Source organism: Phocoena sinus, chromosome 9, assembly GCF_008692025.1.
Source record: "Phocoena sinus isolate mPhoSin1 chromosome 9, mPhoSin1.pri, whole genome shotgun sequence".
Lineage (NCBI taxonomy): Eukaryota > Metazoa > Chordata > Mammalia > Artiodactyla > Phocoenidae > Phocoena > Phocoena sinus.
This window is the reverse complement of record NC_045771.1, coordinates 76,285,700-76,350,197: the sequence shown is the minus strand read 5'-3', so window position 1 is coordinate 76,350,197 and position 64,498 is coordinate 76,285,700. Positions and strand designations below refer to the sequence as shown.

At 40.3% G+C, this 64,498-nt stretch overlaps 1 protein-coding gene, 1 non-coding gene and 1 pseudogene across 11 annotated transcripts; all 3 read left to right on the top strand.

Moving 5' to 3' along the window:
• Window positions 1-35,652: 35,652 nt before the first annotated feature.
• LOC116759478 lies at window positions 35,653-37,237 on the top strand (annotated as a pseudogene).
• A 156-nt stretch (window positions 37,238-37,393) lies between these two features.
• On the top strand, window positions 37,394-37,500 carry LOC116759925. The gene has a single exon (XR_004351587.1). It is a non-coding gene; the product is annotated as a U6 spliceosomal RNA (small nuclear RNA).
• Window positions 37,501-42,940: 5,440 nt separating this feature from the next.
• Window positions 42,941-64,016, top strand: TRA2A (transformer 2 alpha homolog). Of its 10 annotated transcripts, none has more exons than XM_032642726.1 (9): window positions 42,947-43,153; window positions 52,939-53,252; window positions 53,533-53,666; window positions 57,098-57,263; window positions 58,740-58,928; window positions 61,094-61,209; window positions 62,310-62,435; window positions 62,901-62,968; window positions 63,137-64,016. In XM_032642726.1, the coding sequence occupies exons 4-9, from the start codon at window positions 57,231-57,233 to the stop codon at window positions 63,145-63,147; spliced, it is 543 nt and encodes a 180-aa protein (XP_032498617.1). In that variant the 5' UTR covers window positions 42,947-43,153; window positions 52,939-53,252; window positions 53,533-53,666; window positions 57,098-57,230; the 3' UTR covers window positions 63,148-64,016. The 10 variants fall into 10 exon arrangements, with proteins under 10 accessions (XP_032498613.1, XP_032498615.1, XP_032498618.1 ...); XM_032642725.1 differs by adding an exon at window positions 43,667-43,756 and having other exon boundaries at window positions 52,939-53,666; XM_032642722.1 differs by having other exon boundaries at window positions 42,941-51,700; window positions 52,939-53,666.
• The last annotated feature ends 482 nt before the right edge of the window (window positions 64,017-64,498 follow it).

Here is a 64,498-nt window from a genome sequence, read left to right as displayed (position 1 = left end):
TGGGAGTATAGTTGATTAATAATGTTGTGTTAGTTTCAGGTGTATAGCATAGTGATTCAGTTATACATATACATGTATCCATTCTTTTTCAAATTCTTTTCCCATTTAGGTTATTACAGAGTATTGAGCAGAGTCCCCTGTGCTGTATAGTAGTTCCTAGTTGGTTATCTATTTTAAATATAGCAGTGTGTACATGCAAGACAGGTATTTTAATTCTCTGCCCCTAAGCTATGTCCTGTGACCATTAACTGATTGCACAATGCAGGTTGCTCTTGCCAATGAATAAATACATCCAAGTCCAGCAAGAACTCATCATATCTTGACTAATTCAAATTTAGGCTTTCCTTTATAGAAAGCAGATCTTATTTATTTAAACTCCCAAATGTAAACTGCAAAAAAGATGAGCATTCAGATTATCAAGATCATAATGACCATTCTATCTCCTAGCAGGTGCTCACATGCAGGGAGATAGATTTTAACCAACCAAAAGGTGCAAATATCTATCTTTTTTTTTTTCTAACTTGCCTAACCACAAAAATTACCTACATTTTGTTCGTTATTATAAAATTCAGAATAATTACCCCATTAAAGTAAATGAATTGATGAAAGCTATTGCATTCAAAGCTCATTACTATACATTTTTTCCATATAAGCAGCTAGATTTAGAAATTAAAGCCTCCGAATATTCTAAATTAGATAAAATGGATTCAATTTTTAATAACCATGTTTGATAAATCCCAAGGATTAAGCCACTTGCCTTGGCTATGACTTAGTTTACCCATTCGTTAAAAAAATGTTTAGGTATCTCTCTACCTACTCTTCCTCAAATAGATTATGAGATCTTGTCAATCAAGATGTATGACATTGCGGGCTTCCCTGGTGGCGCAGTGGTTGAGAGTCCACCTGCTGATGCAGGGGACATGGGTTCGTGCCCCAGTCTGAGAAGATCCGCAACGGGAGAGGCCACAACAGTGAGAGGCCCGCGTACCTCAAAAAAAAAAAAAAAAAAAAAAAAAGATGTAAGACATTGCAAATTTAGAGAAAAGATGTGACATAGTGCAGAGTTGTATTAATATTTTGGTCTAAGCATTACCCAACTTTATTGCGTTTTAATTCTTACAATCCCAAGAGTTTTGTCTGTCATAAGTTCCACTTTAACATGTACTATAAAATTCACATATTCCAATACCTTCCCCATTGTACACTACTCAGATCAATCCTTTAGCAGAACAGATAGATGCAACCTTAAAACACTAGTCCCTGTCAGATCCATCTATTCCCACCCACATCCTGTCAGCCATCTCTCTCAGATTCCAAAAAAAGTGAGAGGGGGGGAAACAAAAAGACTTTAATGCAGGCATTAACTACAGTCTCTCCTCATTTCCTGCCTCCCTACTCCTATGGCTGATGATAACAAACAGGGCACACACTCTGTTATCATAAAAATAACCTTATCCATTCAGTTATTCCATCAACAGGTATTTATGGAGCACCAACTTCCCATCTTTATACCCGGTTCCTTGGAGAACACATGGCAAGCACAAAACAGGCCCGTGATTGAAGATTTTATGAGGAGGCTGGAAAAACAAGTTAACAAGGAAAGTCATTAAAAAGCAATATAGATATTACCAAATATGATACCAGTAATAAGTGTTATAGAAATTCAAGGTGATATAATGTTTATAATGTGCTTAACTCAGACCAGGTGGTAGATAAGTCCAATCATAAAAGGACATTATTAACTTTGGGACACTATTCTTCTGTTATTGTGACTGCTGGGAACACACAACCAAAGTGTTCTAAACAATGTATAGAAACTATACGATCTGTGGAAAAAACACAGTAGCTGACATTTGTGTAATTTTCAAAACATTTTTGCATTATTTCTTCTAATTGTTATAACTCTCCGAGAGGTACACAGAGAGGATACTATCCCAATGTTTTGTTGAGGAAACTAAGGCTCAGAGTAGGGACATGACATGCCCAAGAAGACAAAGCCTGTAGGTGGCAGAGGCAAGATTAGAAATTAGGTCTTTTGATATCTCAACTAGGACCCTACCCTTACAATAATAGTACAAATCTGTTTTCAAGATACTTGTGAAATGGAATGAATAAAGAAAGAAGACATTTCCCTCACTTTTCCTGTGTATGGGATTAACCACAAGAAAGTCAGAGACTTTAGTTTTCTTTCCTACAGACTCTTAGCACCTACACCAATGCCTGGCTCCTATTAGGTATTCTCAGTAAACATTTGTTGAAGATGTCAACTCTAAACATTTTGGGGAAAGCTTGATTTGTTTAAAGCAGAGGTTCTCAGAGACCCATCTATAATTCAGTGCCTAGCTGTCTAAATATGGATGTTAAAACTACAGATCTCAGAGCCTCATTTGTGGAAATTTTGATACAGGGGGTCTTGAGTGAGACCCAGGAATCAATGTTTTTAAAATGATCCTGTAATGATTCTAATGAGCCACTAGGTTTAGAAACCTCTGGTTTAAACCATCTTGTTTCTCTATTCCTCCCTCCCTCCATCTTAGTCTGTAGGGAGAAGCCAAAAAGCAGATGGGAAGAGAAAGGTAAAGATGAACAAACATGTGGCCCTACAGACTGACCCTTAGGAGAGAAACTGCCCCAGGTCCCGATCGTTTTCCAGTTTTCAACTGCAGTCCCTTATGAGCCTTGGTTCTCTTTCATTTATTTAAGTATTCATTCAGCAATGTGCCAGGTGCTGGGGAAATAGCAGTGAGCCGTCAAAGTCCCTGCTCTCATGGACTGACAGTCCAGTGAAAGCAATGAACAAATGGATGCTATGTCTGGAGATGGTAAATGCTACGAGGAAAAGTAAAGCAAAATAAGAGGATGGAGAGTGGCAAGGGGGATGGGAACTATTTTATACAGGGTGGTCAGGGAAGACCCGTCTGAATTGTTTCATGAGACACCTCTGTATCCCTCTAATAAATTTACCTTGCCTGAAGCCATCTTGATCGAAGGGATCAGTAGCATTTCTTGACTGCAGACAACAGAAACTAACTGTAATTATCTTAAGGAAAAAAAGGAAATATGTCAGGGGTTCAATGAATAGAAAAGAGGCTATAGAACCAAACTGAGAAGATGGATAGGGACTGAGGCATCGTTGGAATGTCCAGTGGCCCAACAATTGTCTTTTAACAAGGATAGTCTGGCCAGAACACCTTTACCACTACTATGCAACACTGCTAGCCTCTGAAGGTACCCTTAATGAATCTTAATGACCTCTTACCTTTGCATCGTTTGCTCCAGACTTAAGGCTCCAGGTAGGAGAAGCTGTAAGGTCAAGTCTAAGGCCACCTGCTCCAGCTGCAAAGTGTTAGGGAGGAAAGAACTCTCTTCTGGGACAACCAAGGAGGGGAACACAGCATGAACTCCCCAAAAGCTGCCATCTCATGAGAGATTCCCCAAGTGAAGGCCTTGGATACTACACTAACAAAAAAGGACACAATTCCACTATAGTCTATGTGTTTTGCAACTAAATTAGCCTTGACATAACCCCCCAGAGGAAGGCTGTAACCTAAGACCAAGTCTGAACAGAGTGTAAAATTCTATCCTGTCCTTGGACATTTAATAAGCATTAACTAGGCCAGTGCCAGGATGTTAAAGACCCCAAATGTGAGATAAAAAGAAAAAAGATTCTTGACTTTATGATCCTTAAGGTCTAGATGGGGAGACAAAACACACAAAAAAGAAATTTCAAAATAAGAGAGCATATGAAATGGGCCAAAAAAAAAAAAATGTTACTGATAGTGTGAAGCAGTTCAACGTAGTGCTTTAAAACCCTTGCTCTGGGACTTCCCTGCTGGCGCAGTGGTTAAGAATCTGCCTGCCAATGCAGGTGACCCGGGTTCGATCCCTGGTCTGGGAAGATCCCACATGCTGCGGGGCAACTAAGCCCGTGCCCCACAACTACTGAGCCTGTGCTCTAGAGCCCGTGCGCTGCAATTACTGAGCCTGAGTGCCACTACTGAGCCCGCGTGCCACAACTACTGAAACCCATGCACCTAGAGCCTGTGCTCCGCAACAAGAGAAGCCACCTCAATGAGAAGCCTGCGCACCGCAACAAAGAGTAGCCCCAGGGCTTCCCTGGTGGCGCAGTGGTTGAGAGTCCGCCTGCCGATGCAGGGGACACGGGTTCGTAGCCCGGTCCGGGAAGATCCCACATGCCGCGGAGCCGCTGGGCCCGTGAGCCATGGCTGCTGAGCCTGCGCGTCTGGAGCCTGTGCTCCGCAACGGGAGAGGCCACAACAGTGAGAGGCCCACGTACCGCAAAAAAAAAAAAAAATGAGTAGCCCCAGCGAGCAGCAATGAAGACCCAGTGCAGCCAAAATAATAAATAAATAGATTTGGCTTAAATAAATGAATAAATTAAATTAAATTAATAAATAAATAAAACCCTTGCTCTAAGGCTAGACTGCCTGTTTGAATCCTGCCTCCATCCCTGGGAACGTTAGTTTCTCTGAGCCTCAATTTCCTCATTTGTAAAAATGTGGATAATAAACATACCTACCTTGTAGAGTTCTAGTGAAGAGTAAACTGAGATAATCCATGTAAAACCCTTCATACCATGCCTAGTCAACACACAGTAAGCACCAATACAGGTTAGCTAAGTTAATAGCTATTGTATCTCATCAGTATCAGTTGATGCCGTCAATTGCCGTCATTATTTTATAAATTACAATGAGAGAAAATCACTTCCCAATTGTCTCTGTGATTCTCTACCACTCCTTCAGTCTATACATCAATTACATCAATTACATTCAATACATATGGTACCAATAATGTCTTTAACTCAGTTGAAGTGATGACAATTTGAAAAGCTATGACCATAATTACTGATATTACATCTATGTCATAACTGCCACCTGGCTGATGGTGAATGCAGACACATCCTGATTTCAGAGATGTTAATGTGTAAAAAAAAAATGGGTGTCTTAGAATTTTCTTAATTATACAATTTATAAAATTCTAAGGGACTCAGAAGAAGCCAGGAGTTTGTTCAGGAGCTCAAACTCTGCAGTTTTATAAACCAAAAGGACAAAAAAGCAATAGCTTTGACAGATGTTTGCAATGAATCATCTTTGTTGCTGTAAACTTGTAGAAAACTGTTAAAGTGTTACCACAGTGAATAGTAAAAGGAAAGCATTTTCAGAACTACCAGGCCAAACTGATGTGCAGAGAAATTTTCTCAGAATCCAAGAACTATAAAGGTGTAAGGGAATCATGCGAGACTTGACTCTATCCCTTCTACATCACCCTGCCATCTAAAGGTCATCCAATCTTTTTAAAAAATTCCTCCAGTGATAGTAAACTCAAAACTTTCAAAGGAAGTTTATATCATTTTAGGGAAATTCTGCTCAAAGTTCTTCTGTATATTAAAAAAAAAAATCTTACTTCTGTGCCATCTACCTCTTGGCCCTAGTCCTACCCTTTAGGCCCATACCCTCAAACATAATCACTCTTCATTCCACCTCAAGTGCCCTCCCAACAGCCTTCACCTCGCCTCCCCACCCCTCTTGGCCACATCTTCTCTTTTCCAAGGTCCATCAGTTCTGAGGGTCAACAGTAAGAGCTGAGCTCAGCTGTGTGATCCTTCTTCTGGGCATACGTGGAATCACACAGCTGTGATCATCTGGCAGCTCTACTGAGCTGGGTGGTCTAAGATGGCTTCACTCAGGTGTCTAGTAGTTGTCCTGGCTGTCACCTCCAGGTCTCTCCACACAGTCTCTTGTCCCCAAGGGATCTAGACTACTTTACCAATAGCGTCAGGACAGCAAGAAAGCGAGAGCAGAAACTGCAAGGCCTTTTAAAACCTAGGCTCAGAACTCCCACAATGACGGCTCTCCCAGATTCTCTTGGCCAAAATGAGAAACAAGCCAGCTCAGACTAAAGGTGGTAGATAAACAGACTTCACTTCTTGTTAGGAGGAGAAGCAAAGTCACAATACAAACAGGTGTGTATACCAGCAGGTGCTTATTGTTTTATTTGCATTATCTCACTTGACTCAACAATGTATGGAGTAGGCACTATTATTATTTCATGTTAGATATGAGTATGGCTGATACACTGATAAGGTGGGACTTCATAAATCATAATTGGGAAAACTACTGTCTTTCTTTTCTCCACGTTCCATTCAAACCGGTTCTGTAGGGATGAAACCTAAGGCAAATCCTGTGACTTTTGTGGTCATTCTTAGAAAATAAGAAATCTACTTTTTAGCCTTCTGAAACAGTCTTAGTACAGTAAATAAAATATCCAGTGCCACATAAAATTGGCTTCCAACTTTTCACTTTACAATCATTATAACACTAATTGATCCAGGCAAGAATCATCAGTGGATGCTAAATATAGTTGGTGAAAGTTTAATGAGGAGAAGGAGATTTATAGTGTCTCAAAATAGCTCCCTTGGGCTTCCCTGGTGGCTCAGTGGTTGAGAGACCGCCTGCCGATGCAGGGGACACGGGTTCATGCCCCGGTCTGGGAAGGTCCCACATGCCGCGGAGTGGCTGGCCCCGTGAGCCATGGCCGCTGAGCCTGCGCGTCCAGAGCCTGTGCTCCGCAGCGGGAGAGGCCACAACAGTGAGAGGCCCATGTACCGCAAAAAAAAAAAAAAAAAAAATAGCTCCCTTCAAAATAGTTATTCATTACAAATGGGAAAATTGTCACTTTATAGTGGAGAAATCTGGCAGACACCACCTTATGCAAGCGATCAAAGTTAACATAAACAACAATGGGACAAACTGACACCACGTGCCTCTTGATGTGGTGTATGAAGAAGAGCACAGCATCAGTGGTGAAATATTCCTGCTAAGAATGCAAATTTTTCAACTAATCATGAGGAGACGTCCAATAAACTCAAATTGAGGGGTGTGATGCAAAATAAATGATCTATAACCTTAAAAGTGTCAAGGTCATGAAAGACAAAAACTGCTGAAGAACTGGCCAGATTAAAGGAGAATAAAGACACATGAGGACTTCCCTGGTGGTGCAGTGGTTTGGAATCCACCTGCCAATGCAGGGGACACGGGTTCAAGCCCTGGTCCGGGAAGATACCACATGCCATGGAGCAACTAAGCCCGTGCACCACAACTACGGAGCCTGTGCTCTAGAGCCCATGAGCCACAACTACTGAGCCTGAACCCTACAGCCCACAAGCCACAACTACTGAGCCCGCGAGCCACAACTACTGAAGACCACATGCCTAGAGCCCGTACTCTGCCATAAGAGAAGCCACCACAATGAGAAGCCTGCTCACCGCACCTAAGAGTAGCCCCCGCTCCTTGCAACTAGAGAAAGCCTGTGCACAGCAACGAACACCCAACACAGCCAAAAATAAATAAAATAAAATAAAAAGACACATGAAATGAAATGTAATGCCTGAGAGGGACCCACACTGAGGGTAAGACCTCACAGGATACGGACAATGACTGTTCTCTCCAAACATCCTCTTCTAATTACCAGCCTTCCCCTTGGGGTAGGGGTATGGTCAGCTAAGGTTGGGAAATCTGCTCAACCACCTCCTCTTCAGCTCCTGATTTGGTGATCTTACCCATCACTTTGGAATTTGGGATAGCTGGTAGCATTTTGGGGGGACTCATATAAAATGGAAACAAGAAGCCCTATTTTAAAATACTATTGTGTGAGGAAACTAAGACTTTAAAAGTTTAAGTAACTTGTCCTAGGCCACAGATAATAAAAAGAAGAGTTGGGATTCAAAAATTAGTATCAAATTTATGCTTACAAATTTTACCTTAGTAGATTTGGCCTGTTGTTCTGGGCTGTTGTATCTTTTTAGATCTTGATTAAGTTGTTTAAGAAATTTACTCTACCTGTTAATAATTATTTATCAAGTGCCTACTGTGATGTGCCTTACATACATTGTCTCAGTTTATTTTGTATAACTGTAACATGTAGCTATTATTCCCATTTAACAGATGAGAAAATTGAGGTTGAGAGTAGTTAAATGACATGCCCAAGATCTCACAACTGGTAAGGTGTAAAGCCAAGATTCAGAGCCATGTGTATCTCCACTCCAAACTCATGCTCATATCCAAAATACTATTCACCTCCCCATATTCACTATATACATTTTTCTCCAGCTTTTACCTTACCTCTTTGACAAAGGATTTGAAACAATTTTTAGTGAAATATAATACAAGGATGCATATCAGCCACAAAGTACAAGGGAGAAAAACACTCAACTCAGGAGTGGGAAATCAGTGGCCAGTTGAGATGATGAAGGTAAAGAAGATGATTATACCAAAACAAAAAACAAACAAAACAACAAAGAGAAGAAATTCAAAATGAATACAAAAGGGTTCTGAGTTTTCTGGAAGAGAAGGGGGAAAAGAAAATCTCCATGAATCCCATAGCTCTCACGGTAAGGTAAGGAGAAGAAATGGCAACAGTCTTACCAGATCATAAGGGGGGTGTATCCAGTTATCTGTTACTGTGTAACAGATCACCCAAAAACTTAGTGGTTTTAAACAACAACCACTTTATTAACTCTTAGGATTCTGTGGGTCGGCTAGGCTCATCACCTGGTGGTTCTGGTGTTCTACATCTGGGGGCTCAGTTGGCCTGGAGAGGTTCCAGATGATTCACCCATAATTCTGACATCCTGTCAGGCAGCTGAGAAAATGGCTCAGCTGGGATTCTGGAAGGGCTGGGGCTCTCTTTCTATCCATGCAGTCTCGGAGCCTCTGCCTCTCCCTCTCTATCGATCTTCTCCACTTGGTCTCTTCACGTGGCCTCTTCAACAGGGTAACTGGACTTCTGACATGGGGGCTCAGAGCTCCCCAAAGAAGCATTCCAAAAAACTACAGGTGGAAGCTGACAGTCTTCTTAAAGGGTAGGCCTGGGATTAGCACAGTGTCACTTTTGCCACATGCTATTTGTTAGCACAAGTCCCGGGCAAGCCGGATTCATTGTGGGAGGGTCTACTACACAAACATGTGAATATCAGAAAGCATGGTTCATTGGAGCCTTTCTATGGAGAACGACTACCACTAAGGGAGATCTACTTTTTTTCCTAGCACTTAACTGTAATATGAAATAATTATATATACTTTTTTTTTGTTTTTTGGCTGCGCCTCAGCACGTGGGATCTTAGTTCCCCGACCAGGGATCGAACCCATGCCCCCTGCATCAGGAGTGTGGAGTCTTAACCACTGGACTGCCAGGGAAGTCCCTTATGTATACTTCTGTAGACATTTTATAAAAAATACAAAGGTATACTACCTTTGAGCATGACTTTTTATATGACTCCTAAGAAAGTCAAAATATAATGTAAAATGAGAGAAAAGGTATGTATTTCCGACAGAACCAGGGTAATACACTCCAAACATATTGCTTTATGATAATTTGATTGATATAGGGGTAAAACTTACGGAATTTATAGAAATGAATGTTTAACATTTCTCCCAGGTTGTGCCACTTAAATACCTATTGTTTTAACAGGAAATATTTTTTGCAGATACAAAACAGCTAATAATTGAAAAACTAAGATGACTGTCCCAATGCCCTCCAGCCAAAAGATCATCAGAAACCTATGGTTGAACAATATTAGATGACATCAAGAGACAGAAGCAATTATGATTAGTTGTCTTAATAAGCCTTATCTAGATGTAGAGAAGACTAGAAGGAAGCTAAAGCTATATTGGTAAAGAAGCAGCAAACACTCATATTTTACCAGGATAGGGAGATGTTTGGTCATTTTTGTGGTTCGGACAATGTACATGTTTTGTCTGTGTTCAGATATGATTAAGAAGTGGTCTTGTTTTAGTTGCCCTATGATCCAGCAATCCCACTCCTGGGCACATATCCAGAGAAAACTCTGATTCGAAAATATACATGCACCCCAATGTTCATAGCAGCCCTATTTACAATAGCCAAGACATGGAAACAACCTAAATATCCAACAACAGATGAATGGATAAAGAAGGTGTGGTAGATGTATACAATGGAATACTACTCAAGCATAAAAAAGAATGAAATAATGCCATTTACAGCAACATGGATGAACGTAGAAATAGTCATATTGAGTGAAGTCAGACAGAAAAAGACAAATATCACATGATATTATTTATATGTGGAATGTAAAATATGATCCAAATGAACTTACTTACAAAACAGAAATAGACTCACAGACATAGAAAACAAACTTGTGGTTACCAAAGGGGAAAGGGGGAGAGGGAGGGATAAATTAGGATTAGCAGGTACAAACTACTATATATAAAATAGATAAACAGGGCTTCCCTGGTGGTGCAGTGGTTGAGAGTCTACCTGTCGATGCAGGGGACACGGGTTTGTGCCCCAGTCCAGGAAGATCCCACATGCTGCGGAGCAGCTGGGCCCGTGAGCCGTGGCCGCTGAGCCTGCGCGTCTGGAGCCTGTGCTCCACAACAGGAGAGGCCACAACGGTGAAGGCCTGCATACCACAAAAAAAAATTAAAATAAAAATAAAAATAGATAAACAACAAGCTCCTACTGTATGGCATGGGGAACTACATTCAATATCCCATAATAAACCATAATGGAAAAGAATATATATATACATATATATGTATAACTGAATCACTTTGATGTACAGAAGGAACTAACACAACATTGTAAATGAATTATTCTTCAATAAAATAAATAAATAAAAACAATAATAAAACCTAAAAAAAGAAGTGGTTTTGTTTTGATTTATCACAATCACATAGTAGCCTTATCTGATGTGAGTGTTCTATGAAATTATTTATGTTCATCAGGAAAACACCAAGGCCTAGCTGTGCCAGGCCAGCTTATAGCAACATCAGGTGCTGATAGTACTAACATCATAAGCTGACAGTACCAAACCAGGGCCTCTTTTCTTCTGTCTCAACTATAATAGCAAAAAAAAACAAAACAAAACAGAAAACAACCTATTCTTTCTTAATGTCTAATTACAAGGGACAGATAAAAGTAAGTTAGGGGGCTTCCCTGGTGGTGCAGTGGTTGAGCGTCCGCCTGCCGATTCAGGGGACACGGGTTTGTGCCCCGGTCCGGGAGGATCCCACATGCCGCTGCGCGGCTGGGCCCGTGAGCCATGGCCGCTGAGCCTGCGCGTCCGGAGCCTGTGCTCCGCAACGGGAGAGGCCACAACAGTGAGAGGCCCGCGTACCGCAAAAATAAATAAATAAATAAAGTTATGAAAACTGTGCATCCATATAATGGAATACAACGCAGCCATTTAAATGATGTAATGAAAGAATATTTAATGACATATAAAGATATTCTCAGTACACTGTTAAGTGAAAAGACTGATTACAAACCAGTACTTACAGTGTAATGATAGTTTGGTAATTATATACACATATGCATAGAAAAAAGATTAAGAGAACATAAACAGCAGTATTAAAATTGGCATATCTGGCTGCTGAGATTACGGACAAATGTTATTTTCCAAAGTTTCTCAAAGCAGATGTATTACTTTCGCAATGGGAAAGGACAGTTTTGTCGCTATTGCTGTTGTTGTTTTAACAAGGCTCACAACGTGAGTGAAAACTCAGAAGCAGGAGTCATGGTGAGATGGCAAGGACCTTGAAGAGCCTTAGGAATGAGCATTTAGGGAGCAAGATTTACATTCCAGTATGCAAGTTAAGAATACTGACTTGTATTTCACTCCAGGTGGGGGTAAAAAAATAGCTTTGGATTTGCTCAAAATGTTTGGCTCAAAGTCCTAGATTTCTGCATCATTAAGCAAAGAATAAGTGACCAATTACTTTCTGCCAGGCACTGTTCTAAGCACTCTGCGTGTATTAAATCAACTAATCTTCAAAGTAACCTTAAGACATAAAGTTTATAATTATTCCCATTTTACAGATGAGAAAACTCATAGAGATCAGTCAAATAACTTTCCCAGTGTCCTACAGCTAAAAAGAGGCAGATCAGCATTTGAATCCAGACCTTCTATTTCTAGAATCTGTGTTCTCAAGTTCTGCTTGAAAGATGATGATGGCAGAATTTAAATGTATTAGTCATAAATTCATATAAATATTCCTGTACTCTCCTTAGACTTTTAAAAATCTATGTGGCATCTCAATGGGCCAGCCCTAAATTTCTTAAGCCAGGCAACTGACAAAAATGTTAGGCAGCCTCAAGGATAGAGTCTGGAAGATTTAGATGGAAACCTAAGTAGTATAGTTAATTTGCAATGTTGTGTTAGTTTCTGGTACACAGCAAAGTAATTCAGTTATACATAAACATATAAATATTCAGTTATATATATACATATTCTTTTTCATATTATTTTCCATTATGAGTAACCATTATTCTTATCTCTATTCTCATATACCATTATAATGATATACCATCATGTTCAAAAATTATAATGCATATGATAAATTATTATAACAAAAAATATTACAAAATTTTTCATTTTACCATATAAATAGTTGTCAGTTATATTGCCATTTTCATTATCTACATTTCTAGAGAAACATAGGTCCCTAGAATATTCCTTAAGTTTTTCTTCTAAATTTTCAATGCTCGGACATTACAAAGAAAACCAAACTGGAAGTATGCTAATCAATTTGTTCAGATCGCTCTTCACTTGAGCTATATCTTAATCTATCATGGCCAGAAAACATGTTCTATGGCAATTAGTTTGATGTTTATTTGTACAGGAATCTTCTTATTTATGAAATTTATGTAAAACCTTGGTTTCTTTGCTCTAATTACTTTATATTTTATTGAATGACATCTTTGTCAAAAATCTTTTGATTTAGAAAAACTATTTTCTCTAAAATTAAAAAATTTATTATTTTCAAAAGTGAAACTTAGCTAAGCAAGGGTTTTTTTGTAAAGCTTTTGCTAATATTAGTAATAACAATGAACAGTTTATACCAAATCACTGTGGCCAGTGCAACTTCAAAATAAATTTCATTTTCCTGCAAAGGCCACAAGTTGCTTTTTGCTCAAAATCTATTATTTTGTTTAACTTTTCTAATGCATCTTGTATCTTGTCTAAATTAAATGCAATTAGTTTGACAAAATTTAGAAAGCATTTTCCTCACGTGGTCAAGAGTGATTTTGTATATGCTTCATCAAGATGTTCAATGTTTCGGCAGATCCAGAACGTTGTAGGTGATCTTTGATATGTTCCAGAGAATGTGACTGCTGTTGACATGATTAAGTCTAACAGATTTGAACCAAGTTCAGAAGTGGTTTCATGAATGTTTCCAGATTGGGGCTAAATTATGGCATGTACACTTTATTTTTACAGGACCTTTATCACAGGCTTTATCATGCATGGAGGGGATCATAGTCATAGACTTACACCACTAGTGCCACATGGTACATCTATTAACACAGGATTTACTGGTAGAGCATACACAGTCCCCTGAACTCTCACTACCCCACAGCACAGGCCTGGCATAGGTGTTCTCAATGCACCTTGGTCAAAGTCCCTGGCACCTGTCTGAGGAAAGGGGTTAGTCAGCACAAACGCCACAAACAGAACTCAAGGAGAAAGGACTCTGTCCCCTCTCTGCGTTACATATTTATCAAGTGGACTAAGAGAGTGTAGGGAATATCTAGTTTCTCCAAGAAACAAGAATATAACAAGGGATTTGGAGCCCAGGAAGAGTGACAAGGAGTGTGTAAACCTAAGGCTGAGGTGTTATACTGACAGCCTTGAGAAGAGCCTTGAAGCTCTACCTGTAGGAACACTGGCACCAGCGGCAGCCTAACCGTCCCTCTGCAAACAGGCTCAGTGCCTCTGAGCGAGCCCTCTGCTAACCTACCAAATAAGGGAAAGAAACATGCCTCCAGGACCACCCAGATTTGTTTCTTTTTTTTTTTAACTTGCTCTTTTTTTTTAACATCTTTATTGTAGTATAATTGCTTTACATTGTTGTGTTAGTTTCTGCCAGATTTGTTTTTTAGAAGACTTGCCTTCAGCAATCTTTTCAATCAGTGCTAAAAATTATAAAACCTTTTTTTAGTTCTTTACTTAAGCCAAAAGCCTATACTTTTTTATATTGGGGTAATACTAATGGAACATTCCTTAATTTTCCACTTTTTTTTTTTTGGTAGTTCAAATGTGCGTGCATATAAAATTATTCAACATGACTTTGTACAACCTAGCTGAAGTTGATAATACAAAGATTCGGAGTTTTTTACACATTTTTTCTTCTCTCGCTTTGCTAACCACCATATTAATAATCTTAGGGCTTCCCTGGTGGCGCAGTGGTTACGAATCCGCCTGCCGATGCAGGGGACACGGGTTTGAGCCCTGGCCCGGGAAGATCCCACATGCCACGGAGCAGCTAAACTCATGTGCTTAGTTGAGTAGTTGAGTAGTAGTTGAGTAGTTAGTAGGCTCAACTACTGAGCCTGTGCTCTAGAGCCTGCGAGCCGCAACTACTGAAGCCGCACACCTAGAGCCCGCGCTCCACAGCAAGAGAAGCCACTGCAACGGGAAGCCCACGCACCGCAACGAAGAGTAGCCCCCGCTCACCACAACTAGAGAAAGCCCGCATGCAGCAACGAAGACCCAACACGGCCAAAAATAAAAAAAAATAAAATAAATAAATTTATAAAAAAAAAAAAAAAATCTTATATTTAATTTTCCACCCTAGATAGTGATCATTATCTGTCTTAAATGTTGAGCCATTCTAGCTTCAACTTTCAAAATCATTTATTCTAAATCTATAAATGTTCCACTATTCTCTGATACGTTATGCTGTTAAAATAATGTTACTTTAAGAGTATTATAATAACGTCTTACATCAGTATTTACTTCTGCTGGTGAAGCTATCATCATTTGCTGTTTTATTCAGCCTTTTTTTTCCCAGTTCCAGTAATAGCATGTGTGTTTTTGTATGTGCCAGTGACATTTCTGTTCTTTTATTCAGGAACCTAAATATTTCCAGTCACAAATACCTTCATTAGTCAAAGCTGACCTTGAAAATTGGTTATGAGATGCCTTACAGTATAAAAACACACATAGCCTTTAAACTTAAAATACAGGGACTTCCCTGGTGGTCCAGTGGGTAAGACTCCGTGCTCCCAATGCAGGCAGCCCAGGTTCGATCCCTGGTCAGGGAACTACGTCTCGCATACATGCCGTAAGCCGCAATGAAGATCCTGCTTCCAACAACTAAGACCCGGTGCAGCCTAAATAAATTTTTAAAAAAGCTTAACTCTTTAAACTTAAAATATAATATACTATTTCTAGAGTTTCTAAATTTCAATTGAAAGCATTTTGGTATAAAATGAATTACTAAATTTTCTGCTAAGTGAAAATAGAAATGAAAAATTATAACCATTCATTTCAAACAGAAGAGTGTGATTATCTAGGATCATTTTTCATTATCATTGCTCAATAAACACTGAAAAGCCTCAGGTTTTTTCTTCATCATTCAACCTGTTGATTTTTCTCTATTCATTTGAATTGCTTTAGCTAGTCATTAAATCTTCATTAATAAAGAATGTGAAATTTCAGAGATTCATTTGGCCTGTTTAAGCTGTGAATCTGAAGAGAATAATTTTCTTCCTAGGTTCACTGCATGGATCAGTTATCAAATCTCCATTAAATAAAAAATTGTAATCTATTCAAGAATCTCATGGGGGTCATTCTCAATAGAAGTCTTCCTGCTTTCATTGTTTCCAATTTTAAAAAATGTAAGAAGACTCCCTCTTTCAAAGACTTTCTTTTCTTTTCAGCTCTTTTTTTTGTTTTCGAACTCCACTTTTATATTTTCTGTATTTATAATGACCTTGACTTATATTCATTCTCAATGATCCAGATTTTAAAATAATCTGTAATATATTGACTTTACACAACTTAAATGTATTTTCTTTTTAAAAGTAAACTAAAGTACATGTAAAAGTAAAAATTGAAATGAAATTTCATGTATGTTTTTCAAAAAAGTATTTTTCTACTAAAATATTCAGAAGTATTTAGTACATTAAAAGGCAATATATAAATTACAATTAATGGATATCAGAGTATTCAGTCAAAAAATGTTTAAATAGGGCTTCCCTGGTGGCGCAGTGGTTGAGGGTCTGCCTGCCGATGCAGGGGACACGGATTCGTGCCCCGGTCTGGGAAGATCCCACATGCCGCGGAGCGGCTGGGCCCGTGAGCCATGGCCGCTGAGCCTGCGCATCCGGAGCCTGTGCTCCACAACGGGAGAGGCCACAACAGTGACAGGCTTGCGTACCACAAAAAAAAAAAAAAAAGTTTAAATAAAGCTGAATTTTAAATTCAGTTTTCTAAAACTTTAACTAAATCTTTTAACATATTTTTATAAAAATAAAACTATTCATAATTCTAATATTCGGTGTCCATTTAGTTGCCAATGTAAAGAATCAGTTTTCTATTTTACACGTGTTATGTCTAAACCACAAATTTAGTAATATGAATTGTTCATTATTACAAATGTTCCTCAGCTGCTATATTTATCTGCTGCAAACACAGTGCTAATGTATGAGGAACTACAAGTTGGAATACCAAGAGAGAAGCAAAGGAAGGGATGCTCAGCGCTACTGGGAAAGGACACTGCATTATGCAAGAATCTATTGCATTGTAGCATCTGAGAGTAAGGATTTGTTAAGTAATTAATTTGTCTTCTCCCTTTTACCTAAGCACTTTTTTTTGCCACTCAGGTGCTCTAAGTCCTCCATGTCCATATCCAAAGTTGGCCCAGTACACCCTACAGATCTTCACAATAGTCTAAATCAGGGCCACCTTTTTTTTTTTTTTTTTGCGGTACACGGGCCTCTCACTGTTGTGGACTCTCCCACTGCGGAGCACAGGCTCCAGACGCGCAGGCTCAGTGGCCATGGCTCACGGGCCCAGCCGCTCCGCGGCATGTGGAATCCTCCCGGACCGGGGCACGAACCCGTGTCCCCTGCATCGGCAGGCGGACTCTCAACCACTGCGCCACCAGGGAAGCCCAGTGCCACCTTTTAATCTTATTTTATTTATTTATTTTTTTGGCCATACCACACTTAGTTCCCCAACCAGGAATTGAACCTGGGCCCTCGGCAGTGAAAGCACCAAGTCCTAACCACCGGACCGCCAGGGAATTCCCTCAGTGCCACCTTTTTAAAGGACATAAGACAAGATATGTGGTTGCATTTCCCTGGAGCCTGAATATCATTAGTCACAAATGACGGTATGTAGGTTACAGGTCAGGCCCTGCCGCCCTAAGCACCAAGTCAGAGACCAAGGTGCCCATATGTACTTTAAGAAATGTACTTCTTGTATCTATGTGATATTTGAAAACTTATAATAAAGTGCAGGGTCCAGAGCACAGGCCCCTCTTGCTCACATCTAAGGTCTTGGCCCTACGTTGCGTCGTATTCTTTGCTACAAAAAAAAAACCATGATAAACTTTCTCATTTCCATCTCCTTGAGGATCTGTGAAGAGTTTCTCTGGAATACAAACTCAGGAGTCAAATTGTTGGGTTATAAAGTATACCACATTTTTGGGCTTCCCTGGTGGCACAGTGGTTAAGAATCCACCTGCCAAGGCACGGGACATGGGTTCGAGCCCTGGTTAGGGAAGATCCCACGTGCCACGGAGCAACTAAGTCCATGCGCCACAACTACTGAGCCTGCGCTCTAGAGTCCATGCGCCGCAACTACTGAAGCCTGCGCACCTAGAATCTGTGCTCTGCAACAAGAGAAGCCACTGCAATAAGCCTGTGCACAGCAACAAAGAGTAGACCCCGCTCACTGCAACTAGAGAAAGCCCACGCGCAGCAACGAAGACCCAGCGCAGCCAAAAATAAAATAACTTTTTTTAAAAAATCAAAATAAATAAAGTATACCACATTTTTAATTTCACTAAGTACTGCTTTCTGGAACAGCTATACTAGTTTACACTCCTGCCTATAATATGTAAAGATTTTCCCTATTTTACTATGCAAATATATGATTTTTCAAAATTGAAATGGTATTGCCCTATACTTATTGCTTCACAATTTGAATTTTTCGCTTGTATAGTTTGATATTGATTCACTGGTTGGATCCTTTAGGAAAGATTGTCTAGCCAGCAACCACTCAATTGTATTAGCATTAGAGTCATATTTACTGCTTCCTTTATTCAATTAATATATTTGTTTATCCAGAGCACAAACTTCAGCAAACCACTAAAACTGTTCTTGGGACTTCCCTGGTGGTGCAGTAGTTAAGAATCCACCTGCCAATGCAGGGGACACAGGTTCAAGCCCTGGTCCGGGAAGATCCCACATACCACAGAGCAACTAAGCCCACGTGCCACAACTACTGAGCCTGCATGCCACAACTATTGAGCCCATGCGCCTCAACTACTGAAGCCCACGTGCTTTTGGACCCGTGAGCCACAAGTACTGAGCCTGCTTGCTGCAACTACTGAAGCCTGCGTCCCTAGAGCTCATGCTCTGCAACAAGAGAAGCCACTGCAATGAGAAGCCCGCACACCGCAACAAAGAGTAGCCCCCGCTCCCCGCAACTAGAGAAAGCCCACGCGCAGCAATGAAGACCCAACACAGCCAAATAAATAAATAAATAAAATTTTAAAAAATAAAATAAAATAAATTAAAAAATAAAACTGTTCTAGGCATTGGAGAACCCAAAGACAAATGGGGCATAATCCCCTACACTCAAAGACCTTGGAGTCTGGAAGACGTAATGAGACACATATTCCAAAGCCTTGCAAAAGTCAAGATTACTCTCATTTTCATTTCTTCTTCTAAAAATTCATTAATATTTTCAAAAGAAAGGAAGTTAATCTGAAAATACATGTCTCTAGCAAACTCTCACTTCTAATGATGTGCTTACTCTGTAAGAGCACATAAACAATACCTTAAATAATCCTTTCTTGAGTCTTGCCCAGGATAAAATTAGGTGTGGGTTCTCCACCTTCTCCTTTTGGAAAATTGTCTCTGTATTCACCAATATCCAATCCTGATTTCATTCCCCCTGATTTTCAAAACAACATTTGTTCAACCACTCATTCTGGGCTGTCTGACTATGCTGGACATAATTCACGTAGTCCAGATGATTGAAGTTATTTAGATCTCTTCACAAGTTAGATACTCTCATTCTTCTAACCCACTTTGGTTTAACCATTTTCAGTATGAAGAGCATTCTCCTTGAAATAGAAGACAGACTCAGAGTTCTGCTCACTCTGTCACTTGTTCACATTACACAGTTGACCCCAAGCATCACCGACAAGCAATGATTTTTTTTCATGGGTAGCAGAGTAACAGCCAGTGACAACTGTTTTGAGGAAAGACCTGTGCCCTTTCCAAATGGAGGTGCTATTCCATATAAGAGAGAGAATTTGAAGCATCTTTAAATCCCCTGCTTACACATCCCCTTGGGTTGGAAATTCTAGTTGTTTTGTTCTTGATATAGTTGCCTGTAAAAAAAAACACATTGAGAGGATCTATTTTCTGTGTATCTCAAACAAGATTAAGAAAGTTATTGTGATTGAAAGTTGCCATGAACTCACAATTTCTCCCCTTGGGAAAGTTGTAAAAGGAGGACAAATCCTTCTCCCTGCTCCCTTCAACCTTTGCTGATAATAGCTCAGCTGTCCCCATGGGTGTCCATGATGTGGGATGTGGGCTGTGGGCAAAACCCATCAGGGACCACTTGCAGCCAGTTCCAGGCCCACAGCCATGAAGACTATGAAAGAATCTGGACTTCAGCAGGAATCAGAGTACTTGATGGGTGATGTCTAGATATCGCTTTGCTTTTTATTTGCTAAGGAATTAAGGGGACGTGAACCCTGCTAATTAGTCTTTGTTGTTTCTATCCTTTAGTCTCTGTCTCACAGCAATCGAGGGAACTGAGATGTGTTCCTGCCCGAGAGGTCAGACAAACCCAATTTGGGTAGTTCTTAAAACTCTGGTAGGAAATATTAAAGCAACTAATTGTTCCAAAACCATATGTTTTTTCCATCCTGTATATAACTTTGATATTTTAGATGAAACATAGCCTTATCTTGACACCACAGATAAATCTTGCCATTAAAAATTTGTGCTACACATGCCGCGGAGCGGCTGGGCCCATGAGCCATGGCCGCTGAGCCTGCGCGTCCGGAGCCTGTGCTCCGCAACGGGAGAGGCCACAGCAGTGAGAGGCCCACGTACCGCAAAAAAACAAAAACAAGCAAAAAAAAAATTTGTGCTACAGGACTTCCCTGGCAGTCCAGTGGTTAAGACTCCACGCTTCCACTGCAGGGGGTGTGAGTTCAATCCCAGGTCAGGGAAGTTCCGCATGCCATGCCGTGCAGCCAAAAGAAAAAAAAAGGAAAGGAAAAAAAAAATCTGTGCTGTATATTGTATGATTCGATTTATATGAAATGCCCAGGATAGGCAAATCCATAGAGACAGAAAGTAGATTAATGGTTGTTAGAGAATGAAGGGAAGGGAAAATGGGACATGACTTCTAAATGGGTATGGGGTGGCTTCTTTTTGGGGTGATACAAATATTCTGGAATTAGATAGTAATGATGGTTGCATAACTTTGTAAATATACTAAAACCCACTGAATTGTGTACATTAAAATAGTTTAAATGCTGATTTTTATGTTATGTGAATTTTATCTCAATGAAAAAAAATTTTTAATCTGCTTTGTTCTGCTCCAATAAATTAGTATTGTCGAATGTAAGGGAAAATATAAAGCAACAACTTATATAAAGCTGCAGAAGACTAATGTTAATAAAGGATGAGTTGACCAAAAGAAAAAAATAGGGAAATGTGTGTGTTTGGGGCACCCACCTGCACGCAGAGACTCCAGTATCCCGGATCCCTGACCTTGGTTTTCCAACACGCTCATACTGCCACCTGGTGGCTTTGAGTCTCCAGATCAGGTAGGGTCCAACATTTATGACTGACGGCCATCTCTTACCTATTCTTCTCTCCAAGCTTGCCCTCTTCTGGTGGTAAAGGGTATGCAAAATGAATTCCTTAAAAAGATTTGAAAATCCAAGTGGGTCAGTATATTAAGATCTACTAAGTTCCCAAATAGCTGAGCAACATGTTAACTCAGAGAACAGCAGAGGTAGAACTTCAGGCACACGTCATTCATTCCATCAAATAAATATGTACTGAGCCTGCTTTGTACCAGGCACTGTTCGAAGCTCTAGGAATATAGCAGAGAATAAAACCAACGAAAATCTGTGCCTTTGTGGAGTTTATCTTCTTGTGGAATGGGGCAGGACAATAAAAATTAATGAACTAGAGTTACACATATCAACCTGAATACGTCTCAAAAACGTAATGTTGTAGGGGAAACATTTTATCAGAAAACATACTATATTAAACCAGTTTTATAAAACTTTTTTTTTACAAATTTTAAAAAATTTATTTATTTATTTGTTTATATTTTGGCGCGTTGGGTCTTCGTTGCTGCACGCGGGCTTTCTCTAGTTGCGGCGAGAGAGGCTACTCTTTGTTGTGGTGCGCAGGCTTCTCACTGCGGTGGCTTCTCTTGTTGCGGAGCACAGGCTCTAGATGCACGGGCTTCAGTAGTTGTAGCACGCGGGCTCAGTAGTTTTGGCGCACGAGCTTAGCTGCTCCGTGGCATGTGGGATCTTCCCAGACCAGGGCTCGAACCCGTGTCCCTAGCATTGGCAGGCGGATTCCTAACCACTGCGCCACCAGGGAAGCCTGGTCACATTGTATTCATGGCAACTCCTGCCCAAGTGTGAGCTCCTCAAGGTGCGGAGCAGTGGCTTTAGAAGGAGGAGAAGGAGACTCCCCTTCCCTGATGCCCCATGTTTGTGGACGGCCCCAGGACTCTGAGTTTTAACCAGTACAGTAGAGACAACTTTGCCAGACAAGTCAGGGCTCCTTGAGAACGCAAGTGCGGCTGGGGCCAAGGTCCCTCTGACGCTGCATACCTTGCTGCTGTCACACTTCATCCTCTGACCCTATGGGATGTCATGGGGTCAATTCTGGTGCATGGTAGCACAAGATCTAATGGTCTGCTACCAACATTCCTGGCTCTAATAGGCAGAGGAGTCTAAATCACGGTAACTCCAGGTAACCCTTCTAAATTTCCCAAGCAAACTTCATACAGCCTACAAGGCATAGCAGGTAAAACTATAAAGAGTACAAATTAAGCTACATGTGTCTATTGGCACCATATTTCTCAAACAGTTAGTGGTGGTTGCCCCAATGGCTCTCTCTGTTCCTAGTATAGGTATGGATGCCCTCACTCAGGGACACACCTGGTGGATTAAACCCAAATTGCTGGCCTTTCTCTTGGGAGCTACCAAATGGGGACCTGTCCACCTGCCTCCTCCAGTGAAAACAGTAAATACACTCCAATATTGGCTGAAGCAAGGTACAGAGGGCCTTTGGCTCATCACTAGAGATATGCTTGACCCCAGGGTCATTAGGCCCACCATCTCACCCTTTGATAAACAGCCATATCTGGCCAGTGTTAAAACTGGCCACCAAGGAAAGGAGATTAACAATTGACTATCGAAACTCAGATGCACGGATTCCCACCACTAAGGCTCTCATTGCCCATATTACAGAGATGATATATAACATCCAAAGGGCTCAGGGCCCCTAGTTTGCTGTCCTAGATTTAGCCAACATGCTTTTACCTGGTCCCACAACCTAAATTTGTTTTCAATTTCAGGGCACCCGGTAGACCTTTACGCAGCTGCCCGTGGATTATCTATCTGAATAGCTCCTCCATCGCACATAACCTATGCAGACAAGATCTACATTCACTCAAACCAAACCACTGCTGCCTGACGTCCGAGAGATGACATTCTACTGTAGGGGCCCTCTGAGGATGCAGTCTCGGAAGACTTATACCTAGTAACACAACATTTACAGCAGAGAGGACAGGCCATTACCCCACGTAAAATCCAAGGACTGACCACTTCTGTCAAGTTTCTTCATGATCAAGCCTCCCACTACCTACGGCAGGCACAGCACATATGGGTTCTCTTCCCCTTTGGGAGACAACACATTCCACACTTATCCCTTCTACTCAGGCCTGTTTATGCTGTTTCATGCAAATCGGCTTTTTTCTATTGGGGAGAACCTCAACAAACTGCGTTATGGCTGGTGCAGCAAGGCACACCGCAGCCGCTGCCCTCAGTCCCTCCAGGCTCAGACTGCCAAGTCAAACCACTGTCGATGCCTCATTACGCCTCACAGAGTGTCTGGACTAAGGACAGCTCTACCTAGCTGTCCGTGGGGTTCAGGACCAGACGTCTGCCCCAAACAGCAGCTGGTTACATAACACTCAAGCCCCAAACTGTGGAAGCCTACTGGGTTCTTTTAGAGACAGAGGCGTTAATAGGCTCACAGCTTTACATACAAGTCCCCACGCTGCCTTGGGTTGGGGATTCAACATAAAAGAAGCTCATCGTGGCCACTGAAGCCTCACTGTTAAAATGGAAACGGTACCTTCGGGAAAGAGTGAAACCTGATATAAAGGGCATTTCCAAATTACAGGACGGTGTGGCTTCCCCCATGCTCGGCCCCTTGCCCACTCACTGAGGGGCAGCTAGTGGCACCCTCACTTCTGGTCTAACATTTTGGGGAGTCCCTCGGGATGGAACTATCTGACATGGAAAGGAAGTGGGTGATCTTCACCGATGGCAGCACCACCAATGTACACAATTTAGCCTGATACAAGGTCACAGCGTATCATCCTGCTAGCGGCATCTCACTAGTCCAGAAGGGTTCTCATGGCTCAGCCTGACTGACGGAGTTGTGACAGTGTACCTGACTCTCCAATAGGCCATGAAAATGAGACTCCCAAGGGCACACACTTTTAACTGACCCTGGGTAGTATCCAATAGGCTCACTGTCTGGTCTGGACAATGGCAAAGGGATAATTTCATGATTCAGGGAAAGCCCATATAGGAGCCTCCACTCCGAAAGAGATAACCATGCTGAATATGGTCACTCATGTCTCTGCCCACACAAGCCAGCAAACACCAGAAGCAAATTATAATAACGTTGCCAACTCCTTTTCCAAAGTACACACCTGTTCTAAGGCCCCCAGTGAGCCACCTCCCAAAATACCAGACATAGCCCCAGACACAACTATTCCTCCAGAGATGTCATACCCACTGGCAGAGGGAGCCCATATTCCATCAGGCCATAAGGGGAGCGACAGCACTCACTAATGGGCATATACAGTTGACCCTTGAACAATGTAGGGGGTTGGGGCGCTGACCCTCACAAAGTCAAAAATCCGCCGATGACTTTACAGTCAGCCCTCCGCATCCGTGGATTCAGACAACTGTGGACGGCGTAGTACTGTACTGACTGAAAAAAATCCATGCCTAAGTAGAGCCACACCGTTCAAACACGTGTTGTTCATCATCCCCCTTACCCCCAACTCTAGCTGAAGTGGTGGTTAATAATTGCCTCCTTTGCTCCCGGTCAAAACGCTGAAAGGCTCTCACGTGGGGCTATGAACCGCTGGGTAACAGACGCTTCTCACAAAGGCAGATTGATTTTATCACGCTGCTGCTGCCCTCTGCTGGAATCATAAGCACAGGACCATCATCAACCACACCTTCGTGGGACTCCTGCTGGCGGCTTCCTATCACGTAATCTTAATCAGGTATCTGCTCGTCCCCTTTGGCCCACCAGACATCATAAATTCAGATCAAGGTACCCGTTTCACCTCCCAAGCTGTCCAGCCCTGGACTCTAGAACACGAAACCTTGGGGGATCTCCACTTGCTTACCGGTCCCAAGAGGCTACACTTACTGAGCACATGACCTACTCAAAGACATGCTCCTCGAGCTTTTTAACAATAAGTGGTCCCCCAATTGGCCAGAAATTGTACCTCAGCTCTAATACCACTTTATTCCTAGCCCCCAGGTCTCCAATCCCCTGAACATCAACTACCAGTCTTCTCAAAAGACTCCCCTGCTAGTACTCACAGGGAACGCCCTCTCCTTTGACCTCAGAGAGGATGTAGTTCACATGCATTCACCAGATGAATGCTCCCCTTACCATTTTTTTTCCCCCTTACCATTTTAATGCTTCGATCCTCTCACCATCTTTCACATGCTGGTGACCCAACTGAGGGCAAATTGTGCAATATGACCCAAGAGGACAAACCCCCTACCCAATTGCCTGGAGAGCATGATTATACAGATTTTACTGGCCGAGATAAGGGTCCAGTACCAACCGGGAAGCTGAGGCCATAGGCTTTGCCTCATTATCTGGGTTATAAAGGCTGATTAATTAAACCAAATTCACCAAAAATTTTGCAGAAGGTTGAAATGATAGCTCCAGGACCCACTAGCAGAACTGTGTGGACCTCAGAGAGAGGAAAAGAGGGCCTCCACCTAGTGGATACCAGTCACTTTTGGAAATGAAATCCAAGCAGAAACACTGGCATCTACTGCGCTCTCAGGACATTCAGGACAGGTCCCTACCCCACCTTAAAGGAAGAGGTAAACAACTCTTGTTCCAAAGCAAGTACATTCAGCCTTTGGTTAGTATCCAGAATGCTGACCGGAAGGAGGCCCTGCAAGCTAGTCAAATGCAAATACTCTCCTTTGTTGTGGCTATTACTCTTATTGCCTACAGCCTGGGTAATAGGTTGCTAGTAGTCCCCTCGGTCCTAACTCTGTCTTGGGAGATGTGCAGAAGCCAAATCAGCCAGGTGCACAGCTGCATCCCAGGATAGCTGAGCACCAGATGCTGGCAGGCCCTGCGAAAAGGGCTACAGTGAGTGAGCCTCCAGGTGTTGATTCTGACCCAGAGGTCACCTTCCTCTACATTCAATGGTACCAACAGAAGCAATGCTTCAATGAGTCACTCCCTCATTATACCATGCTGAAAATTATATCCCAGGCAGAATGGCTCTCCCAATGTAGCCGAATCAAACTCATTGGGCTGGCAGATTTGTACCCTAATGAGCTTACTGTAGTTTAAATGGGGTGATTTCTGGATTGTAAAGCTGCTGTCCACAAAATGTCCCAACAGTTAGCCTATCTATGTGCCCAGACTATATATAAATTGTGGATGGAGTTCCCACAAAGCTCAGTCATGGAGATCACATGCTGCTTTGCAAGGTGCACCCCTGATGGAGATCTTTGTGATCCTCTCAACCAACAGTAGAGTCCATTCTTCCAGTTTCATCCTGAGGCAGGCCTCTAGCATATTTGCTCAGAATTTAACCCCAGCCAGCCATTCTTACCCTTCCTGGATCTCTACCTGGCAAGGCGATCCTTCCTTGAGCTGGCCTTTGCCAATCCCAAGCACACCAACCCCTCAGACAACGTGGCCCCAGTCCAAGAGCTCACCGTTGGAGATGACGGCATCTCAGACTGTGACTTCACAACCCAAGAGTAAGTCAAGGATGGCGATGTACTCCAACCCCGCTGGACACTGGGACTTTCCCCTCCCAGATCACCTCCACACCAGGAGGGAAATTACTATGGTGACTGTTAACTTCCAGGCTGAGTTGCAAAAATGTTTTCAGTTGATCGACCCTCAGGACCCCATAGAATACTATTTCTCTGAAATAGCTAATTGCTGGCCTCGTGAACCTTGCGTGTCCGTATCAGAATGCTTGCAAGACTGTAAGTCCCCTGGCAGCGCTAGACATCATTTCACCTTTGTGGTAAGCCAAGCCAAGTATATTCCAAACCACACTAGCCACAATGAGGGACTTGGACACAACACCCCTAGTTTGACCTACTTAGATCCCACGGTTAGGGACCTCTTGCGGCTGTGTTCACTGCTCAGCGTACTAGATTACAGCTTTTGCTTTCCACACGATGCATCCATGACAGACCCAATTTCTCTTGTTATTCCCACCATGCCTACCAGCACCTCCTCCACACTGGAAAGTGCTACCTCCACTCCTGTCCACATATTATCCATAAGCTCCTCACCATGGCGTGCGACGGCACTGCCCCGCACCACAACCAAGTGGGCCAGGGCTGACAAGACTATATTCATACAAATCTCCAAGATAGCAGCCCAGGCCCTGCAAGTAAAATGAAGTTGGACGTGTCACCACACAGGGTCACACCTACAGCCCATTTAGAACTATCTATACTGCAGTTCTTCCTAGCGATCAGCCCTTGGGCTAATTCCCTTCAAAACACAGCAAACCTCATTTAGGCTAAACCAAACCTCTAATCTAGACCCCAAACAGGGTACCCTGTGGGTAAGCATCAAAATAATTAACCCTCCACGGCGATACTTTCTACCAACTCAACTAGAACGTAAAAGGCTGGACTTCACCCTGTGTACTCACTGCCCCTTAATGATAAATAACATCTCACTTAAGTTTTATTGTGGACCTAACTCAGGAGGCCAGTATCAAGTCCACTTGACTCTGCCCCATGGGCAAGCAATCTGCTGAGATGACCTTTATTACTGCAACACTGTCACTTTTGATATTCTAGCCACCTTTTAACCTCTTGGCGTTTCTCTGCTAGAGATGTGTCTGGCTCACATACCAAGAGAGCCATTCTTATCCCTATCCTGTTGGGACTGGGTATCACCAGACACAGGAACAGGTGCTTCTACCCTAGCCCAACAAGGTCAAATATTAAAAACCACCCAGCAATTACCAGCCACCCTAACCAACTACAGGCAGATACTACACCATACTCCGAGTCTGAGGCAGCAACAATATGACTCACAAGCACAAAAGATGATGCATAATTGACTGGTGTTAGATTTCCTCCTGGCAGAACAGGGTGCAGTCTGTTCTTCACAAGGCACCTCTTACTGCAGGTACATTAACAACTCAGGACAAGTACAGCCCGACCTCCACAAGCCATGTCAAGGTTTACAGATCATGCATCAAATAATTAAAATCTTTCAACAAATTCCTGCACTCCTCAAGGTCCCTGATTTGTACTCATGGCTCTCTCCAACCACCTTGGCACAATGGCTAAACTGGATTTCAAACAGTAGCAAGTCTATTCATCATAGCCTTCATCATTATTGCCCTAGTTAAATGTGCTTTTTGATGGCTTCTGAAAACAATCCCTATGTCCTTTAACATATCAGCTACACAGGGGATTGTATTCCTAATGTTGAGGCATCACAGGACGGATTGTTGAGAGTTTAGCTGCTATATGGTATTGCTGCCTTGGCATCCATTTTGTTTGGCCAAATGACCTGCAGGCGCTTTAAAATGACACAAGCCCCTCGTTCAGGTGCATGCCCTAGATAACAACCCATGGAGTATAAACAAAAGTTCCAGATATGACTCCTCCAACAGGCCTGTGATAAAGTTTCCCCTGAGTCCCAGGACCTTCTTCTACTTTAGATGAGGCCCCTGATAAAGTTTATCAAAATTCCACTCATTTTTGTTTTAATAGACCAATCCAGCCTTAACCCTCGAACCCCAAAGCACATCACCTTTGGACCCTAATAAAGGTATGTTCCCCAGGTCCTGTCATTCTCTCTGCCTGCACCCTGCCTTGATCTCCCCATATGGCCTTGTGAGGCGTCCTTTCTCGAGGACCCAAGAGTAATAAACTTCTCTGTTTCTTTTGTGGTCTTTTATTGAACTATATGTCACCCTGGGGCTCTACTTAATAAAAGTTGATTTAGCAAAATCATAACAAAGCTCCTGCACAGCAAAAGAAACCATCAACAGAAAGAAAAGGCACCTATGGAATGGGAAAAAATATTTGCAAACCATGTATTGGATAAGTGATTAATATCCACAATATACAAGGAATTCAGAAGAAAAAAACCCACAAATAACCCATTTTAAAAATGGGCAGGGTTCCCCAGGTGGCACAGTGGTTGAGAGTCCGCCTGCCAATGCAGGGGACACAGGTTCGTGCCCCGGTCCGGGAAGATCCCACATGCCGCGGAGCGGCTAGGCCCGTGAGCCATGGCCGCTGAGCCTGCGCGTCCAGAGCCTGTGCGCCGCAACGGGAGAGGCCACAACAGTGAGAGGCCCGCGTACCGCAAAAATAAATAAATAAATAAATAAAATAAAATAAAATAAAAATGGGCAAAGGGGGCTTCCCTGTTGGTGCAGTGGTTGAGAATCCGCCTGCCAATGCACGGGACACAGGTTCGAGCCCTGGTCCGGGAAGATCCCACATGCCGTGGAGCAACTAAGCCCGTGTGCCACAGCTACTGCGCCTGCACTCTAGAGCCCGTGAGCCACAACTACTGAGCCCGCGTGCTGTAACTACTGAGTCCGCGTGTTGCAACTACTGAAGCCCGCGTGCCGAGAGCCCGTGCTCTGCAACAAGAGAAGTCACTGCAATGAGAAGCCTGCACACCACAACGAAGAGTAGCCCCCGATTGCCACAACTAGAGAAAGCCCATGTGCAGCAACGAAGACCCAACACAGCCAAAAATAAAATAAAATAATAAATAAATTTATAAAGTAAATAAATAAAATGGGCAACAGGTACATGAAGAGATGCTCAATATTACTAATCATCAGGGAAATGCAAATCAAAACTGGAATGAGATGTCATCTCACAGGTGTAAGAATGGCTATTATCAAAAAGACAAGAGGGCTTCCCTGGTGGCGCAGTGGTTGAGTCCGCCTGTCAATGCAGGAGACACGAGTTCGACCCCTGGTCCGGAAGGATCCCACATGCCACGGAGCAGCTAAGCCCGTGCACCACAACTACTGAGCCTGTGCTCTAGAGCCCATGAGCCACAACTACTGAGCTCATGTGCCGCAACTGCTGAAGCCTGCGCACCTAGAGTCCGTGCTCCGCAACAGGAGAAGCCACTGCAGTGAGAAGCTCGCGCACTGCAGCAAGGAGTGGCCCCCCGCTTGCCACAACTAGAGAAAGCCCGCGCACAGCAACAAACACCCAACACAGCCAAAAATAAATAAATAAAATAAATAAATTAAAAAAAAAAGACAAGAGATAAGTGTCGGCAAGGATGTGGAAAAAAGGAAACTTTATAAACTATTGGTGATGTAAACTGGTACAGCCACTATGGAAAACAGTATGGAGTTTCCTCAAAAAATTAAAAATAGAACTATCATATGATCTAGCAGTACCACTTCTGGGTATATATCCCATGTTCATTCCAGCATTAGTCACAATAGTCAAGGCATGAAAACAACCTAGGTATCCATTGACAGATGAGTGGATAAAGAAAATGTGATGTATATATACAATGGAATATTAATCAGCCACAAAAAGAAGGAAATATTGCAATTTGCAACAACATGGATGATCCTTGAGGTTATCATGCTATGTGAAATAAGCCAGACAGAGAAAGACAATACTGCACAGTATAACTTATATGTGGAATCGCAAAAAAAAAAAAAAAAAAAAAAAAAAAAGAAGTCAAACTCATAGAAACAGAGAGTAGAATGGTGGTTGCCAGGGACTGGGAGGTGGGGAAATAGGGAGAGGCTGGTAAAAGGTACAGATTTTCAGTTATGAGATTAGTAAGATCTAATGCTGGGCTTCCCTGGTGGCACAGTGGTTGAGAATCTGCCTGCTAATGCACGGGACACGGGTTCGAGCCCTGGTCTGGGAGGATCCCACGTGCCGGGGAGCAACTAGCCCCGTGAGCCACAACTACGGAGCCTGCGCGTCTGGAGCCTGTGCTCCACAGCAAGAGAGTCCGCGATAGTGAGAGGCCCGCACACCGCGATGAAGAGTGGCCCCTGCTTGCCACAACTAGAGAAAGTCCTCGCACAGAAACGAAGACCCAACACAGCAAAAATAAATTAATTAATAATAAACTCCTATCCCCAACATCTTCTTTTAAAAATAAATAAATAAATAAAGATCTAATGCATAAGATGGTGACTATAGTTAATAATACTATTGTATTTTATAGTTGAAATTTGCTAAGAGAGTAGAACTTAAGTGTTCTCACCAAGGGAAAAAAAAGTAAATATATGAGGTGACGGATGTGTTAATTAACTCGACGGTGGGAATCGTTTCACAACATATACGGATACCAAATCATGTTGTAGGCTTTTAATATATTACAACTTTATTTGTCAATTATACCTCAATAAAGCCGGGGGAAAAAAAGCAAGGAAAGAAATAAAATAGTTGTCTAGAAAAGGAGAGTAAAAAGATTAGGGAAATATATTGTTGGGTAGCATTAAGGGCCCACTTGAGGTTAGTGGTCATAAACTTGAAGAGAGAACAGTTAGCATAATTGAATGCTTTGGTTCAGCCACATTCAGCTGCATGGTGTAAGCTCTGGGTAGATGGATAACTGGATTTTACCAGGGACAAGTAAAAGTGGTGAGGATCAGTAGATTGATTGTCCTCATCAGATCAAAGGTTTGTGGAAATCAGACTGCTAGAAGGAATGGGCTAAACTGACAGGAGGTAGCGGTCAGAAAATGGACCACGTGAATTGAAATGATGGAGACATTGCAATTAAAGTCAATGAGAAACAATGATAAGTGAGCAAGTGACTGAGGTAGGGTGGAGAGTAAGATTCTTGCAGGAGAGGAATACAAGGAACTGAGAGTCTAGGATGTTGGATGGATAGAGAAATCACCAAGATTTAAGACAGTTGCAGTGTTGAAGAGAATGACAGTGAAAGAGGAGCTCAAATCAGTAAATGACTGCAGTAAAGAGAGGAAGCAGAGTGTCAAGCCTGATAAGAAATTCACAACTAAACTTTTTCTTAAGGATTTAGGGGAAGGGGCGGTGGGGGGGGCGGTCGGTGGGGTGTGTTTGAAAGCAGTGAGAAGACAAAATACTTCCCAATCCTGTTACAAGAAAACACAGACACTAGTTGAGAAGGCTGCAGGTGAAGCAGTTCCTCCAAGACAGAATCAGGGCATCTCAACCCGAGCCCTGTTGATGTTTGAGGCCTGAAGATTCTTTGTTGTTGGGGGCTGTCTTGTGCACTGTAGGAACTTTAGCAGCATCCCTGGCTTCTAACCACTAGTTGCTAGTAGCATCACCTCTAGTGTGACAACCAAAAATATCTCCAGACATTGCAAAATGTCGCCAGGGAGTGGGGCAAAATTACCCCTATTGAGAACTGCTGAACTAGAGCAAGAAGGTGCAGGAAATATTCAAAGAAGAGATTTAAAACATAAGGGCGGGACCTCCCTGGTGGTCCAGTGGTAAAGAATCTACCTTCCAATGCAGGGGACCCGGGTTCGATCCCCGATCGGGGAACTAAGATCCCACATGCCGAGGGGCAACTAGGTCTGTGTGCCGCAACCACTGAGCCGCACGCCTCAGCAAGAGAGCCTGTGTGCCGCAAACTACAGAGCCCACACGCTTTAGAGCCCGCGCACCACAACTAGAGAAAAACCCGCAAGCCACAACTAGAGAGAAACCCGCGTGCCGCAAGGAAGAGACTCCACGCCACAACAAAAGATCCCGCATGCCTCAACAAAGATCCCACGTGCTGCAACTAAGACCCAACGCAACCAAAAAATAAATAAAGGAAAAATAATAAAACATAGGGGAGTTTTGCAGATGTTTAACCATGAGCCCCAGAAGGCAAAGAGGAAAAGGTGGGGATAAATTTAAGCTGAAAGTTCTTCGGTGCACCAGTCAAATCATACCACTGGCACCTGACAGATCAAGGCTGGTCCTATCAAGGTGTTTAAAGATGAAGTGAATTTTCTCTGTTTTCTGCAAAGGTGTGTCTCTGCTCTCGAAGTTGCTCTCTTTGATATCACCATTGCCTAATGAAGGTTGGTGACAGGGACAATAAGTTAACAGACCTTGGTATTCCTGTAGCTCTTAAGACTTAAGCTCTACATCAATGCAGGTCCAACTGCCAGTGATAAAATTCCATGGTGCATTGAGGTTGAAATATCCAACCAAGAATGTCATCACAAAAAGTTCTGAGAACTGGAAAAGATGCTATAAATTGAAATTAAGTTTAATCTGATTATCCTATAAAAATAATGTTGGTGGTTTAAAATATTTTTTGAGTAATCAATACGTTCACATCGTTCAAAATTAAGAAGGTACTGAATGGTTTATAATAAAAAAAACTCCTTTCACCTACGTCTTTCAGTTCCCCGACCTCAGGGAAAGAATGATATCAGGGTTTTTTATACCCTTTCAGAGATACTCTCTGAATATACAAGCCATTATGGATACTGAATAGATTTTTTTTTTTAACAAACCTCTTATTTATTTATTTATTTATTTAGTTGCGTCGGGTCTTAGTTGCAGCACTTGGGATCTTTGTTGTGGTGAGCGGGCTTCTTTCCAGTTGTGGTGCACGGGCTCTAGAGCATGCGGGCTCTATAGTTGTGGTGCATGGGCTCCAGAGGGCAAGGGCTCAGTAGTTGCGGCATGCGGGCTCTCTAGGTGTGGCACGCAGGCTCTAGAGTGTGCAGGCTTAGTTGCCCTGCAGCATGTGGGATCTTGTTCTCCGACCAGGGATCGAAGCTGCATTCCCTGCAATCCACCCTGCAAGGTAAATTCTTAACCAGTGGACCACCAGGGAAGTCCCATGAATAGATTTTTTTTTTAATGTATTATATTCTTAGACATGATCACACCACTATCATATTCAAACAATTATAAATGATAGTTATATACATCAAGTTTAAAACTCATAATTTATATATCTGTATTAACAGTGTGTATAATCGATTACTTATCATTTGACAGGTCACACAGCATAATAATTTTTTTAATTAATTTTTTTATTTTTGGGTGCGTTGGGTCTTCTTTGCTGCGTGCGGGCTTTCTCTAGTTGTGGTGAGCGGGGGCTACTCTTCATTGTGCTGTGTTTGCTTTTCATTGTGGTGTCTTCTCTTGTTGCGGAGCATGGGCTCTAGGCGAGCAGGCTTCAGTAGTTGTGGCCCGCGGGCTCAGTACTTGTGGCCTGTGGGCTCAGTACTTGTGGCTTGCAGGCTCTAGAGCGCAGGCTCAGTAGTTGTGGTGCACGGGCTTAGTTGCTCCGCGGCATGTAGGATCCTCCCAGACCAGGGCTCGAACCCCTGTACCCTGCATTGGCAGATGGATTCTTAACCACTGCGCCACCAGGGAAGCCCTAATAATTTTTATATAGGGTCCTTCTATTACTTGTTTATAACACCTGATTCATTTTTACTGCCGCAATAAATTGAAAAGGAAAAACAAATCATCATCACAGGTTCATTGGGTAAATTTTGTCTGGCAGCATTTTGGAACCACTTAAAGTGATTAAGGGTCAACATGATGGTTTCACATTTTAAAATTTGAGATATACTTCATATAACATAAAATTCACTAGTTTATACAATTCAGTGTGTTTTGGTGTATTCGCTCTGTTCTGTAACAACCATAACCACTATCTAATTTGGAACATTTCCATCACCCCAAAAAGAAACCTTGTATGCATTAGCAGTTAGTCCCCAATTCCCCCTTCTCCTCATTCTTTGATAATCACTAATCTACCTTCTGTCTCTATGAATTTGCCTAACTGACATTTCACATTAATAGAATCATACAATATGTGGACTTTTATGTCTGCCTTCTTTGAATTCGTGCAATATTTTCAAGGTTCATCCACATTGTAGAGTATAACATTACTTCATTTTTTTATGGCTAAATAATATTATATTGTAGTGATATACCACATTTTCTTTATCCACTCATCAGATGACATACATTTGTTTTGTTTTCACCTTTTGGCAGTTATGAACAATGCTTCTATAACTATTTGTGTAAAAATTTTTGTGTGAACACACATTTTCAATTCTCTTGGGTATACACCTAGAAGTGGAATTGCTGACTTATATGGAAATTCTGTGTTTAACTTTTTGAGGAACTGCCAAACTGTTTTCCACATCAGCTGCACCATTTTACATTTCCACCGGCAATGTATGAGAGTCCCAATGTCCAATTTCTCTGCATCCCTGTCAACACTTGTTATTGTCTGGTTTTTACTTTTTTAATCTCTTTTAACTTTTATTTTATATTGGAGTATAGTTATGGTTTTGAAAAATTATTATTATAACCATCCGAGTATGTATAAAGTGGTATCTCATTTGTGCTTTCCGTTTGCATTTCCCTAATGACCCATGATGTTGAGCATCTTTTCATGAGCTCATTGGCCATGGGTATATTTTCTTTGGAGAAATGTCTTTTCAAGTCCTTCCCTCATGTTCAAACTGAACCATTTGGGGTTTTTTTCTTGAGTTGTAGGAGTGTTTTATATAATCTACATACTAGACTCTTGCAAATATTTTCTCCTATTCTGTAATTTGTATTTTCACTCTGTTGATAGTGTCCTTTGATACCCAAAATCTTAAAATTTTAAAAATTTGGTGGGGGGGCTTCCCTGGTGGCACAGTGGTTAAGAGTCCGCCTGCCAATGCAGGAGACATGGGTTCGAGCCCTGGGTCCGGGAAGATCCCACATGTCGCAGAGCAACTAAGCCCATGCACCACAACTACTGAGCCTGCACTCTAGAGCCCGCGCGCCAAGAGCCCGTGGTCTGCAACAAGAGAAGTCACCACAATGAGAAGCCTGTACACCTCAACGAAGAGTAGTCCCTGCTCTCCGCAACTAGGCAAAGCCCACGCGCATCAATGAAGACCCAACGCAGCCAAAAGTAAATAATTTTTTTTTTTTTTAAAGAAAGAGCTTTTTTAGCACCATCTGCTCGCCACACCGCCTTCTGCTCCTCCCGTCGCCGTCCGGAGTCGCTGCCTGCGCAGCTCCAGCCGCCTGGCTCCCCGTGCTAGCCACCAATATTTGGCGCTCATACAACATGGCAGACATAGACAACAAAGAACAGTCTGAACTTGATCAAGATTTGGACGACGTTGAAGAAGTAGAAGAAGAAGAAACTGGTGAAGAAACAAAAATCAAAGCACATCAGCTGACTGTTCAGATGATGCAAAATCCTCAGATTCTTGCAGTCCTTCAAGAAAGACTTGATGGCCTGGTAGAAACACCAACAGGACACATTGAAAGCTTTCCTAGGGTAGTTAAAAGACGCGTGAATGCTCTCAAAGACCTTCAAGTTAAATATGCACAGATAGAAGCCAAGTTCTATGAGGAAGTTCATGATGTTGAAAGAAAGTATGTTGTTCTCTATCAACCTCCATTTGATAAGCGATTTGAGATCATCAATGCCATTTATGAACCTACAGAAGAAGAATGTGAATGGAAGCCAGATGAGGAAGATGAAATTTCAGAGGAACTAAAAGAAAAGGCCAAGACTAAAGATGAGAAAAAGGATGAAGAAAAAGAAGACCCCAAAGGAATTCTTGACTTTTGGTTGCCCATTTTTTTTTTTTTTTTTTTTTTTTATAAATTTATTTATTTATTTTTGGCTGTGTTGGGTCTTCGTTTCTGTGCGAGGGCTTTCTCCAATTGCGGCGAGTGGGGGCCACTCTTCATCGCGGTGCGCGGGCCTCTCACTGTCGCGGCCTCTCTTGTTGAGGAGCACAGGCTCCAGATGCGCAGGCTCAGTAGTTGTGGCTCACGGGCCTAGTTGCTCCGCGGCATGTGGGATCTTCCCAGACCAGGGCTCGAACCCGTGTCCCCTGCATCAGCAGGCAGATTCTCAACCACTGCGCCACCAGGGAAGCCCCTTGGTTGCCCATTTTTAAGAATGTTGACTTGCTCAGTGATATGGTTCAGGAACATGATGAACCTATTCTGAAGCACTTGAAAGATATTAAAGTGAAGTTCTCAGATGCTGGTCAGCCTATGGGTTTTGTCTTAGAATTTCACTTTGAACCCAATGAATATTTCACAAATGAAGTGTTGACAAAGACGTATAGGATGAGGTCAGAACCAGATGATCCGTTTTCTTTTGATGGACCAGAAATTATGGGTTGCACAGGGTGCCAGATAGATTGGAAAAAAGGGAAGAATGTGACTTTGAAAATCATTAAGAAGAAGCAGAAACACAAGGGACATGGGACAGTTCATACTGTGACCAAAACAGTTTCTAATGACTCTTTCTTTAATTTTTTTGCCCCTCCTGAAGTTCCTGAGAGTGGAGATCTGGATGATGCTGCTGAAGCTATCCTTGCTGAGGACTTTGATATTGGTCACTTTTTTTTTTTTTTTTTTTTTTTTTTTTTTTGATATTGGTCACTTTTTACGTGAGCGCATAATCCCAAGATCAGAGCGCATAATCAAGATCAATATACTTTACTGGAGAAGCTATTGAAGATGATGATGATGATTATGATGAAGAAGGGGAAGAAGCGGATGAGGAAGGGGAAGAAGAAGGAGATGAGGAAAATGATCCAGACTATGACCCAAAGAAGGATCAAAACCCAGCAGAGTGCAAGCAGCAGTGAAGCACAATGGTCTACCTTCTGCTTCCCTGGAAAGGATGAATTTACATCATTTGACAAGCCTATTTCAAGTTTTTTGTTGTTTGTTTGCTCATTTCTGTTTTGCAGCCTAAAATAAAAATGTCAAATATAATTAAAAAGAAAGAAAGAAAGAGAAAGAGAGGAAGAAAGAGAGAGAGAGTGCTTGCTTCGGCAGCACATATACTAAAATTGGAACGATACAGAGAAGATTAGCATAGCCCCTGTGCAAGGATGACACACAAATTCGTGAAGTGTTCCATATTTTTGAAAAACAAATGCCGCATGCTAACACGTATATATGGAATCTAAAAAAAAAGGGCTTCCCTGGTGGCACAGTGGTTGAGAGTCCGCCTGCCGATGCAGGGGACATGGGTTCGTGCCCCAGTCCGGGAAGATCCCACATGCCGCGGAGCGGCTGGGCCCGTGAGCCATGGCCGCTGAGTCTGCACGTCCGGAGCCTGTGCTCCGCAACGGGAGAGGCCACAACAGTGAGAGGCCCGCGTACCCCAAAAAAATAAAAATAAAAAATTAGCTTGGAATTATTTTAAAATGAAAAGACAAAAATAGAACTTGTCTGTTCAAATAATTATTATACTTCAAAGTACTGTCTCTGAAATGTTATTTATTGTAAGGCTGTGAAAAACAGTTTTTGACTTTTTCTTTTGAAAGTGCTTTCCATATCAGTTTATATATATATATATATATATATATATATATATTAAATCTTATTATTATTTTTTTGGCTGTGTTGGGTCTTTGTTGCTGCATGCAGGCTTTCTCTAGTTCTGGCGAGCAGTGTCTATTCTTCATTGTGGTGTGGGGGCTGCTCATTGCAGTGGCTTCTCTTGTTGTGGAGCACAGGCCTAGAGCACACCGGCTTCGGTAGTTGTGGTGCACGGGCTTAGTTGCGCCACGGCATGTGGGATCTTCCCAGACCAGGACTCGAACCCTGGTCCCCTGCATCAGCATGCAGATTCTTAACTACTGCGCCACCAGGGAAGTACCCTGTATCAGTTTAAAATGGCACAAGAAAAGTAATTTCTTCCAATATTTTTTTTTTAACTATTATGGAAATTTTAAAACAGAAAAGTAAAGAGAATAACCCTTTGTTTCCATTATGAACCCTGTGTACCCACTACTGAATTTTAGCAGTCATTATCCTCCCCATATTCACAATATTTATTTATTTGGGGTTTTTTTCTGGAATAATTTAACGCAAGTCCCAGATATGTCATTTTGTGCTAAAGACTTTTTTCTTTAAATATATCCACCATACCATTATCACATCTACTAATATTAATTCCTGAATATGATCAAATTCCCAGGCTTAATTCAGATTTTGCTGTCTTAAAACAATTGGTTTGAATCAAGATCATGAAGTACATATTTGATTATGTCTCTTAAGACTTTTAGTCTTTTATAAAATTAATTAATTTTATTGTTAATAATTATAATTTAATTATTTTATTTTAATTATTTTATCTTAATTTAATTATTTTATTGATTAAATTAAATAATAGATTAATTAATTAATTTATCTTCGTTACAGTGCACGGGCTTCTCATTGCGGTGGCTTCTCTTGTTGAGGAGCACGGGCTCTAGGCACGTGGGCTTCAGTACCTGTGGCATTCAGGCTTCGGTCATTGTGGTTTGTGGACTCTAGAGCACAGGCTCAGTAGTTGTGAGCATGGCCTTAGTTGCTCCGCAACATATGGAATCTTCCCCGACCAGGGATTGAACCCGTGTCCCCTGCACTGGCAGGCGGATTCTTAACCACTGTGCCACCAGGGAAGTCCCGACTTTTAGTCTTTGATAGTCCACCTTCCCCCTTACACACTTGTTTTTATTGATTTTTTTAAAATAAGCATTCTTAAAAATAATAATAATAAGCATTCTTTCTTTCTTTCTTTCTTTTTGGCTGCGTTGCATCTTCGTTGCTGCGCACAGGCTTTCTCTAGTTGCGGCAAGCGGGGGCTACTGTTAGATACAGTGCACAGGCTTCTCATTGCAGTGGCTTCTCTTGTTGAGGACCACGGGCTCTGGGTGTAAGGGCTTCAGTAGTTGTGGTGCACGGGCTTAGTTGCATCCACAGCATGTGGGATCTTCCCGGACCAGAGTTTCAACCTGTGTCCCTGGCATTGGCAGGTGGATTCTTAACCACCCTGCCACCAGGGAAGTCCCTTGTTTTTAAATTTATTCAATTTGTTGGGGAAATTAGGCTATTTGTCCTATGAAACCTGATTACTTCTTGGTGTTCTGGTGTGCTTTTTTAAACTTCTTTTTCTATTCCCTGTATTTCCTATAAACTGTTGGTTAGAGCTAAGGCTTAATTAGACTTGAGTTCAATTTGGAGGAATCATAAATACTTATAGAAGGTGCTTTGTAGTTCCTATTGCGTCACCTCAAGAAGTATACCATGTCTGATTATCTCACTTATTTTTTATTATCTCACTTTTAATGGTACTAAGATTGATTGGGAGGTTCAAATGGTACACACCTGATTCCCTCATTATAAAGTTCAACATCTTTTTAAAAAGTAGTTGTTATAAACAAACAACCGAATCAAAAAATGGGTGGGGGCTTCCCTGGTGGCGCAGTGGTTGGGAGTCTGCCTGCCGATGCAGGGGACGCGGGTTCGTGCCCTGGTCCGGGAGTATCCCACATGCCGTGCGCGGAGCATCTGGACCCGTGAGCCATGGCCGCTGGGCCTGCGAGTCCGGAGCCTGTGCTCCGCGGTGGGAGAGGCCACGGCAGTGAGGGGCCTGCGTACCGCAGGAAAAAAAAAAAAAAAAGGGTGGAAGATCTTAAAAGACATTTTTGGGGCTTCCCTGGTGGTGCAGTGGTTGAGAATCCACCTGCCAACGCAGGGCACATGGGTTCGATCCCTGGTCCGGTAAGATTGCACATGCCGCGGAGCAACGAAGCCCGTGCACCACAACTATTGAGCCTATGCTCTAGAGCCCGTGTGCCACAACTACTGAAGCCCGTGCGCCTAGAGCCCGTATCTGCAACGAGAGAAGCGACCACAGTGAGAAGCCCACACACTGCAACGAAGACTAGCCCCCGCTCACCATAACTAGAGAAAGCCCGTGCACAGCAACGAAGACCCAACACAGCCAAAAATAAATAAATAAATAAATTTATTTATTTAAAAAAAAAAAAATTTCTTCAGGGAGTTCCCTGCGGGGTCCTGTGGTTAGGACTTGGCGCTTTCACTGCCGGGGCCCTGGGGTTCGATCCTTGGTCATGGAACTAAGATCTTGAAAGCTGTGCGGCACGGCCAAAAAAAGAAAAAAATGAAAAAAAGAAAATAAAATGAAAGCAGTTCTGAAGGCAAAATTCTATGTATAGTGTCTATATGTTTTTTAAAAAAAATTAAAAATAAAGACATTTCTCCAAAGAAGACATACAGATGGCCAAAAGGCATATGAAAAGATGCTCAACATCGCTAATTACTGCAGAAATGCAAATCAAAACTACAGTGATAACCTCACACTGGTCAGAATGGCCAACATCAAAAAAAAATCTACAAATAATAAATACTGGAGAGGGTGTGGAAAGAAAGGAACCCTCCTACACTGTTGGTGGAAATGTAAATTGGTACAGCCACTATGGAGAACGGTATGGAGGTTCCTTAAAAAACTAAAAACAGAACTACCACATATGATCCTGCAATCCCACTCTTGGGCATATACCTGGAGAAAACCATAATTCGAAAAGATACATGCACCCCAATGTTCATTGCAGCACTATTTACAGTAGCCAAGATATGGAAGCAACCTAACTGTCCATCGACAGATGAATGGATAAAGATGTGGTATATATATACAATGGAATATTACTCAGCCATAAAAAAGAAAAAATAATGCCATTTGCAGCAATGTGGATGGACCTAGAGGTTATCATACAAAGTGAAGTAAGCCAGACGGAGAAAGACAAATATCATATTATTTCACTTATATGTGGAATCTAAAAAAATGATACAAATGAAGTTATTTACAAAACAGAAATAGACTCACAGTCATATAGTTTTGTAACTTGTAGTTACCAAAGGGGAAAGGAGGGGAGGGATAAATTAGGAGTTTGGGATTAAAATATACACACTACTATATATAAAATAGATAACCAACAAGGACCTACAGGGAACCATACTTAATATCTTGTAATAACCTATAATAGAGAATGTACAAAAAGAATATATATTTTTGAATCATTTCGCTGTACACCTGAAACTAACACAACATTGTAAACCAACTATATTTCAATAAAAAAAAAATTTTTTTTTTTTTAAAGTAGATGTTAGGGCTTCCCTGGTGGTGCAGTGGTTGAGAGTCCGCCTGCCGATACAGGGGATACGGGTTCGTGCCCCACTCCGGGAAGATCCCACATGCCGTGGAGCGGCTGGGCTCGTGAGCCATGGCCGCTGAGCCTGTGCGTCCGGAGCCTGTGCTCCGCAACGGGAGAGACCACAAGAGTGAGAGGCCCGCGTACCGCAGAAAAAAAAAAAAAAAGTAGATGTTATATATGTTTAGCTCTATCAACAGCAGACACATTCAAATCTTGAAATCTTGCCCTGGGGTAGCAATCTTCATAAAAATGTTTTTCAATTACCTTTCCTAACATAAAACTGTGGTTGAAGGTTCACATCAACCTTTCCATCACAAAGTATTATGGAAAAAAATTTTTTATGAGGAAACTAAGTTTAAAATTGCAAAATACAAATAAAGCTCATATTCACCTCAGAAATTACCACCACGATTGGGAACTAAGTAGATAGGTTTGGGAGGTCTTGGCTATGAAGATATAAGGAAATATCTAAATCAATGGTGGTGTAGTGGTTAAGAATCTGCCTGCCAAGGCAGGGGACACGGGTTTGAGCCCTGGTCTGGGAAGATCCCACATGCCGCGGAGCAGCTAAGCCCGTGCGCCACAACTACTGAGCCTGCACACTGGAGCCTGCAAGCCACAACTACTGAGCCTGTGAGCCACAACTACTGAAGCCCACGCGTCTAGAGCCAGTGCTCCGCCACAAGAGAAACCACCGCAATGAGAAGCCCGAGCACCGCAACAAAGACTAGCCCGCCGCTCGCTGCAGCTAGAGAAAGCCTGCGTGCAGCGACAAAGACCCAATGCAGCCAAAAATTAATTAATTAATTAATTAATTAAAAATTAGGGAACTAAGTCAAATAATTCTTAGTTCCCTAAGATTAGTAGGGAACTAAGCATTATTAAAAATAAAATTGACACAGCTGTCTCAGGGAGGAGTGAAGCAAGGAACTGTGACTTTTCATTATAACCCCATCTGTGCCTATATTACTTCAATAGTATTACATAGGGCAGAGAAAAGTAAGAGTGCGGAAAACATTCAAAATAAAAAGCCTACTAATTAAAAAAAAAAGCCTACTAATTATGTAGACGATTCCAGTTTTTTCTGTTCCATCAGAATCCACTTGGAAAATATATAAAGGGACCAAGGTCAATAAAAGCTTATCTGGTGACTGAAAATCTTCAAAAGGACTGACGCGTCGGAAGGAGTCTGAAGTTCGGAGGTCTGGTGGGCATGCGACTCGAAGATGCGGAGGGTCAGAGCTCGGACTGCCCGCGTTGCTAGGCCGGGGCCACCACAAAACCTCGCTGGGGGCGGGGCCACTTGACATCACAGAGACGCTCCGCCTCCTTACGTCGCGCACTCGGGAGGCCAGAAGGTTTCTGGCGGCATCGGCGCCATTTTGCCGGAGCCTGCGACCGAGTGGGAGTGGAGTGGAGCGGCTGTTGTTGCCGACTCTTTCCTCCTCCCCACGGTCCAGTCAGCTGGTTGATTAGGCCATCGGCCCTCAAGCCGAGACCTGTCTCTTATTTAGTTCTGGGGAGTGCCTGGCCGACATGAGTGATGTAGAGGAGAACAACTTCGAGGGCAGAGTGAGTACAAAGCCGCGGGAGCCGTCTTCGGCGGCGGCCCGATGCTCGGGGTTTTTCTGGGACGAGCGCGGTCGGGCGGGGTTGCGGGGAGTTCTGCGGGGGCCCACGGGGAGCAACCTCTGGAGCCATCGAGGTCGCTTCTTCACATCCCAAGATGGCTTCTGGGTTACACTCTTGCCCCAAACACAACGGATAACCTCCCCTTCCCCCTTTCTTTGGAGACTGATAGCTGGACCCCTGGGTCTGATTTCCCCCAGCGGTGCGCCCTGCCTTCTCCCCACCCCGAGGCTTCCTTATCTCTGTTCCGAGGTGTGGGTCCCGGTGGGGCGGGAGGAGACGGCAGGGAGTTCCCCCTGGCCGGATAGTGGTAGGTGCTTCCTGCGGTGGCGTTTCTGGCGACCCCGAGCATCGTAGAGGGTCTCGGGGTCGAAAGTGCGCGGGGCTGCTGTCCGGGCGGGGAGAAGCTGGCGTGGGACTAGCTGGGGCCTGTGTCTCCTTGGCTCTCTATTGCAGTGAGCGGCCGCGTCTCTGTTGGAACCGGCGGCGTTGCGTCTATAAAGGCGAAAGCCTTGAGGTTGAAGGTGGGACGAGCCTAATGAAGTGGTTAGTCAACGACCGCACCGACCCTTAAGCGTTCTTAAGACGAGAGCTGTGAGGGGAAAACTACGCGAGGAGCCCTTTTCCTTTAATGTCCCTTCTGCTTTCCTTTCACTTCAAAATGAATGTGGAAATGCTATAACGCCTTATTTTTCGAATTCCTTGATGTTGGGCTTTTTTTTTCTTTCTCTTCTTTATATCTCACCTTTTAATGCTTTTCTTCCTATGACCTTTCACCTCAACACTGACCACTCCTTTACAGGTTTTTACGGTAAAAAACAAAAAACAAAAAAGTGAATCTTCTGTCTTAATCTTACATAACTGAACAAATTTCATGGCTCAGTATTTTTACAGTAGTTAATGCTATGCTACTCTCTTAACTCAAAACGTTACCTGAAAATTACAGGCCCTCTGTCTTCCATTTCTCTTCTCAACCTATCCCCCAGGAAAGAGGGCTCAAAGTTTTTCATTATTTTGGATGTGATGAATATAAACATCACAAAGATACGTTATCCTCAGCTTAAAGATACTAGAACGTTTAGCAATGACTGGGTTATATTTCCGAAGTTACCCTCGTAGTGAAAATTGATGCGAGCTAGTGTAGAACCCTGAAAAGAAAACAGTCCCCAGACAGCATTTTCCGGCTCTTGTGTTGGCATTTTGGTCACTAGGGGAAACCTCATAAAAAACACTTCAGGTGTATGCTGGATGGAATGAATTTTGTCTTTTTATAAGAAGTTCATAAGATAAGCATCTGGAACCAGACAGTTAAATCAGACGGTCAATTTAGGGTTTTCTTTTTGAGGTTAGAGACAAAGAAAGCTATCTTTAATGCCTTTAAGATTGGATTTCTCTAATAAAATCTGGAGCGTTAGATATTAATGAATAGTTGAACCTGCTCATTTTTTAGGATGGGGTATTGATTGTCACAACAGAAGTTTTTAAAATCGTAATGGTATTTAGGTGGTCGATAGTCATAAGCTGCTTCTTGTTTTGAAAATGTTAGGTAGTTATGGGAAGAAATTTTGCTGTCTGTTAATCTTCAGTTAACTTCAGTACAGTTTTGGGCAGTTAATGTTTATTTTGGTTTGTGGTGAAGTGAAGAGGACTACTGTTTTGGACCTTGTTTTCCTTTAAGTTCTTATTTTTTTATGTAGTCATCAGGTTGAATTTGGCTAGTTCTAGGTAATTGTTACCTTACCCATCTGAGAAAGAAATAAATGTAAGATTCCCACCCAGTTTTAAGCTAAAATGCATGTAGGCATTAACAATTTATTTTAATAGAAAAAGGTTTTTACCTTTTCCTTTTAGAGTGTTTGTGGTCATAGAAAATATTTTTTCACATGTGATACCCAAATGTGTTTTAGTATTAATGAACTCCGATTGTATAATAAATACATTCACCTGTTACCTTTTCTTTTTTTTGGTTGGTTGAGGTATTTGTCTTTATTCATAATTGGGTGAAGAATTAAAATGCCAGAAACTTTTCTGAGGGTGTATGCTTTGTCGTTGTTGTTGTTCTCTTAAAGCAGTTTCATATTCACCAGTTCTTTTGGTTTTTAAACTATAGTGATCTTTTATCAACTAACCACAAACCAGCAATTTAAAAAGGTTTTATAGAATACAGTTGTTGTGTTATCTTTGTATCTAAATGTAGTAACCTTTTAGAGAGCCTCAGAAAAAGGATTTTCAAATGATGTTTCTGAGGTGTTTTGTTATTATACTTCAAACTTTTTGACTAAAACAAATTAGAGAAAACATAGGTCAGTATTCAGATTTCATTTGCTTTATGTATAGAATAAACAACACATTTTAACGCCATCTTATTGAAAAGATATTTAAAATTAGAGGGTAAGTTCCTAGAGACTGCGGAACATATTAAAGAATCAGGACTGGTACTAATAGTTACTACTTCTATAGCATTTTAGCATCTCCTCCCCTCCCCGCCATCTTTGACATATTTTCTCATATACTGCTCATAATCTTGCAAGGGCTGGAGAACTCTTAGCATTTTAAGAAATTAAAAACTTAGGTCCAGAAGACCATGCAGCCAGAAATCTGAGATTTACAAGTCCCACTCCATTGCTCATTGTATACTTAAACTATGCTGTGTATATATTTTGATTACTTTTTTTAAAGGAGCACACTGCACTTCAGTGTCTCAGAGCCATTAATGGAGTTTGCTGAAAACAATGACAGGAGCTTAATTTTCCATTATATATTAATATCTCTTGCATTTTCAAAGGACTGGAGTAAAAGAGCTTTAGGAAAGAAAATATAATCGGCTGAATTTTGTTATAAGTAACCCTAACAGTTAACCGACCAATTTCCCTTCTGCCTGGGGTGAAACTGTTGAGCATCCACTACCTTTTTAGTAAAGGCCAGGTGTTCTTGAGGGAAAGAGAGCTTGGAGTCTGATTTAAGATGACTGACAGCTCACATCTGGGTAAAAGTAAGTATATAATCAAGTGCTGTGTGATAGAATTAATAAAGAATTCAGAAAATAAAGCTGAGCAGTTCCGTGAGCTTAGAGGAAAGGGAAAGCTTTAATATGTAAAACTTATGCTGGACATTATGATAAGGGAAATACGAATATTGATTATAAGGATGAGACAAGGAAGAGGTTGCTGGACTAATGAGACATGATAGATTTGACTGTGTAGTCAGATAATGGAGGATTTTGAATTCTAGATTTAGAAATTTGGACTTAATCCAGTATGCAGTAAGGAGCCATCTATGGATTTTTAGTTCTGGGAGTGGCAAAATGAAAGGAATTTTAGCAAAGAATGAGACCAATATAGGAAGAGCAGCAGGGCACACTTGAAATATTTAAGGAAGGAGCTTATGAAAAATCTGATCTAAACTGGACAACAGTGGGATGTAAAGAATGAGCGAGACATTTTTAAGGGATCCAGGAGAATAGTGGTGCTGATAAAATATCAATAAGTAGGTCCATTAAAGCAGTTTGCTTGGGACATGTATATCAAGTTAACAGAATTTTAAGCGGAAATGTCTTTTGGAGCTGGGAGTGATGTTGGCACTTGATCTATGACTTTGAATGTCATCTTCAGAAAAAGAATACAACTTCAACTAAAATTCAATCTCAAAAAATTTTAGTGTCCTTGATAGAAATTAAGGGGGACAGAAATTAAGACTTCCTTGTTATTTTACTTATTCCCCTCTACCTCTAATTTTTTTTTGAATGAAGCTTAGAAAAACGTTAAGTCCAATTTTTTTCTTTGACAGTGGCCCAGTGCTCTTAATAGAGGTTAAGGATTCTCTAGCTTATAATTCCACAATTATCTATGCTTTGTAGAATAGTTTAGAATAGTTGAAGAGGAAGAATACTACTTACTCTGGCGTCCGTTTTTCAGAGCTTATTCTGGCTTCTTGAGTAGCTGGAATATTTTAAAGAGACTCCTAGTGTTCCCCGTCTTAATATATGAGATGATTACCTGGATGATAAAAGTGAAGAGCCAAACACAAATTTATCTGTATCAGTTTGGAATTTAAATTTGTGTGTGTTAAGATATTTTGTTGAAGAATAGCAGAAATGGGGGAGGTTTTGCTTTTTGTTTTTTTGGTGGTTTTTTGCTTCTTTGAACCCTGGTTTGTAATTATAATAAGGGTGATGACTATGCCATTAAAAACCCAGCTTGGTGACTGGTTCCTTTTAAAAAAAAAAAACCTCCTTTCTTTTTTTCTTTTCTTTCTTTCTTTTTTTTTTTTAAGAATACAAATACGATTGAATCCCTGTTACAGATTAAGAATGTTAGCACTTTAGCTTTAAAAAAAACAAAACTTGGTTCACCTTCTTAAGCAATTTATATATCTCATCAACCTGTTGCAAAAGGGTAAGGCTTAAAAGGGTAAGGCTTCCTTTTAGTAGCAGTGGTATTAAACTTGGGGGATAGTCATGTGTCTTGGGTTTAATTTTTTTTCCCTAAAGTACTATGGTTTATCCAATTTTAATGCTTTTTTATTCCCCCATCCATTTAAGCAGAGAATTTGTGAAACTTAAGGTGACGTTTTAATACTCAAATTTTTGTATTTGAGTTTCTTTCACTGAAGGGTGCTAATTTGCTCATTATAAGCAGAAGTTGGGATTTTTAAAAAGAGCAGTGCAACTAATCATACCCATGGTGCCTAACTAATTTTACAGATTTTTTGTAGATACTTTTTATGATTTGTACCATTCCTAAAACAAGTATAAAGAGTCTTGGGATCTGAAAGAATATCAAGAGATTTAAATATTTAAGAATGAGAGTCATTAAAAAAATACAGATAAACTTTGTTTATGGACTTAATTTTGTGAATGAAGTGGGGTTACTTACTTATGGTATAGTGTGTAATGTAACAGGTGTGAAATAGCCATGAGTAATCAGCATAATAGTTTTTTAGAACTTGTGAACAGTGCGAAAACCTCTTTGATAGCATCAGTGGGTGCTCAGGCATCAAGTAACTAACCCTGGGACCTTTATAAAAGGTATATATCCACAAGCTGACTGAATTAATACTGATTATTTGTACACATGTCATAACCAATTTAGTAAGACTGAAGTGGAGGTGAGAAAATGGTAGCGATCAGATGGGGAAAAGAATCAGTAAACACTAAAAAAAGAAAAGTTGAGAAGAGAATAACAGAAGGAAGTGTTGTTTCCCCTCCCTCCTTTAAGTTACTGCTGTATGTAGTTCTGTATAATCCTTATTGTCTCATGATTTTCACCAAAATGAGTGACTAGGCCTGACCAATCTGAGGTAGAAGAAAAGTTATTTTTTTTCCTTGAAACTAAAGCCCTGTAGTCTTACTTATTCAAGATTTGTAAATACTCCATGACATTAGAAGATGAGAACATAAGTAGGGAATTCTGTAACAGGTTCTTAGTAGTTTGTTTTAATATAGTTAAACCTCTTTAGCCTTTTTATACTTGTTTCTGTACCTTTGAAGTTGCCACTTACACACTAGCTTTTTGGACATTACAATTGATCATGGCATATAAGCCAGCCGGTTTATGAGCCACATTTAAAATTTGTTCAGAAGGGAATTCTCTGACAGTCCAGTGGTTAGGACTCCGAGCTTTCACTGCCGAGGGCAAGGGTTTGATCCCTGGCCAGGAAATTAAGATCCCGCAAAGCCCTGTGGCACAGCCAAACTAAATAAATAAATAAAATTTGTACAGAAGATTTGTAGATTTTACAGGTAATTTCACAGTGTGACATGAGTTTAAATTTGATTAACTGTCAATTCCTTAATAATTTGTCTAACACATTGCCAAAATTATTCCAAACTTTAGAGAATATAAAGACATACAGGTTGGAATATGTGTGAGCCTTTGTAGGTACAAAGACCACTTTAATCTTACTTAGAATGCAGATACTGGGATGACTTTAAAAAGGGGGAAATTACCATTTAAAAATAGCTAATGTTATGAGCAATCGGTATTTTCTTTTTAAGAAATTGCTCTAATACCAGTTATGGATTAAAAAGAGAGTGAAAGTATTTCTTTTACAAGCCTAAGGATGAATCTGTAAAAGAAGCAGTCTATCATACTCGAAAGGAAGGAGGCAGAACTGCTATTTCTGTAGACTGAAATGAAAGAAGTGAGTAAACACAGGTTTCCCTCAAATCCTAAAGAAGGAAATTCTTGTACAATAAATATAAGTTATTTGGGTAATTTAAAATCCTCCCCACCCCCACATACAGTTTACCTAAATGCACTCGTATGTTTCTGTGGAAATCTCCAGTTTTACAAAGTAGTAGGGAAATATAATTTTGAGAATTTGTTTTAAAAGCGTATACTATATTCATATAGACTTGAATTTCTGTAAACTTGGCACTCTTACTTGGCGTTTGCCTTGGAATTTGCCTTGCCATAATGTTAGAATGGGTTACAGCATAGCATTTATATTGGTTTATTTTAATGGGCTTTAAGTATTAAGTATACATATGGTCAGAATTTTTTTCCCATCTATAATATACTAGCTGTATTAAAAGACCCTGAAGTTATTGTTTGCTGTAGGAATCGTTCATGTTCGACATGAACATATTTAATAACCTTTTTCCTGGTTTAAAAAATAGTACATGGTTATACTATTTTTATACATAGAAAGATAGTTCTTTGCTTGTATTGGATACACTATAGTAATTGTAGTTAGCGCCTTTTTATTTTTGGCTGTGTCCTTCAACTACCACCAGAGGCATCTTGTTAATAAAAAATAGTTCAAAAATAGTTCAAAAAACAAACGGACAGGGGCTTCCCTGGTGGCACAGTGGTTGAGAGTCTGCCTGCCGATGCAGGGGACATGGGTTCGTGCCCCGGTCCGGGAAGATCCCACATGCCGCGGAGCGGCTGGGCCCGTGAGCCATGGCCGCTGAGCCTGTGCGTCCAGAGCCTGTGCTCCGCAACGGGAGAGGCCACAACAGTGAGAGGCCCGCGTACCGCAAAAAAAAATAAACCAAAATGGACACTATTTAAGCAGGTTGTACTGTGAGAACGTTCTGCCTAGCTCCTCGTTTATAGTAGGTAAGGTAGACTGGAAGCCTCCTTAAGATATATTTCTGTTAAAATTCGTGGTATGATTTGGTTGAGTCATTAATCTGCCCATTTCAAGTAGGCACTATATTTTTAATGGTCAGTGGGTCTAGATGCAGGTTACTGAAGAATTTGCAGAACTTCTTGACTGGACAGCTTTAAGAGCAGGTTAAGTAGTCTCCAGTGAAACAGGACAGGTAACACCCCTTCTCAATATTTATTTTTCTCTTCGCAATTTCAGTTCCGTTTCCAAATTCTGAATAGTTGTATGAATTTCTTTGGAAAAAGTTGAAATTACCATTTCATAATGAAGACAAGTCAAAGGTAGAAAAGGATAATCCAGCATTTGTCCATAAAGGGCTTATGGTTGCCTGATTGCCAATGCACAGTTTGGTGAAAGTGGCATTTATTTGGTTATCAGCCTTTGAGGAATGTTATTTTAAAATGGTGAATATGACTGTGTGTTTGAAGACTAAACTACCAGTTCTTTACAATGACAGGGCGTTTGTTTAGTATTATAGTAAAAATAATTATGAAGGTTGAAAGTTTTTTATGCTTTACAGTTTATTCTTTTAAGTTTACTGACAGTTACTGATTTACTTTTTAGATAGATAAGTCTCCAAATTGCTTTTGGAAGTTAAAATTATTGACATCTTTTTAAGTTAAAGGGAAGTTACTCTTTCTTAATCTTGAATGATTCCGGGGGGAAAAAATATGTAGTTTGAGGTTTCCCTGATATAAAAATTGAAGAGTAGGCAACTTACGTATATGTGACACCTTGGATAATAAAAAGCAAGCCTTCTTTTAAATTTGCTGATGTCTTTTGAAAAGATATTCTGTCATATCTTAATGCTTTTGTTAACAAACTAAAAGGAAAATTGCATATTTTCCAGTGCGTTGCTATACCAGAAATGGGATTTAAAATTTAAACTTTAAGTTGTTACGGAGTTACCTTGTTAACATTAATACCTAAAAAGTGGTTATTTTCAGCACTACTGAATAATTTTCAACTATTGTTTTTATGATGGAAGGCTTAAACCTAATATATAAAATTTTGATTTCTATCCTAAAAAAGGCTTTAGAGTGTCACAGAACTCAAAGCTTTCTATATGTATAACAAAGGCTGTGGTGATGTTTGTAGATTTATACCAGGGGATCTGTTTTATATGAGGGAAAGCCAAAAGGGAGAGGGGAGTATATTTTTACCTAACGAATTATAGGTAATGAACTGGCCTGTGAGGCTTCAATTACAAGTGAATTAGCCATACTTTTGTTTTGTTTTTGTTTTTGTTTTTAGTCCTGAATGTGCTGCTTTTACAGTTTCAGTGAATGAAAAAGCCTAAGTTGCTGTGCCTGCTCCAGGCATCTGTCCAGAAATTTAGCAAGTATCTGAGATGTGGTGAAAGACTTATTGTAGGTAAATAAATGGGAAAAGCTGATATTAAACAGAAAGGTAGCTATGTATTTTGATTTTGTTTTCATCTGAAAAAAATAAATAGGCCTAGCAGCATTAGTACTGTCCTTGATGAATAAGTCTTTTGATATTAAACCTGAAGGAAAACTTTAAGGAAGTTGCGTGATAGTCTTAATAAATAGCCTAAATGAAAATTGGTGTGAAATTGGGATTATTTTCACTAATAATCAAGGCTTAAGTGGACAGAGAAACCACACTGTCCATCCAACTTCGGTCATAAGTGCTTCATATGTCTATCAAATTTTAAAAAAAACAAACAGGCTTTTAATCAGTTTTTTATATCCAGCTTCTTCAGAAGCCAGTCAATTTTCTGATAAAGGATATAGTTACTGAAGGGAGTATAAGTATGCATAGCTGCATAAAATATGCAAAAACTATGAACAAAAGAGGTAGGATAAACAATAAAGACCATGATACTAATTTTGTAATGTACGTTATGTACTTCATTGGATAAAATAGAATTTTTAAAATGGCTCAGTTGCAAAAATACATCTACTACTAGGAATTTACAAGCCAAAGGGGAAATTTTTAAAATTTCATACTTTCTTTTCCCCTTGGTTTTTTTCAGTATGCTTGTTTTATTTCAGGTTGTATCTTTCTGGTTAAGTCAGAGTGAGCAAAGATAGTGGTCAAACAAAATCAGGAGATGGTAGTGATTTTACTAATTTTTTTTACTTCTTTGAACCTCAACATGTGTCCTATAATGTGTGAGTTTAGATAGGTGTGTACAAATCTTTCAGCCTATGATGCTTTGCTTTAACTATATCTTGATACCTTAGCATGGCTTAGTGAAGGCTTATTTTAAGATCACTTGGAATCTTCAGGTTATAAATTAGTGAAAACTTAAGGCATAGGTGGGGGGGTTACAGTTTGTTAGAGTTATGCTTGAATTAAGTATTTATATTAAAACTGTTCACGTTTTAGGAACTAGGATGAAATATGAAAGGGGAGGAGGGTGAAGAGTATGGTAAAAACATTTAGAGAAACTCAGTAAATTCTCTTTAATTGTTAGAAACTAGACTTTTGAACAACTTTAAAGATTATAAAATTGTTTTTTTAATAAACTAGTTATTTGCACTTTACCTGCTGGCTTTTCCATTTGGTAGATAACATTCTGAACTCCAGCAGAGTTTTATAATCCCCACGTGCTTAAATATACTAAATGTTCTTTTTCCATTAAGGTTAATGTTCGTGAAGAAATTGAAGAGTTTTTTCCAAGAATGTGGAAGATAAATCAAGATAAAAGAAGGCTAATGAAAAGTATTAAAGATCAGAAAATTAAAATTGAATGGGGGAAAAAATTGAACAGAAGATTGGTCAGATAGAAGCACTTGAATATTTTTTTTTAAGGCTATTTTGAATTGTTTGAATTGGGGAAGAATACACGAAGTATGAAAAATGAAAAACTCAATGAAGAATGAAGAGAAGTAGAAAGCAAGAGTGAAGTAGAATTAAAAGAATCTGGAAGAATGAATGGGTCCTAGGTTAAGTAAATGTATGGTTTATGTTCCAGTGTCTGTATGATCAAGTTGTAGATGAATTTGCATGATTACTTAGTTAATAGAGAATTGGTGATCTGGTTCAAGTAGGGAATTATTGAGGACAGTTAGCAGTATTAACAATGGGTTATTAATGAGCTGAAATTTTTTCTGGAGGGTGTTGCCTAACCATTTGTTTTTCAGGAGCAATCAATATAAATAATTACGGTACTTTAAATGTTAGGTGTTAGGCATCTACGTGACCAGTGCCATTTGTAATACTGTCTTCTTTGTTAGGAGTCTCGCTCTCAGTCAAAATCTCCAACGGGAACTCCTGCTCGTGTAAAATCGGAGAGCAGGTCAGGATCTCGTAGTCCATCAAGAGTTTCCAAACACTCTGAATCCCATTCTCGATCAAGATCAAAATCCAGGTAAGTGTGTTTAAAATAATATGTAAGTATGTTTAAAATGCTTTTCTTGGATTTTTCAGGGCAAAGTGGTTTTTACCAAATCCCTCATTTTTGTTGCATTTTTTGTGGAAATTTCACTGAAGACTCAAAATCATGAAGTCTTTTTTTTAATCTGTGGTTTAGAAATGAATGATACGTAGTAGATACAAAGATAAGGTAGAATTTTCCCTTCGTCCATTAATCTGATGCTAGCTATTAATACAAATTAAATGTGTTGTTTGATTTAAATGTGCTTGGCATTTGAAGGTTAATGTTTGATATTATTTCAATAATATTTACACAACAAAAAGGTAATTTTCTCCATTGGAGACTTGGCATGCAGTTTAGTGCAGAGATGGTTGATGTATGTATGTTGTACTGGTTATCAGAATGATTTCAGAAGATTTTTCAAGTTTCACCTTCCAGCTACATCCTTTACCTGAAGATTCTAACTAATTAGATCCAGTGTGGAACTCTGGTCAGATACAATTGGCAGGAAGTGGTCCTGGAGTGATTCAGAGCCCCAGCCACTACCACTTACACTGATTAAAACAAAGACTCTAGTGAGCCACTGCAAGGCTCACTGTATCAGATGTCCCAGGTGTACTGGTGTGTGGAAAAAAACAGTGAAAAACAACCTGGGACTTCCCTGGTGGTGCAGTGGTTAAGAACCTGCCTGCCAATGCAGGGGACACGGGTTCAAGCCCTGGTCCGGGAATATCCCACATGCTGCAGAGCAACTAAGCCTGTGCGCCACAACTACTGAGCCTGCACTCTAGAGCTCACAGCCACAACTGCTGAAGCCATGCCCCTAGAGCCTGTGCTCCACAACAAGAGAAGCCACCGCAATGAGAAGCCCGCGCACTTCAATGAAGAGTGGCCCCCGCTCGCCACAACTAGAGAAAGCCCGTACAGCAACGAAGACCCAACACAGCCAAATAAATAAACGAATAAATAAAATTTAAAGTAAATAAATAAAAACAACCTGGACAGTCGGTTTGATAAGTCATTGTAATTTCTTCTTTAAAGAGGTAATTTATGTCTTTGAATAGAGTGTGATTGCAAGGGGGCATGAGACAAAAGAATCAAAGGCGTACTTTTCGTGCAATCCACAGCTATGTCTTTTTCTCTGTTGTATCCAGGGTCCAGCCTAGTGCTTGATTTGCTAACCACTCTACATAATTAATTGAATCCACATGTGCAGAATAGTGCTAGATAGAATTCAGGTGTAGAAACAGAAGTGAGCACATTTTCATTTTAAGACTTTTGTACTTGCTGCCCTTAGCCTAGAATTCTCTTCCATCAAGATATTCTCATATCACTTGATGCAGTTCTCTGCTCTTGTATCACTGGAGAACATTAAATACCATGCACACTCTTTATTCCCTTATTCCTAATTTTTTTCGTAATATTTATCACTATCTGACTTAGAGAAAAGGTAAGCAGTCCTGAAAGATATTAAATTAACGTCACTTTTTGTTACTATAGTCCTCCCTCAGTATCTGTTGGGGAAGGATTGGTTCTTCTGCGGATACCAAATCCTCAGATGGTCAAGTCCCTTATATAAAATGGCATGGTACAGTCAGCCCTCCACACGAAGGACCAACTGCATTTAAATGTAACTATTGATATTTTATGTGACAACTTACTAATGTTTTTTATATTTTAAATTGAAGCTATAAATTGGTGCTAAGGAAAATAGGAAATGTCCTGTTTATTATTCGTATAAAACACAAGTTATTTTCTTGTTTCTCCCCCACCCCGGCCAGTGATTAATTTCTTGTAGATAGTAGGCCATTCATATTATTTTCATTCCCACTCAAGATTGTTTGCCTCCTTTCAATAAAGCTGTACTCTAAGCTTCATACACGAGATTTGTCCCAGTCCTTTCGTCATCTTCATTTTCATTCCATCCTTTATAAGTATCCTAATTCCTAGCAGATTATACTCTTTTGCAATTCTCTAATCACATTTCCATGTTTTCTTGCTAAGGAACCTTTGTTCTTGGTATTCCTAGAATACTTTTCCCCTGTCTCCCTAGTAGAATCTTATTAAGTCTCCTAGCTTTATTGTTTAAACTTTCTGGCCCTTAGCATTTATATCATTTATTGAATACCTCATAGAAGTTATTTTTTTTTTTTTTTAGAAGTTATTTTGTATGACTTTCATGACTACTGGTCTGGGTGTTTAAGGATAGATCATATGAATAGTAATAAGAAATAGCGTTTTCTTTGCATTAATAGGCAAAGAAAAAGGACTGTGAGCAATTGGAAATAATCAAATAGGAGATGAACTAGGGAATCAGCAGTAGAGAGATTGGTGAGATGCTGTAGAAAGCTTGAAGAAATGAAGACCATTAGACATGAAGACTTAGTTTAGTGGGGATTTAGGTTGCGACGAGTTAATTTAGCAGATGCTAGATTGCAGCAGGCTAAGGAAAGACTGGGAAGGAAATGATACTTAACAATGGAGGGAATATAGGACTATTTTGAAAATGTGATAAGAATCAAGCGATTTTATTGTGATGGTAATGGAAGTTGATGGTTTGTTTTGTCTTTTGTGTGTGGTGAAATACACAAAATTTATAGTCTTAACCATTTTTCCGTGTATGGTCACTGGTATTAAATGCATTCATATTGTTGTGCAACCATCCGTCTCCATAATTCTTTTTGTCTTGTAAAACTGAAACTCTACCCATTAAACAATGATTCTCATTCTCCTCCCAGCCACTGACAACCACCATCTTATTTCTGTCTCTTATGATTTTGACTGCTCTTAAGTACCTCATCTAAGTGGAATCACACAGTATTTGTCTTCTTATAACTGGCTTATTCCACTTCGCATAATGTCCTCAAGGTTTATCCATGTTGTAGAATATTAAAGAATTTTCTTGCTAGTGCCAGTTGGTTTTTTTCTTTCTAAAGAAGGTGGAGCCTTAACATGTTTGTAAGGTGAGGTGGGAAGAGTGAATTTAGAAGGGATAGACTGGGAACAAGGAGGAGTTGTAGTGAGGAAGAATACTTTTTCCTCTGAAAGGGGAAGGGAGCTGAGAATAAGCAGGGATATATATAGGTATAGGTCCTTGGCATTGTCAAAAGTTCAGAAAGCGAAAGTAAAACCAATGAATCATGAACATAATTAGTAAAAATTTACTGTACACATACCAAAAAGACACTTTGCAAACTGGGAGCACTCCAGCCAAACATGGAATGAGGCTCAGTGGTATGTTGTTACAAAGCAGCTTATATGGTGAGCAGGCAGTGTCTTCACAGTATTTGGTGATTAAGGTAAATTAATGACTGACCTGGTTTTGTCTGCTCAGGGAACCTTCATTTGGTGTCCGTTTGCTTTTGATTTTAACAGCATTAGGCATTTTGTTCCAGTATCTTTACCTAAATTTATTTCTCTCAAAGGTCGAGGTCAAGGAGGCATTCTCATAGACGTTACACTCGATCCAGATCCCATTCTCACTCTCATAGGAGACGATCTCGAAGTAGGTCCTATACACCAGAATACCGGCGTCGCAGGAGCCGAAGTCATTCTCCAATGTCTAACCGGAGAAGACATACAGGCAGCAGGGTATGTGTTTTTTTAAAAGTTAATGCGAGACTTCCCTGGTGGTCCAGTGGTTAAGAATCTACCTTCCAATGCAGGGGATGCAGGTTCGATCCGTGGTCAGGGAACTAAGATCCCACATGCTGCAGGGCAACTAAGCCTGTGCTGTAGAGCCTGCACGCCACAACAAAGATTCCAAGTGCTGCAACTAAGACCTGACGCAGCCAAATAAATAAATTTTAAAAAACAAAGTTAATGAAAGCTTATTTTGTCTTTCCTGTGTATTTAGTCATAGTATAACATCTTTTATGGGAGCTAGAGCACTGTTTAAAAGTGGTACTTCAGAAACATCCTTGGCTATATGAATATTGTTTACATGCATTCAAGTGTGTTTTCTTTTTTTGACTTTTGAGTTGTTAAATGAAATTTGGGGACTTCCCTGGTGACGCAGTGGTTAAGAATCTGCCTGCCAATGCAGGGGACATGGGTTTGAGCCCTGGTCCAGGAAGATCCCACGTGCCGCGGGGCAGCTAAGCCCTCGTGCCACAGCTCCTGGAGCCCGCGCGCCTAGAGCCCGTGTGCTTAGAGCCCGTGCTCCACAACAAGAGAAGCCACCGCAGTGAGAAGCCCGTGCACCGCAATGAAGAGCAGCCCCTGCTCACTGCAACTAGAGAAAGCCCGTGTGCAGCAACGAAGACCCAACACAGCCAAAAATAAATTAATAAAATAAATAAATTTATTTTTATAAAAGAAAGAAATTGGGGAAGAAGCAATATGTTCCAAGAATTGAGTTGAAAATACTGAGATTAAAAGTTTTACCATGGGAAGGGGTAGCAAGGAAATAGCAAAAGCTCTGTAGTAATATTAATAGCTAACACTTATATTGAGCAATGTGCAAAGTTCCCCAATGAAGTAATACTTTTAATCTCTCTTTGAGTCAAGTTACCTTATTATTGATAAGGAAATTGAGTCTTGGATATGTGACATTGAGGTTTGTTTGTATTAACCATGGTGGAGTCTGCTATTATTTAATGATGTTTTGAAATTTGCATGTTATTTTTTCAAAATCTGGATTATGGGAACCTTGAAAGATTATCCTTGCTAAAGAATGAAAATTGAGGAGGAGAATCTAATCAGCAATTGCAGATGAAGTCAACGTTGAGTACAAATCTATAAGGGATATAAAAACATTTGAATAAACTAAAAATATGGCATTAAACTAGGATGAATTCTTAGGATACGTTCTGAAAATTGCTGGGCTAGAAAGTTAGGGACATTTTTATGCAGGATGCAGCCTGGCGTATATTCTAAAGAAGGCTTGAGTGTACTATGAACTGTAAAATATAGCTCGCCTGTTTTTTTTTCTTTTAAATTCTTGTTTCCAAGTGACTTGAAACAATATAGTCTTTGTGTATTGGGTGAAGTGTTCTAAGCAAAGTATTTTTGTGTGTTTTTATTTTAATTTGGAGCTCAAAGTTAAATAACATCTTTATTCAACAGGCAAATCCAGATCCCAACACGTGTCTAGGAGTGTTTGGCCTCAGTTTATACACAACAGAGAGAGATCTTCGCGAAGTATTTTCTCGATATGGACCGTTGAGTGGTGTCAATGTGGTTTATGACCAGCGAACTGGACGATCACGAGGATTTGCTTTTGTTTATTTCGAGAGAATAGATGACTCAAAGGAGGTAATTTTGTTTTTGTAATTATTTGTCATTTTGAAAATTTTCTGATGTGCATTATTTAGTATTGAGTTACTGTTAAAAGCTGATTGATAAACTCCCAGTTCTGTAAACATTATGTCCTCTTTCATTGTCTGACATGATTTAAACTCTACCTCTCAGTATTAGAATTGGAATGGCCAGTTTCACTTTCCAGCTAATACTCTCTGGTATAGGCATATCTTTATTGAAATCCGGCTTTGTAAAGTGAGGTTGTGTTTGAGTTAATGGAAAAGGTGAAGTATATATAAGTGTTCTCTTTTGAATAACCCTTATTCATACTCCAAGCAAATGATTACATTGACCTTTTAAAAGAATTGTGTTTAGGGCTTCCCTGGTTGCGCAGTGGTTAAGAATCCGCCTGCCAATGCAGGGGACACGGGTTCGAGCCCTGGTCCGGGAGGATCCCCCATGCCGCAGAGCAACTAAGCCCATGCACCACAACTACTGAGCCTGCACTCTAGAGCCCGTGAACCACAACTGCTGGGCCCGCATATGACAGCTACTGAAGCCCATGTGCCTACAGCTCGTGGTCCGCAACAAGAGAAGCCATCGCAGTGAGAAGGTTGCACACTACAACAAAGACCCAATGCAACCAAAAAGAAAAAAAAGAAAAAAAAGAATTGTGTTTAGGTTTAATCTGTTTAATTTTTGTAAGTGTCTATAATTAGCTCCCTGTCTCTACAGAGCTTTGTCTGTCTATTCTCTTAAGTTCATCTACCATTCTGTTCTATAAATGAAAATAATACATGGAAAGAATTGGTACTTTTTCATTTTTGTTTAGTGCCATTCTTAATTTGCCTGACAGAATGATCCTAATCAATGTCAGGGATTTGAAATAGTGCTATTCTAATGTTCTAGATAATGGATTATAGAGGAAGCAGTAGGCTTGCCTTCTCCATATTAAAAGTTCATGGTGACTGAATTAGAAAATTCCATTTTAAGGAATTTTTGAAGGTCATTTGTTAAAGAAATGGAAGGTACTGGCATTTCTTTTTTGTACCATTTTACACGTGACAGTAGTTGGTTATAGGTCATTATTGCTCTTTGCATCAGCAATGTTTGATTGCGGTATAAGCAGTCGTAATAAAAGAGTATCTTTCAGAAACAATAAACGCTATTTTTATTTGGTGGTAGAGGCCAGGGATGATACTGAACATCCTACAGTGCACAGGATAGCCACCCGCAACACGGAATTAGCAGGCCCCAACTGTATCAGTAGTGGTGTGGTTGAAAAACCCTGGATAATTCTAACAAAATAATGCTCTGAGTTGAAGGCATTTATGTTATAGACATTATGATAGACACAGTAATGGTTTTTTTTTTACTGTTACATGTTTGTGATTGGTTTATTCCTGTTTTCAATTAAGGGATAAAGGTGTAAATTTAGAAATACCAGGATATCTCACCTGAAGTGCGTAGTGCAAACAATATCATAATTAAACATTTTTTTAATATGAAACTTGTTTGTCCAGTCTTTTCACACACCTCCTCCTCTTAGGCTTATTTCTGGATAAGATAAAATGAAAATGGCAACTTTACTTAGTTCCTGAGAACTTCTTAAAATGTGTTAAAGTGGTTGGATTCATTTTTGCATTTATTGGTATTAGTACCAAAGGGCAAAGTGTTACGGAATGTGAGCACAGACATAAAGACAGCACTTGCTGGCGGATTAAGAAGTTCCTTTATATTTGGAGTTCACTAGGTGGCAGTGTGTTACTTAAGGAATGGCTCTACAAGTTTTCAAGGAATGGCTTGACTAGTTTAGACTTGTCCACTGAGTTGCAGTTTCTGCTTTGAGTTGCTCAGACTGAAGCTAGTTACTGAAGCCTCAGAATTCTTCAGGCTTCCCTGGGTTGTGTGGTTCCTTCTTTATGGCTGTAGCTGCCCCTAGTCTTTCAGCAGAGGCCTGCTTAAGTGTCCATGTGTACGTTGAGAACTCAGTACTATTGACATGCATATAGCAGAGATTAATACATCAAATCCTAGCCCTTCTTACTTGAGAAAGAAGTGTTTAGAGAATTTTAATTTTTGAAATTTCAAATGAAAAATGGGTTAAATTTTTTTGGCAGTTTTGATAGTTTCTCCTTGGTGAATTATGCATGACTTTCTGTGCCTGTTCTCCTTTATAGGCTATGGAAAGGGCAAATGGAATGGAGCTGGATGGTAGAAGAATTCGTGTAGATTATTCTATCACCAAGAGAGCGCACACACCTACACCAGGCATATATATGGGCAGACCAACTCAGTAAGATTTCAAGTTTCCTAAGCTGAATTTTAGGAGCCAGAAATCCACCAGAAATGTGTGCAAAATTTTGATTAATCAAAAGATAAACTTCTTTTCTCTGTAATTTGAATTGAAAGTTATTTAATATGACTATATGTATTCTTTGAATTGTTTATTTCTTTGATTTTTTTATATGTATATTTGAGCATGGGGAGAAATTAAAACTATTGAAGTGCATTCCTGGCTATTTTCTTGTACTACAGAAATAGAAAAAATATTAGATACTAGAAAATTGTATGCTTTTAAATGTTCTCTAAATGTATATGTGACCTTGGAAGCCTCTGTGTATATGGAATGGTTTTACTGATATTAATGTTTGTTTTTTAAAAAGCCAGTTTTGCATTGTGTACAACATAAATAGGGACTTTTATAAAAGTTTTTTTAATATAATATAACCAAAGGCAGTATTTCTTAAGAGTGAAAGAAGAAATATAGGCTTTCATTTAATGTGAAGCCTCTTGGGAAAATATAGGATTTGACAAGGAGAGCCTACAGAAAATAGTAGTAATAGTGAAAATAATGTCCCTATGATTAGGAGTTGGGAAAACAGCAGGAAAAAGAGGGCTTAGAGTTTAAATTCACTGCCAGAGGTTTGAACACCAGACCTTGAAATTTTTTAGCACTGGACGTCAGTTCTCTTTGGTGTTCAGGGTTGGTTACTTTTAAATTCTTGATATTTATTAACTGCTTTTGAACTAGTCATAGGACATACATCTTAGCATTTTGGTACTTTTTCACCTTATGGAAAAAAGCACGATGCTTTTTTCACCTTATGGAAAAGGTGTTGCTGATTTGGATAGTACATTAATAGAAGAGCATTTTATAGTTTGGAGAGTTTCGTGAAATTATTCCTGGTTATTTATGTTATACATGTGAAGCAAAGCAGAATACCATGGGAGTCAGCAAAGTGAGACGTGGAAGTAATTAGCATGAAAGGGTTTATCTCTCCTCTCTCGTCTATCTCCCTTCCTTCTTCCATTTTATTTAAGCATCCATTTATATTAAATGATGACAGAAGGTGATCATTCACACTGATGTAGAGTTTTCACATTTTTCTGTAGCAGTGGTGGTGGAGGTGGTGGTGGTGGAGGTGGAGGTGGAGGAGGTGGCAGACGTCGAGATTCTTACTATGATAGAGGATATGATCGTGGGTACGACAGGTACGAAGACTATGATTACCGGTACAGGTAATGTTTTAACTTACGATTTCTGTTCTAAGTTAGATGATAGTAGTAGTGTTTGGCACTTTTAATTTTTGTTTAATGTGTATTAATAAAAATATTTAAAATATGGGGCTTCCCTGACGGTCCAGAGGTTGAGGCTCCATGCTTTAGCGCAGGGGACACAGGTTTGATCCCTGGTCGGGGAACTAAGATAAGATCACACATGCTGCACAGCGTGGCCGAAAAGAAAAAAATTAAATAGATTTTATATGATGCTTTCTTGAAAGTAGGAAACATGATTTTTCTCAAGACCAAGAAAAGAGGTTAATTATCTGTATTGGCCAATACTGTTCTAGTATTGTTGGCACATGGAAAACTTAATAGCTTTCCTCTTAGGTCCATTATTATTTTGAATGATGGAATTTTTGGTTTTATCTGCCTCGGTGTAGTGATTATGTGATATGCTGATTAATCTTTTATTTCCTACAGGAGAAGATCGCCTTCTCCTTACTATAGTCGATACAGATCACGATCAAGATCTCGTTCCTACAGCCCAAGTACGTACGCTTTTGCTTTTGTTGAATTACGAACCTCATTTCTAATTAATGGTTTATATTTTAGAAAATTAAGGTATATAGTGACTGTTAATAGTTGGGAAAATATTAGGCAAGTCAAACTATAATTCTCATTTGATTAAAAAAAATTTTTTTTTTACTCTTTTCCAGGACGCTATTGATAAACAGAGTGGTTGCAGTTGAGGACATATTTTTCTTTCTTTTTTTTTCCCTTTCTCTTTTTTTGTTTAATTCTGGATTTCCCCAAGCTTCTAATCCTTCCTACTCCTTAAAAAGAACCCTTACAAACATCTTTGGTTTATTTAGCATCTACACTTCGTCGATTGTATTGCTGTTTTCACCCCTTTTATTATATTCTTAAAGATGTAATTGTCATTTTGAGTAGTTAAGCATCTTGAGTAAAAGAGGAACCCCCAGTGTTATGCTTTTGTAAATGTTTTTTTGTTTGTTTGTTGCTTTTACAGAAAATTAACTCCTGCCTAATCGAATGAGGAAAGAAATGATCTTTTTAAAGCTTCTTTTGTGTTAGATATTGTATTAGACATGGTATTAGAGAGCTGCATTTACTACAAACTCCTTTTTTAACTTTCTTTTGGGAAAGTTAGTAACATAAAGTAGTTCCGTCATGTCAGGTTTGTCTGGGGTGGCATGGAGCAATCAAATAATTGAGTGTAGAAAGTTTGAAGCTATAGAAGGAAACACTTGGTCATTTCTTTTGAAGAATGGAATTTTTGAGCCCTAAAAATGTCGTTTTTTTAGAGATGAAAGGCTTGTGGACTCCTACAAAACATGTTGTATTTAAAATACATTTGTTAAAACTTAAAAACGTAAAGTTTGATTTTTGTGTTGGAATTTTTGAAGTTTAATCAGTGAAGGACAACCCTTATTTATTATTTAGAGCAGTTGTATGCTTTGCTGTTAGAAATTTTGGTATTAGGGAAATGGTTTAAGTAGGCTATTGTATAGAGTCCTTAGAAATAGTGAGGGGAAGGGTAGTCTCCTTTCAAATAAAAGTTAATTTCTTTGAAAATGGGACTGTCTCTTTATTGTGGTACAATGGGAAAATATAACTGGATTAATTTGGATTTCCTTTTTCCTAACATTTTTGCTTACGCCTGAATGTATAATCTGTGCCTCTTCTTCAGTCTTGAAAAACCATTTTCTTTCCTCCCTTTTTTGGTCAACGAACTTGGAAATATTGAGAGTATTCTGAGTCAAACACTATGCTGAAGGAAAGATAAATAATACGGTTCATTTCTTCAAGAAGCCCACATTCTAATAGGAAACAACACACTTAAATGACTGTAATGTAATGAAAGGGGAGGCTGTTAGGCTGAAGAGGTGGATGATTTTTCAGGTGACCTTTATTAAAAAGGTAAAGGAGCATGAGCCTCCTTTGTTTTCTTCCTCAAAGCAATGAGAATAAAATTAGATAATTATGATCTATATAATAGATCAGTGGGATCTACGGAACTGAAGTACCTCAGACATCTTTATTAAAAAGCTAACTCT

What these genes read in the sequence shown, in the direction of transcription:
- TRA2A (XM_032642717.1), top strand. Translation starts at nt 43,118, where the DNA reads ATGAGTGATGTAGAGGAGAACAACTTCGAGGGCAGA. An exon ending in CGATCAAGATCAAAATCCAG is followed by an intron (nt 53,667 to 57,097) that starts GTAAGTGTGTTT and finishes TTTCTCTCAAAG; the next exon opens with GTCGAGGTCAAGGAGGCATT. An exon ending in GACTATGATTACCGGTACAG is followed by an intron (nt 62,436 to 62,900) that starts GTAATGTTTTAA and finishes TATTTCCTACAG; the next exon opens with GAGAAGATCGCCTTCTCCTT.